The 64,857-nt window shown below is 56.0% G+C and overlaps 1 protein-coding gene across 3 annotated transcripts; it reads right to left on the bottom strand.

The window, feature by feature from the left end:
* Positions 1-6,790: 6,790 nt before the first annotated feature.
* WNT4 (Wnt family member 4) lies at positions 6,791-34,972 on the bottom strand. Of its 3 annotated transcripts, none has more exons than XM_027521065.1 (5): positions 34,810-34,972; positions 20,102-20,337; positions 10,638-10,769; positions 10,377-10,519; positions 6,791-9,648 (listed from the first exon to the last, which is right to left on the bottom strand). In XM_027521065.1, the coding sequence occupies exons 1-5, from the start codon at positions 34,884-34,886 to the stop codon at positions 9,280-9,282; spliced, it is 957 nt and encodes a 318-aa protein (XP_027376866.1). In that variant the 5' UTR covers positions 34,887-34,972; the 3' UTR covers positions 6,791-9,279. The 3 variants fall into 3 exon arrangements, with proteins under 3 accessions (XP_027376866.1, XP_027376863.1, XP_027376854.1); XM_027521062.1 differs by having other exon boundaries at positions 6,791-9,747; positions 10,638-10,727; positions 34,810-34,967; XM_027521053.1 differs by having other exon boundaries at positions 6,791-9,747; positions 34,810-34,966.
* Between the last annotated feature and the right edge of the window lie 29,885 nt (positions 34,973-64,857).

Raw genomic sequence — 64,857 nt, 5'->3', positions numbered from 1 at the left:
ACAACAGCCCAGCATCCAGGCATCTCCGCCCCAGCAAGTTCTTTCTCTCTGCCAGCTTGTAAAACAGTGGGACCTACAGCAGTGTGACACAGGCCCCATGCCTCTTGGGGTCCCAGCAGCCTGGTACAGGGCAGCAGTCCTGGGCAATGGTGAACCCATCTAAGACTCTGGGCACAGGGCCAGCAGTGCAGGCCTGGCCATACCCAGGGACAGTCTTTCAGGCCAGGCCCCGCCTGGCTCAGTCCTCATTTGGAAGCTCTGGGCTGCCCTGATTCTAGCCCACTTCTCTCCCTTTTGACCCCTGGGGAGCAGCTGTAGGGAGCCACTGAGAAGGCTTGTTTACAGATGCATTTGGCACGGGCTGGGGAGACCAGCAGTGATGAGTCCTTGAGTTCCAGCTTCCAGCTGCTCCCAGGTGTTGGGGAGCCTTGCACTCTGGGCCCTGAAGAAAGAGTCCTCAGTGTTGTGTTTGGCTGAGGCTTCGGGAACTTGGAGATGAGGAGACCAGGAGACAGTGGGTCAGATGGCCGTCAGGGCATCATTTATAACAAAGCCACGTGGGTTGGCCCTTTGGGAGGCCTTGTGCAAGAACCAGGGCTTGGAGGGCCAGGCCGGGGCTTTTCTTGGGGGCCCTGAAAGGGGAATGGGCTCCTGCAGTCCTGGGTACTGGTGGATGGAGATGCTTTAATCTACTCTCTTAACTCCTTTGTGCTGGAGAAGGAACCGAGAGGAACAGCCATAAATCTGTAGCTTTTCAGAGCTTCCAAGGGTTCGAACCCACTGCTCTGCTGTCCTTTATCAGGCCAGCAGCCCACTGTGCGGCCGTCTAGGGCTTGGCAGATGTCTGCGTTGCATTTTCTTCTAGAATGCATGCCTCGGGTCACTTGACATTTATTCAGTGCTTTCTGAAACCCTCCTGCCCCATGCCACATAAAATAGAAGATCCAGATCTCTGCCTGAATCAGGAGCTCACAGTCTGAGGGGGAGAATGTGAGCATTAGAAGCAACAGCGTGTGTGACACAGTGGATCTGCACAAGGGGCACCCACCCGTTCTCTACTGCAGCGTGTCCCCTGCCAGCTGCAGTCTGGGGTGTGCACCCTGATGCACCCCGCCCAGCGAGTCTCCGCCTGGCGAGCATTCTCTGCTGTTAGCAGCAGTCGTGATGGCTCCTGGCTGAGCACCCGCTGTGTTGTGTGGCAGGCAACATACTAAGTGCCTACGTGCTTTACCTTCACAGCGGCTCAGTGGATCCCTGAGGAAGCAGGTGAAACGACTTACGCCAGGGACACAGCTGGGACACGGTGGAGCTGGGATTTATTTGACTCCAGAGCTTTTGACCATTAGACTTCCCTGGAGAGGAAGTATTAGAATAGCCAGGGGACAAGTGGTGTATGTAATGTGAAGTGCTTATTTAAGTCACAAGATTTATTTTGAAATGTCAGATAGAACTAACAAAGCAAGGGTGTTTTGTTGCTCAAAGGCAGGGGGCATAGGTTAAAGGTTGGGAACCCCTTTCTTGCTAATGATCTGAGCCCTCTCCTGGGTGAACTGGACAGAGCTCTTACCCTTGAGGGCAAGTTGGAGGGGAGTCACCTGCCTTTCCCCTCGCCATGCTGGGCTCCTGCTATCAGGTGAAGCCTGTCAGGCTTGCAGACAGGTGCCTGAGCAGCCTGGAGCCCAGGAATCATGTTCTGTACTGAGCTTCCCCTGGTGCTGAGAGAGGGCTGAGTGTGTGTGTGTGTATGGCGGGGGTGGGGGGTGGCTTTGGTACCTGGCCAGATGGGAAGGGGAGAACAAGCATCCCAGGTCACACTGAAGGGAGTGTGGCACAGAGCTCACTCACTGGACCCCAACCTCCATCACGGTCCAGTTCAGTAGGCTCTGAGACGGCACCGATGGGGAAGCTGAGATTCTGGGGCTAGCGTCTCTGAGGCCGGCCAGCTAGCGAGAGGGCTTGAAGATGATCAGTCCCAGGCCCGTGCGGCTCCAGCTCAGGCCCTGTCCACCGCGCGGTACCTGTTCTCTCGAAGCATGATTCTGAAGTCACCCTTACTTACCCCCTTCTGAGTCGAATGAGTGCTCTGCCCCCCGCCTCCTGGACTGAAGCAGCCTCAGTTCATCGCAGCAGCCCTGCGTCCTCCTGGTCACTTCTCTGGACCCCGTCCAGTTCTGTGATGAATCAGAGGTGCAGCAGCGCACCCTGTCCTGGCTGTTACAGCCATCAGCTATTCCTGAAACTTCCCAGGTGGCTCCAGCCGCAGTCCCAAGAAGGAAGAGGAGGAGGCCCGGGCTGCAGGAGGTGCTGAAAGGTGGGAGGAGGAGGGATGAGGAGACACCCAGGGGATTCTTGTGTCGTCCGAACCTGATGGCACCGGGAACCCACAGTGCCATCCCCTGCACCCCAGCAAACGCCCTTCCTCATTCTTGAAGAAACAGCCAGGGTGCTGGCCGAGGAAGACCCTCAGCATCCTTTGTTGCCCTTCCCAATCCACAAAGCACTTCCCCACTCACTGCTTCCCGAGGGCCACGGTGGTGGGGGCACGGGGGGGAGGCTGTACAGGAAAGAGGCTTTGGAGTTAGCCATGAGTCTTGCTCTCTGCTACAGGTGAGACAGAGAGGTGACTAACCTGCTTCAGATGCCACAGGCAGCCAGCTGTGGAGCTGGAATGAGAGCTCCATGTCCCGGGGTCTAGAAGGAGGCCTCACGAGACCAGAAGGGAGAAGCAGCATCCACAGGACTCTGGTTCAGTGCTGGTTAAAGTCCTGTCTAGGAATCTGCTTGTTTCTGTGTACTTGTAATCTGTTTATTTTCCTTCCGTTTCCTAGTAAAAGATCTTCCTGAAAAATACCTCCCTTTTTGGCTGAAAAGGGGAAAAGGACTCATCTATACCTTGGTCCAGATAGAAGCTCTAGAGCCAGGTGTTGGAGCAACCCATTGAGTTCAGCGCTGTTTGTGGTGGGCAGGATGCTGACAGGCTCTCTGGCAGGCTTGGAGCCAGGCCTAAAGTCTTCAGCCATGCTAGCCAGGGCAGGGGGTAGTGGGCCAGGCTGCTGTTTCCAGCCGTGGCTTTGTCAGCCCTAGCAGAGTGACACCATTCTGTTCTCAGAGTGACACCTTCCTCATTCTCTGCCCCAGAGAAAGCTGTCTACAGAGCAAAGTGTAGCTTCCCGGCAGAGGGGCAGAGTTGAGCTGAGCCTAGCTAGAGACAGATAGTGCTGTTTTGTGGGGAAGGGTCGGCCCAAGACTGAGGCTCATTGGCACAGAAAGCACCAAAGGTGGGTCTAGGCCAGCAATGGGGATGAGGAAAGATGAAGAGGCTTGCGGGTGGAACCGGAGGGGTGCCCGGTGACACAGTATATCCTGCCTGGGAGCCTGGAGGTCTGGTCTCTGGCTGTGGGCACGTCTTCCCTTCTGTGGGCCTCAGTGACCTTGTTTGTAAAGTGGGGATAAATCCTGCACTTGCCTCCCAGCTGGTTTATCCGACAGGAGGTATTCTGTTGCGTTATTCGCTTGTGACCGTGACACATGGGAGCGCTGGTAGGCTGTATTAGTGGGGCCTGACTGCAGCCAGGCAGTGTTCAGTCGGTGGCGATCGTGTGGGGTATTGGTGATACGCAGAGCGTCCCAAGGGGCCTGGCCAGGCCATGTCACTCCCCAAGCTCCGAGGAGGCTGTGCTTTCCTGATGCTACAAAGTCCCTGGGTACCTGGGGGATGCAGAACCAAACTGAGGATAGAGGGGTTAGCTCAGAGAGGAGACGCTCCCAGGCCGCAGGCTGGTGAAGGTGGAGCTGGGCTGGAAAGAAGCAAGGCTGCAGGAGTAGGGCCTTGTCTCCGGGCTCACCCAGTGGCTGCTGGCTTGAACCAGGACCAGTCTGTGCCAAAGCTTGGTCTGGATCCCTCCTGCCTCTCTTGGCGCCATCTCCCCATCTATCAATCTCTGGGCCTCAGGTGGCTTCTTCTGGGTCCCCATTTGCCTTTTCAGTTGTGGGGTTTTGCCATGGCCTTGCTAGGCTGGGGGAGTGGCCGATGGGGCTGGAGGCTGGCCCTGCTCTAAGGTCACATGCAGTCGGTTCTCTCACTAGACTGGGAGTCCCCTGAGGGCAGGGTCCAGGTGTGAATTGTCTCTGGTCTCCCATGTCCATCGCGGAGCCTGTAATCCCTGCATCCCGACCAGAGGGCTCAGCCCCTGCTGGCCTCGGTTGTTGGGCTGGCAGAGTTGGCCCTCCTCCCTCACAGGTGGCATGGGTGGGAGTGGGGGTGGGCACCGAATCAGAGTATATGGCTCCTTGTGTCCAGCTTCCTCTTCCTGGCTGGCCCAAGGCTTGGGAACAGTGGCTGCCTTTCTGGGGCAGCTGGGGCACCTGGCCAGAGTATGCTCTGTCGGGCACTGTCAGCTCTTCAGCAAGCCCCGGTCCTCCTCTTAACCTAGAGAAGGCCCCGGGTTATTGGTGTTGTTCTTGGCGGACCACCGGGCCCCTCAGCAAACAGGGAGGCGAGTGTGCACCCGGCCTGGGCCTGTTTGTGTTGGCCTCGCCAGGCGGGGGATTAGCTCAGCTGGGCTGCTAATTGCCTCCGAAGTGCCGGCCGGGATGCTGACAAGGGCTGGGCCTCCAGGCCCCTCCTCCCCAGCAGGCACGATGCCAGGCCTGGGGGCCTGGCCCAGAAGGGCCCCCTTCTCTCCCCTGTCAGCGCCTGCTTGGCCTGGACCCTTGAGAGGCGGGCAGGGGGTCAGCAGGGCTGGCGGCTCAGGAAGGGATGGGGGGAGATGCCTATGAAGTCATCGCCTGGGCCAGGCCAGGCCACCCTGCCCCCCTCCCCCACATCCCATAGACCTTCTTGAGTCAGACGCCTTCTCCTGAAGCTCAGCATTTTCTCGTCTTACTAGGAAGCTGCTGGAGTCCTCTGCCGAGATGCCTTCTGGTCCCTCAGCACCTTCCTCTCTCCTGGTGTCTTCTGTTACTGTGTCTGCCCTCCTACCCTCTGCCTTTTCCTCACTCAGCCTTTCTCGGCTCCTCTCAGTTGCTCAGAACTGTATACTTCCTTCTCTTCATTTTCCTGTGTTCTATGGCTCTTAAACCCTGCCTCTGGTCTCCCCAAGACTTCCTTGGGCCACTGGCCGTCCAGAAAGAGCTGAGAAGGAAGTCTGCTTTAATCACAAGCTTTCCAGAACGCTTCAGGCCTGAGTCTGAGGACATCGTCAAGGATGGATCTGGACATGGCCTCTGTGAGCTGACCGGGCCTAGGATTCCTGGAAACCTTCCATCCTCAGAGGCGGAGCTGCTGGGCCCCACTGCCTAAGCTTCCTGCAGCTCCGACATGCTCCCCTCCACTCCTGACTGCCCTCCTTCACCGTCCTCCCTGTTCTAGTCCCGCTTCTCACCCTTGTTGGGACCTCGATCTAGCCTCTTCTCCTGGGGCCCAGGGGCAGTTTTACCACTGCTTGACTGCTCCAGGCTGTCTCGATCCCGCTTTCCTGCCTGGGAATCTCCAACCTGAGCCGGCCGCCGGCATCTGAGCTCTGAGGGGCAGGGCTGAAGCAGGACCAGGACCCTGGGACACCTGCCTTCAGTGCTTGGCCTGATCCACAGTCTGCGCTCCTCCTCGGCTCATCCTCTGTCTGACCCCGTCAGTCTCAGAGCTACCTTAACTGCCCATGGCATTCCTGAAAAGGGAGTAATATTTATAGTAGTCACTGCCATTTGTTGAACTTTACATGGTTTATTTGACATCCCCAAGAAATAGATTCTATCATTATTTCGTCCTATATGATGAATGAAGCTGGGGCAGGGGGAACAGCCCCATATCACAAACAAAGGAAATGAGTTCCAGAGAGGGGCAGTGCGTTGCTCAAGGCTCCATGTAGTGAAAAAGTGGCAGTGCTGGGATTCCAACCCAGGTCACTTGGATGGCAAAGCCTGGGTCCTTTTCCCGCTTCTAGAGAGTGCTTGGGCAGGGACATCTCCACTGCTTTGCTCCACCATCTTGGACCCTCTATCACCAAGGACTTGACCCTGATGTGAGCATGTGTCCTGTTCTGGACCCAGTCCCTTCCCCCAGTCCTTCACCAGTTTGTGTGTAGCCCTGCTATCCTGAAAGCACTTTGCTTCGGCCCTCTTATACCCACTGAAGTTTTGGAAAGCCAAGCACATCGTGGCCTCACTGTTCTCCAGGCTGGTGTGGATTCGCTGCACAAATCCACACCAGGGTGGGGATGGGGGTGGAGGACCATGGCCCCCTTGGTAAGGATGAGGATTTCATCCACTGGACGTGGGTTCCTGAGAGGCCGCCTGGGGCCTCGCCCACAGCTGTGACAGAGTTCTGTGGGGTTTTCCGTCCAGACTCCTCATCCTGACTGGGCTCCAATCTTGGAATTTACTTTTAGCCACAGGCCTTGAATACTTGTGTCCTTAGGCGGGAGCTAACTTCTTTTCCATTTGTCCCCCACCTCCTCAATCCCCACCACTTCACCAAACCCTCCTCTGACCCTCGTATCTGTCCCTCCTTTTCACATCAGTGCCCAAGAAGGGTTCTGAGACCTTGGATCAGGCCAAGGTTTGAACAGTTGAGAGTGGCTCAGTGAAATGCAGATACAGCCTCTGGGTGTTAAAGGTGAATTCCAGATAGCAGGCAGGTAGGTCCTTAGAGCCATCCAACCACTTACCCAGGAGAGGGAGCAAAGAGGGTCCCCATATCTAGAATTGGCTACTGTGTATCTGCTTTTCCCACGTCCTTCCCCAAGTCTCTCTGCTCCCTCTTCTACAAAAAAAAAAAAAGTCACTGCCACAATTGCAAGATAAAGAAATAATCATTTTATCGTGCACCAGACTATTTCATGAGGATGTCACAAAGGCAAGGAGCCTAGTATAAAAGTTGGGGCATGGGGTGGGGCAGCAGCGGGTAGCAGCATCCAGAGCTGGGACTAGTCCAGCCCGAGGCCTCAGAGGACACCTTGCCTTGTGATCAGACTAGTGGGGGGGGCTTCGGGCAGGGCTTGGGCCCTCTGGCCAGCTTCCAGAGTGGGTGACTGTGTCAGTCCTCTGCTGGTTCCTCTTTATTTGGACAATTTGGAGCTGGATGTGTCCAAGGAAGCTCCGTTTTCCTGCAGCCATGGAGCCCTTTGAGGTGCTGGTGGCAGCAGTGGTAGGGCTGGGCAGAAGTTGCTAGAATCTCGTCTGCTTCACTGAGGCGACACCCTTCCAGAGCCACAGGAGGATCAGCTTTGAGGAACCCCCTGGTAGGTGGAAAGGTGAAGCAGACCCTCTGACTTCTCCCTGGGGCAGTGCCCATCATACCAGCATCCAGCCGGAATCGACTATTCCCCTGCCTCTGGGGACAGGACCTGGGGTGGGGGAGGGGTCTCCACCGCTTCCTTTGTGTGGGTCTGGCCCATGCCAGTGAGGGATAGTGTTTTTCCCTGGCGCTGAGCAGACAGCTGAACAGAGCCCGCCAGAGGAGCAGTGAGCCCAGCTGGGCAGCTAACCGTGGGGATACTCAAATCGGCTCAGCTTTCATCCACATCAGAGCCTGCCTGCCCCAAGATTATCTCTACGTTTGAATGTGGGTCTAGCATCTCACTTGGTTTTGGCCTTCTTCTCGGATGGACACTGAGCGGAGAGCTTGGCTAGGGGCCAAGGGTGTTGACCCTGTCTTCGTGAGGGAGCCAACACCAGGAGGCACAAACCTCAAGGCCCGGAGAAGCGAGTCTAACAGGCCAGAGCCTGTGTTGTGGATCTGGGGCTTTGAATTCAGATACTGAACCTTGGAGCCAACAGCTGGGAGTCTGAGAACCTGCAACGGGGAATCCCGAACCTCAAGACCTCAAACCAGGAGCAGAAAGCCTCAATGTTGGAGCAGCTTGGAGAGCGGGCTGGGAGTGAGGTCCCCGGGGGCTCAGGAGCCCACCTGAGAAGCAGCTGGGTCAGGCCGAGGCTTGCTGTGTACAAGTCCTGCCCACAGAAGTCTAGGCTGGACTCCTGATGGTCTGACGGGTGCACAGGGCCAGGCCTAGGCCGTGGGGCTGGCTCTGGGGGTGCTGCTTAAGGCCCTGCGGTACCTGGGGGCAGGGGTGCCTCCGTGTTGAGACCTCGCTTTGTCGGCCTGGCTGCTGGCCCCCGCTTCCCTCTGAGCCGGCTCTGCCCTCCCTGGGGAACCACATGGGCTCCAGCTCGGCCTGTGGTCTGCGGCTCCCGCTGCTGGAGTCCCGTCCCTGAGGCTCCGACCCAAGGGGGCCCTACAGTCTCTGGGACTTTGGGAACAGGCTCCCAGGAGGAGGCTTGGCTGGAGGGCTCTTTTTGCTCTGTGTCGGCACCTACGGGTCCTAGACCCAGGAGCTTTGCCCTGTGTCCTGTGAAACGAGCACAAGTGTGCGTCCCTGTCTGGTTGGCCTCCCAGGACTGCCGCGGTCATCCAGTGAGACGGCCCAGGACAGGGCCTAGGACAGTGTTTGCTCAACAGACGTGGTTGAGAGAGTGAAATGGAAGTTGGGTGCGGGCTTTTGCACATTGCCCTTCCCGTGTATGACATTAATGTTCTCAGTTTCATGGAGGAGCAGCCCCGTGAAGAGTCACTGTGAAGGCCAAGCTGGGGTCTCTGATCCAGGCTGCAGCCGCATTCCTGCCTGGGAGGGACTGGGAACTGGGGGGAAGGGGGGCATCGCCCTCTCTGAGGGTCGGGGTGCTGCAGCCTGCACTGGTCCTGGCCTTATCTGCTGCTCTTGCCTAGAGGGTCCTGCAGAGATTGAACTGCCGGCTGCCCATGGAGACCTGGTATGTCTACCCACTCCTTTTCCAGGGGGCTTGAAAGATGATGAGGCCAAAGCTGCCAGGGGCCCCCGCGTAAGTATGGGGGTGTGGCTGCCATCAAGACGGCACTGTTCCCTTGCCACCCCTCTCCCTGGACGGCAGGGTCAGTCGGCACGGGTGGCTGGGACACTCTTTGTTACCCACCTGAAGTCCGCAAGTAGAAAAACGGGTACAGATAACAAGTGAGTGGTCAGCAGTGGCCACATGTGGACAGCCGGAGGCGCGAGCAAAGTCCCTTTGGTCAGTGGCAGCCACAAAGGCCCCAGCTTCAGGGTGGCCCCGGGGTTGGTGCCCTTGGGGCCGCCCGCCCGCTTCGGGCAATAAATAACACAAGGGACCCAAAAACCAAACCAAAACAAAAAATAACAACCAGTATCTTTTGGGGCGGTGGTGGCTGGCGGCGGGGGGACTGTTTAAATTATCGGCCTTCCCCGGGGCCACGAGGCGGTCGCTGGGTGCTGGGCCGGGCGGCGGTCACCGGCACGTGTGTAGCTCCACCAGCCGCTGGCACTGCCGGCATTTGACAAAGCAGCACCAGTGGAACTTGCAGCTGCAGCGCTCGGCCAGCTCCACCTGCGCCGTGTGGAAGCCACGGCCGCAGCACAGCAGCTCGCAGCCGTCAATGGCCTTGGACGTCTTGTTGCACGTGCGGCCCCGCGTGCCCAGCACGCCGCTGCGCACGTCCTGCTCGCAGAAGTCCGGGCTGGGTTCCAGGTACACCAGGTCCTCATCCGTGTGCGGCTTGAACTGCGCGTTGCGCGGCACCAGGGCCCTGGAGGAGCCCACGCGGCGGGGCTCCACCTCCGTGGCGCCGTCGAACTTCTCCTTCAGGGCGTGGCCCACCTGGCGGAAGGGCGGCACGGCTCGCCAGCACGTCTTTACCTCGCAGGAGCCCGACACCCCGTGGCACTTGCACTCCACCCGCATGTGTGTCAGGATAGCCTGCGGGGGAGCGGGAGGGGAGAGGGGCTGTCAGGAGCTGTCGGGGGGTGGGCTGGGGGCGGAGCTGGGGAGGGGCCGCCGGGGTTGGGGGTGGACCGCGGAAGGGGGCAGGCGAGGTTGGGATGCTGCAGGATGGGAGAAAGGGTGGAGCTTCCTCGGTCTTAAGCCCCTTCTGTATGCCACAGGAGCTGCTCAGCTATGTGGGGAACAGTCCAAGATACTGTCCTTGGCGTCGGGGCCGCACGGGGTTGATGGAGGAGGGACCTTTCAAAGGGCAGTGTCATTGGAAACAGTGACAGCTGGTGTGGGGGGAAGGACAGGCTGCGTTGCACCTTCTACTCAAGGACCCTTGAGGAGTGGGTACTGAGACGGCAGACGGTGTCACAGTCAAGGCCACGGTCCTGGCAGGGACGCAGAGCAAGGGGTGGGTGGTGTGTGTGTGACGGAGGGATGGAGACACACACCTGTGTGCACATACGCGTGTGGATGGCCATGCACAGCTCCATGAGGCCTGCTCACCGGTCTGCCCTCTCGGCGCACCCCCCACCCCACAGGAGGGGCCTGGCAGGGAGTGTCTGGGGCCATTGCCGAGCCTGCCCTTTCCCGGCGGGGAGGGGGGCCCACGCTACCTTCCTGCCAGCCTCGTTGTTGTGGAGGTTCATGAGGGCCCGGCTGGACGAGGCCCCCTTGCTCCTCTCACGGACGTCCACGAATGACTGGGAGAAGGCCACCCCATAGGCGATGTTATCTGAGCATCCTGACCACTGGAAGCCTGGGTGGGCGGCGGGTGGGGGGCACCCGAGACCACGGGTGAGTGAGGGCCTGGCCCAGGCGCCCCACCCACGCACCCCTGGCCACCCACTCATGCCCTCCCCAGCGCCCCGACTCACCCTGCGGGCTGACCCCGTGCACGGTCCGGTCACAGCCGCACTTCTCCAGCTCCCCGCTGCTGCACGCCCGCGTCACCGCAAAGGCCACACCTGCCGAAGAGATGGCGTACACGAAGGCCGCCTCCCGAGTCCCTGTGGGAGGCAGAGGTGGGCAGGGCTGGGTCCCAGCGCTTCTCCCCCTCGGCACCCTCCTTTATGGGGTGGGGGTAGATGGTACCCTCCTGGACGATGGCGGCCAGGGAGAGAGACAGCGAAGCAGCGACTCTGTGGAGCCACGAGTCATGCTGAGCTGACAGTCTCAGCACACCAACGACGGGACACAGTGACACCCGCCAGGCACTGCTCTGTGGTCTTCACACATGCCAGGCATTTGTCCGCCCCACACCCGTCAGGTAAGTACAACTGTCACCCCCATTTTCAGAGAGATGAGCCAACTCGTCCCAGGCCACGCGGCTCCTGGTTGAGTGGTGCCGGTCCAGCTTCAGTGCTCTGAGCTCCCCCCAGATCCTGCTCTCACGGCCTCTCCGGGAGATGATGATGCTAGCGTCCTTTTGTGAGCGACAAGGCAGGCAGGGAGAGGTGCATTAACGTACCGAGACTGCAGGAGTCCCAGGCAGGGCCTGTCCTCCTGGCTCTTCTTGCCTCTTCTAAAGTCTCCGAGGGGGTCCCCCACCCTGTGAAGCTGCCCTAGCCCCTCCCGCTGAGGCTGGGCCCATTTCTGAGACCACCTTGGTTGCTTAGACCTTTCAGGGTAAATGGCAGTGGCGATGGCCCCACCGCTTACCGGGTAGGACCACTGCCGGCGAGGGGGCGCCCTCTACCTCCGGAGAGCTGACCATCTCACAGGCTGCCAGCGCGGGTTTGGGGAGGGGAAGTGGGTCCCAGTCGCCGGTCAGGAAGTGCCAGAACCAGGACCCAAGCCCCGGTCAGTACGCCTCTGCTCCCCATCTCTTCCCTTCCGCCCCCTGACTTCTTGGTGGTTCTATTTTGGTGTCTGCCTGGTCTCTCGCCTGAATGGGTGTTTTTATCCTCCTAGGAACTGTGCCTCAGGGGGTGTAGCTGCTGTGTAGGCTCTTTCTGGGGGTGTGGGTGGTGGGAGGGGGGTGTATTTGTGTGTGTGTGTGTGTGTCTGTGTGTGTGGTGCGTGTGTGCACGGCTGGCTGGGTGTGTGACTGGACAGGCCCTGCACCTCTCCTGGGCCCTGTGAGGGCCTCTGTGTGCCCGTGACTGTCCCTCTGTCTCTTGCTGGAGTGTCCGTGTCCGCAGGAGTGGAGGGGGCAGGCTTTGGCCTCGCGGTTGGCAATTACCTCTGCGACACCCAGGCCTGTGCTCCCGGCTGCCCCGGGAGCAGTCGCCGTGGTCAGGCGGAAACAATCACCTCCTGTGTGCCCGCGTCTGTGGGCAGGGGTGAGGGGCAGCCCTGGCCCCCGTGGCTCAAGACGCCCTGTTCTCAGTCCGGCCCTCGAGTGAGGGATCCTGCCCGCCGCCCACTCCCCATGGCCTGTCCTTTACCGTGGTCTGGCCACTCTGGGCCGGCATGAGGGGGCTTGGCCAGAGCCACGGGGGCCTTGACAGCCTGAGACGGAATCCTCTCCAAGTTAATCGAGGTTAATAGCAGGATCATGTTGGTTGGTTTTGTGCTGTGGCCGCCCAAAGAGAGACGACTTTAGTTTCTGGTATTTCTGGTATTTCCAGGCCTGAACCAGCACAAATCTTTGCCCCAAAGACCAAGGGGGAAGGGACGACAGGAGATAGGGTAGAAGGGACTGGCAGGGTGGCCCCAGCTCCTGGCCAGGCACGGTCCTGGCTCCTCCACTTCTCTGGGCCCTCAGGCAGCCCCCAGCCCGCCCCAAGCTCTGGGCCTACCTCCTCCCCTGTGTGCTAGTCGCCTTGGGTGCAGGGCGCCCCGTGAGGTGCTCAGGGAGACCCCCGCCTCATCCCCAACCAACACCCGTCTGCCAGAACTTCAGGCCCCCTTGTTCTGGCCTCGGGAGCAAGGGCACTATGGTTCTCTCTGCCTGGGTGGAATGAAGAGGTTCTGGAATGAAGATAATAGCGTGAGCTGAAGCTTAGAGAGAGCTCAGTCTGTGCGTGCAGTGTCTGAACACAACATCCCTATGAAGTAGAGACTTTTACTCCCCATTTTACAGATGAGGTAACTGAGGCACCGAAGGGTGAAGCGACTGGCCCAAGGACACCCAGCCAGGAAGCAGGGGAGGCAGAATTCAGACTCGGTCAGCCTGGCTCCAGCATTTCAACCTTGACATGGTCCTGCCCCCTGGGGCCCAGAGTCCCCAGGAATAAGCAGCCCATCTCTTCTCACCTCCGTGTACGAAGCCCTGAGCTGTGGGACCTGTCCAGTTCCTTTTATGGGTTCTTTCTGGGGGGATGGTGAGCAGTGCTCAGCACAGGAGTACCCCACCCCGCCCCCGCCCCCAGGCCTGGAGAATGTGACCAAGCCCCTGTGTCCTGAGAGCTGATGGCAGCGGCGGCCGCCTTTTCTGAGAAGTCCTGAGTCCCCGTCCCTTGACTCCAGCGCTGTGGCTCCTCCCAGCTTCTCCCCTGTGTCCTGGCTGGAGCCTTGCTCACCAGTGGGACACCGGGCAGAGACCGCTGAGACCCAGAAAAAGGACTGCGGTGCAGCGGTGAGGGCTGTGGAGGGGAGTTCCCCAGCAGCCTGGTAGATAACTGCTCCCTGGTCTGAGGGTTAGCGCGTGCCAGCTGCAAGGGGAGGACAGTCCTGGCTTTGTCCTCCAGCGAGGGGAAGGCAGAGCTCTCGAGAGTGCTAGCAGCTGCTCGCAGCTCCTGCCGTTTCCATAGCGCGGTTTGCTCCATTCCACATCCAGCCCCTTCCTGCTCTTTCCTGTACCTCCTTCCCTGGCTCCAAGGGTCTAAATCCTGAGCGTCCTCTGGGTCCCACCTCACTGCCCTCTTTTCCAAGGTGCGAAGGCTGCCTGCAGCTGGGAAGTTCAGAGTTGTCCTCGGGATCCAGGGATAACTACCCTTTCTGAGGGCCTCCCACATGCCAGGGCCTGTCCCTGTGCTCATGATGACCTGAGCCACCCAGCTCTCTCCAGCTCTGCCCCTGGAGGGAAAAGTGAGGCTGGGTGGCTGTCTGGGGTCCCTCAGCCAGTGGACAAGCAGGAACCGGGGCCTGTGCTGTCCCGAGCACATCACACGCACTGTTTCCCCAGATGTTGGAAGGAAGGGCGTTTGAGCAGGAGGGAGGGTTTGGAAGAGAGGCTGAGTTGGGCTGGAAAGGAGACCGAGGGCACGGGGATGCCCCGGGGCACCAGGCAGGTGTCCTGGTGGCACTGGCATTCCGAGCATAACTCACGTTTCCAAAGCGGGCCCAGCGGGAGTCCTGGGAGGAGGGGCAGGACAGCCTGGCCTCTGAGAGAGTCCTGACCTTGGTTTCTCCCCACCCCTGCCCCTCGCCTGCCTGTCCAATTTCCTTTGCTATCTTGTTGGCAAAAGCTGTTTGTTTGTTTGTTTTCCTTGAAACCTCCTCCAGGAGGCCTCTTTGGATTTACAGCACAATGTGGGACAGGGAAGGAGTGAAGGCGCTGGAGCTGGACAAAGCCGTGTCGTGCCCTTTTCCAGTTCTAACGTGGGGAAGATAATGCTGCCCCGGGAGGCCAGGCCCTGACACTTCCTCCCACCCACCATCACGGATTCCCGGGACCCTGGGTGCCCTCGCTGGCTGGCTGTCCACTCTGTTTCGTCTTCTAAGCGTCTTGTGTGGCTTGTCTGCAGCCAGACGGGAAGCTCCAGGGGCCATGCTATCCCTCACCTCCTCCCAGGACAGAGCTGGCAGTGACAGGCCTTTCCCAGCTCCCTGGAAATGGAAAGGGGTTATCGGGAGGAGCATGGATGCTCAGCCAGGCAGGCCTGAAGTCTCATCCCGGCTTGGTCACTTCCTAGATGTGAGATGTGAGATTTTGGTTTTCGTGTCCAAAGAGCAGGGCTGACATCGTCCTGACCTCTTCAGGTGGGTCTGGAAATCTACTGACGTCAAACACAGGAAATGCTTAGTCACTGGCCCAGAGTAGGAGCTTGAGACAATAACTACCGTGAATGTTTCTGCTGGGTGAAAGTAATGCCGTTTTATTCATTCCCTAACAAATATTGGGAGGGCAGTCACACCCTGAGGGCCGCTTGTCCGCATATTGGCCATTGGGCCAAAAGCTTCCTTAGGGTGGAGGCACCTCCTCCTTCACCAGACAGTTACCTGCTGTGAGCCAGGCCCTGTGCCAGCGCCAGGGAGGTGCAGAGGAACCTGTCCTCAAGGAACCCCGAATGTGGAGTGTCTCCGGGGTGCCCCCTCCCTAGGCCTCCTGTGACTTATCTGATGGCACCAAATGCTGTCTCGAGAGGTCCCCTTCTCTGGTCCAACGTGATGTCAACACCGAGGAGAGGTGAGAGCACAGGTGTCAGTGAGTCGCAGCCCAGAGAAGCGTCTGCTCCCACCTCCAGCCTGATGCTGCCGCCAGGAAGCGGCACCGGGACTGCCCTGGTGGTTCCATGGCTAAGACTCTGAGCTCCCCATGCAGGGAACATGGGTTTGACCCCTGGTCAGGGAACTAGATCCCACATGATGCAGCTAAGACCCAGCACAGCCAAATAAATATTTAAAAAAAAAAAAAAAAAAGATGCCCTGATGTTCGAACTCGGGGACTAGAAAGAGAGCCTGGGCTGAATCTTCACTTGGCTGTGACTTATCACCTGTCCTGTCCAGGTAGCAGCCAGGGCCTGACAGGGCCTCAGAGCTCAGGGAGTCTGCTCTCTCGGGACCGGGGTGCGGTGGAGCTCACAGAGCAGGGTGTGAAGAGGCAGGGGGGTCCCCAGCATCCTCCACAGAGGAAGGAGCCGGGAGCCAAGGAGTTGGCGTCTTCCCCACCTTTCCGCATCCTGCTCGGGCTAGCCCCGCTCGGAGACCCCCGCCCATCCTGTTCAGGGTAACCCTGAACTTTCACCGGACCGCACGGCCTTTCCTTCCCTGCTCAAGCCCTGGTCATTCGTCATTCCTTCCACAAATGTTTATCAGTTACATGCGCAGATGCTGCCCCAGGCGCAGGGATCCAGCAGTGACCAGACCGCACAGAGGCCATCCCACATCTGGCCCCGAGTGCCTGCCCCGCCAAGAACTTCTGCCTGCCCCATTCCTGCTGCCCCCCACCGCCTGCCAACTTCACCAAACTTCTGGCATAGTCTCAGCCCAGAGCACATGGCTTGGCCCTGACTTACACACTGTCTTCATGGGTCACCATCTGTCTTGCCTCTGTAGGCCAGGAGCAGAGGGGGTCCACTGCCCGGGGGTGGAGGGGGTGCAGGATTAGAGCCACGCTGCCTCGGGCAGCGCTGGCGGTAAGAGAGCCGTCCCTGCCCCTGGGAGTCATTCAGGCATTTGGAGACATCATCTCTGAATCCTGACGGGGGGGCAAGGATTGCCCCCTAGCTGCCTTTCCAAGGGATATGCCGCTGAAGCTTGGACAGGGGATGGACTTTGCCCAGGGTCTGCTGCCTGCATCAGGTCTGGTTCTGGGTGGGTTACACCCTCTGCCTGCTGCACCACTTTTCTCAGCTATGACGTGGGAATAATACTACATGCTTGCAGTTGTCGTGAGGGTGGTTGGATGTAAGGCAGTGCCCTCCACAAATGGGGCTCTTTTCTCCTCCAAGAATGGCCTGGCTCTTGGAGGGATCTGTGACCTATTACCTTTCCAGGTCTGAGGTCATGACCCCAGCCAGGCAGCTCATGAATCTGGGAACCGGCCAAGCCCCCTGACCCCAAAGCCTGGGAGCTGCGAGAGAGGCCTGCCCAGGCCAGTTGCTGCCCCAAATCTCAGCATCTGATGACGACGGGTGGCTTTTCTGGGGCAGAGGTCCACCCTAGATGGTGACGCCCTACGAGTGAGCGCAGGGGAGGGGCCCACTGGCAGGTGAGGACGCCGAGGCTCGGAGGGCCGTCCCTCCCCAAGGCCACACCGCCCACACTCTTTCCTCAGCGTCTCAGCCACCCTGGGAGGGACGAGTCCCTTCTCTTGTTCAGTGGGGATAGAGTAAGGCTTTCCCAGGGGGCATTTTACTAGGGAAGAAAACGGAAAATGCAACAGTGATGAGATGGACGGGTGGGAAGAGCTCAGACTCCTCCAAAACATGATGGCCCTGGCCTGGTGTGGCTGCCCGGTGTAATGCCCTGGTGTGGCTGCCCGGTGTGATGGCCTGGTGTGGCTGCCCGGTGTGATGGCCTGGTGTGATGGCCTGGTGTGGCTGCCCAGTGTGATGGCCCGGTGTGATGACCTGGTATGGCTGCCTGGTGTGATGCTGTGGTGTGGCTGCCCGGTGTGATGGCCTGGTGTGATGGCCTGGTGTGATGGCCTGGTGTGGCTGTCCGGTGTGATGGCCCGGTGTGATGGCCTGGTGTGATGGCCTGGTGTGGCTGCCCTGGTGTGATGGCCTGGTGTGGCTGCCCGGTGTGATGGCCCGGTATGATGACCTGGTATGGCTGCCTGGTGTGATGCTCTGGTGTGGCTGCCTGGTGAGTGCCCGCCCTGACTCAGCCCCAAGGAGACTGGACGCTTGACCGAGTCACCTGGACTTTTAGTCCCGAGCAGGTTCCAGCCAAACCTGGTCGGAGTCTCGGCGTCTCCCTGAGCTTGCTTGGGAGGGCTGGGCCCCCTCCCTGGTTCCTGGCACAGACACAGGCGAGGAAAGCACTTCTCAGCAGGGTCCCTCACCGGCCTCAGGCTGCACCAATCCGCGCCTCCCCTCCTCTGCCCCTTGAGTCTGTGCCCTGACTTGCTCTCTGCCATTGGATGGCATCCATCGACTGTATCCTCCATGCCAGGCTCGGCCGTGTGCTGGGAAGCCGGTAAATGAGACATCTGTCTTGCCTTGAAAGAGTTCACGGTTTAGGGATGGGGGTGGGGGTGGGGTGGGGGAGAAGGCCAGCACAGGTCAGTGTGAAAGGTGTACTGAGAGCCATGTGGGCACACGAGGTTGAGACAAGAGTGTGTGTGTGTGTGCGTGCGTGTGTGTGTATTAAGGGAGTGAGAGAGTGAGAGAGAAATTGATGAGTCAAGTGGGTTAAAATGTAAATAGCTGGTGAATCTAGGTAAAGAGCCTATGGCAATTCTTCATAGGAAAAATAGAACTCATACATTCAGAGAAAAAATTGGTGGTGCAGAGGCAGAAGCAGGGGTGGAGGTGGGCAAAATGGGTGAAGGGGGTCCAAAAGTACCAACTTCTAGTTAAAACAATAAATGCGTCGTGAGGACGTGATGTCCAGTGTGGTGACTATAGATAGTAATGCTGTACTTCACGTTTAAAGGTGGATAAGAAAGGAGATCTTAGAGGTTCTCACCACAAGAAGAAAATGTCTACATCTGTGTAGTGATGGATGTTAACTAGACTTTCTGTAGTGATCACTTTATAATATATACACGTTATTGAATCATTATATTATACCCTGAAACTAACATAATGCATGTCAATTATTTCTCAGTTTAAAAAAAATAGGAAGATGAAAGCTGACTGAATAAACCCATCACGTAGAAACCTTTTTATAAAGAGTACATGGTGGGGCTTCCCTCGTGGTCCAGTGATTAAGACTCAAGGGTTGTGGGTTCGATCCTTGATTGGAGAGCTAAGATCCCACATGCCTCAGGGCAGCCCAAGATCCAAAAGAGAAGCAATATGGTAACAAATTCAATGAAGACTTAAAAAATGGCCCATGTCAGAAAAAAGTCGTTAAAAAAAAAGAAGAGCGTATGAGAATTCCTTGTACTATTGTTGCAAATTTTCTCTAAGTTCGAAATTATATAAAAAAACAATTACCAAAAAAGGGGGAAAAAACCCCCAGCATGAACAAAGAGCTCTGGAGCCCCGAGGAACAAAGCAAGCCCCCTGCCTGCAGGAGCTGAGAAGACTGGAGGAGGGGGAAAGAGAAAGACTGGCGGAGAAGGAGGGCTGGGTGCCTGGGTGGAGGAAACAGCACGTGCAAGGCACGGGGGTATGAGAGCGCCTGGCGTGTGAGACCCTGCCCATCTATTCACCAACCCACCCGAAACCCAGAACACCTGTTGTGTGCCAGGGGCCTCGCAGGCCCAGGGTCTGCTGCTGAGCCTAGGATCTGGGCCTCAGCAGACAGACAGACACCCTGGTCCCGGGAGGGCCTCGGCTCCCCAGCTGCACCCTGGGGCTCTGCTGCTTCCACGAAGCAGCAACTTTTAGCTGGGCCAAGCACGATCGTGCCTTCTTTGGCCACTGCCAGCTCTGGGGAGAAAGGCTTCCAAATTTCTATCGCAGTCGGTTTCCAACAACATCTAAATGGTTTGCCACAAGCCCGGCAGCCCCAGCCTTCCAGGATCACAGGTGCCAAGACAAAGGTTGGCCCAGGATCGCCCTCCTGCTGCCCGGGCACATCACGGGGCCCGTGGACAGTCGGTGGCCTGGAGTGTCAGTTTCACGCTCAGGAAGTAGTAGAAGAGGAAGCTGGTTCACAGCGCGCCCTGGAGGACAGCAGCTTGACCTGGTGCCCTCCTGGGGAGCCTTCCAGTTGCCTGGAGTGTCCTCTATGCCCTGGCCCACCTTCCTCTGGCTTGAAGGCCTTCTCATACTCCTGGTGTCAGCTGAGGGCCCACCTCCTCGGGGAAGCTTTCCCCCTGAGCACCTGCCCTGGCTGGGGCAAGGTCCACCCCGGGCTCCTGAGGCTCCTGTGTCCCCTCACCGTGGGTAAGACAGAATACTCCCTGGAGCTGGACCTCGTGGGCTCAAGGCCTGGCTCAGCCGCTTTTAGTTCTGTGACCGTAAGCAAGTGACTTAGTCTCTGGGTGCTGCAGTTGCTTCATTTGCAAGACGGAAGCCTATCTCAAGGGGCCAGGTGAGTTTGTATCACTTAAAACACTTCAACAGTTTGGTTCCTTGCCGGTGCTGTGGGTGTGACGGCCACTGCCCCAGCTGGACTGTCAGCACTGACCTTGACCGTGAGCCTGGGAGGACAGGATCCAGGTGGTGTTCCTCCCGGGGTCTCCGAGCCGGGCATGGTCAGGTTCCCAATAGGGTTTGTCAAAGGTACGGACAAAGGAGGAGGTCTTGCCTACGGCAGGCTGAGAGCTAAGGTAAGAACAGGGTGGGCTGGAGGGCTGGAGGCCCCGGATCTGATGTCTGATTCTGCTGTTCACCCTCTGAGGAGCTCCAGGCAGCTCCATTCTTTCCCCTGCCCGAGTCTTGGATTCTGAGTGAAACAGGATGATGACCCCAGGACTGAAGATGCTGCCGGGAATATTGCACTACAGTGTCAGTGAATGAAGGCCCTCCTGCCTCCAACCCCCGCCTCCGCTGCGTCCTGCTCACTCCCGGGCCTCCTGTGATGAGTGATGGACCAGTCAAGCCACTCCTAAGCACATGACTCCCCTTCCCGCCCCCCGAGGAGACGGCACCCCCACGAGCCCCGCCCTCACCTTGCGTCACCACCTTGCCGAAGACCGGCAGCGAGTCGAGCGTGGAGCAGTTCCAGCGCCGGTTCCGGAACTGGTACTGGCACTCCTCGATGGCGAGCTGGGCGCCGCGGCGCACCGAGTCCATCACCTCCAGGTTCCGCTTGCACATCTGTACCTGCCTCTGGATCAGGCCCTTGAGCTTCTCGCAGGTCTCCTCCTCGGAGATGCTTCCCACCGACGACAGCTTGGCCAGGTACCTGGGGAGAGCGGGGTTGGGTGGGGGTGGGACGCCAGGCAGAGCGCCTCCCCTCCTCCTTCCACGCCCAGGCGGAGGCCCCCCGCCATGTCCAGGGCTCTGGGAGCCAGGTGTCCCAGCGATGAGCCCCTGGCTTCTCTCTGGATCCAGGGACAGCCCTCCTGCCTGGGCGGTGGAGGGCAGAAGTGGGGAAGGGCTGTCTTGTACAAGGCCTCGATCTCAGCTGGAGTTAAAGGAAGCCCTAGGAGAGCCGCTGACAGAGCCTCCGTGGGATCCCTCCCCGCCTGGGGGGCCCCTGGGCCATGGGCATCTCAGCCCCGATGTTACGCCAGACCTTGTCCACTCCAAGCCCTGCATGTCGAGATGCCCTCTGTCTGGGAGCCTTGGAGCCGCCGTCTGGTCTGCTGTGTCTCTTTCCCTCATCCCCAGGCAGGGACCCCCGCGACCTAAGCCCACCTTCTGGCTAACAAAGGCCGCAATCCTCATTGCCAGCCATTTCCCAGGCCCCCAGGCAGAGACCAGAATCACAGCGGTGGCACTCAGGACAATGTGTGCAGTGAGGACTTGGGGCTGGGGACGGCAATGAGGGCGTGTGAGCTTTGAAAACAAAGGCTCCCTGCTCAGCCTCTGGATTCTTCACCGCCCGGGGATGAGGCATCAGCACTTGCCCCACCTCACAGGGTTGGAAGGGGATCCCAGGCCAGATAACACAGCTTTCTGTCAAGGCACTCTGCGACCAGGTACATGTGAGAGGGGGCTTCATTGCACCCATTTCAGCGGAGGACAGAGCGTGACTGTTTTGACTCTGTAATCTTTTGACCACACCACATGGGACGTAGGACCTTAGTTCCCCAGCCAGGGATCAAACCCACTTCACCCCCAATCTATGAGTTGACAATTATTGTGCCCATTTCATGGACTCCAACATGAAGGCTAAGAGGGTGACACGCCCAAGGGGATCCAGGTAGCAAGTGACAGAGCCAAGCTTCAGACCCCTCCGACCCCATGGGCCTTTCCCCTGCCTGTCCTCCTCCGTAAGGGCTCCAGAGGGCTCTACCCTGTCTGATGACGATGATTTTGTGATCTGGGCCAGGATGCAAGGGGCCCTGGAGCAAGATACAAGGATGCTCACTGGGGTGGGAGCAGAGCTGGGGAAAGACCCTGTGAGGAAGAAGAGCGGTTTCCCTCGCAAGGGAAGAGTGAGCACCTACTAAGTGTCAGGTCATATTTCAAAGCAGGGAGGTGGCCATCAGAGTCACCCGACTTGTAAGGGAGAGCAGGCCTGCCTTGCGTCTGGGTCTGGATGACCCCGAGGCTTGTGCTCCAAACTCGGCCCCTCAGCCTGTCCCCACCCACCCATCCGAGCATCCTTGGCCAAGGCCAGTGCACATAGTAGGCACGCAAGTAGCAGTCTGATGGTGGAAGGAGAGCTGAGTGGGGACTCTGGAAGGCCTCCCTTTCTATCTCTTCACTGGGAGGTGCACCTGCCACCTCTTAGGGCAGGGCTGCCAGGTGCTGCCTCCCAGGTTCTTGGAGATACAGCAGAGTGCACAGAATCACAGCCTTCAGGAATGAGACAGATGGTCTGGTCCAGACTCCTTATGTTACTGGTAAGCTCAGAGAAGGAAAGGGACCGTCCCACCAACTTCCCACAGGAGACTCAGACCCCAGCTCTACCTACCCTCAGGCTCAGCCCCAACCTCACAGATCAGGGGCTCTGAATATAAAGAGAGGAGGTGTCCTGCTGCACCACACTCCACAGTGAACCAACCCAGCAACCCAGGTCTCCTTGATGCGGGAGCAGTGGTTTTCCGGGGGTGGAGGTGAAGATGCTGGTGCGTCTCACAAGGGAAGCTGCACAGATTTCTATCAGAAAAAGGATAAAGGGGGAAGGTCACCGCTCTGGGACTCAGTTTTCCCACCTGTAATGTGAGGGGGTGACCACCAGTTATGGCCAAGTCAAGGAACCGTTGTCAGGCCATTACAGAGATCCTGTATGTGAAAGATGGTCTGAGCCAGGGCCTCAGACAATGGGGTGTGAGTGTGACATCTGTTTGCCAAGTGAAGGAATGAATAAATGCACGGTACCCAGATAGAAAATCACACAGAAATCCTAGTAAGACAAGGGAGATTTTTATGACAATGGCAATAAGAATAACTAATTTGAAGGCTGAATGCCGAAGAATGGATGATTTTTGAATTGTGGTGCTGGAGAAGACTCTTGAGAGTCTCTTGGACTGCAAGAAGATCAAACCAGTCAATCCTAAAGAAAATCAACCCTGAATATTCATTGGAAGGACTGATGCTGAAGCTGAAGCTCCAATACTTTGGCCACCTGATATGAAGAGCCGACTTGTTGGAAAAGACCCTGATGCTGGGAAAGATTGAGGGAAGGAAGAGAAGGGGACGAAAGAGGATGAGATGGTTGGATGGCATCACTGACTCGATGGACTTGAGTTTGAGCAAGCTCTGGGAGATAGTGAAGGATAGGGAAGCCTAACATGCTGGGGTCGCAAAGAGACACGACTTAGCGACTAAACAACAACAGCAACGGCCCTTAATCAGTAAAGCCTAACACTTTACTTACGTGATTGCATTTAATCCTCAGCAAGCCAATGAACTCCCATTTTACAGAGGTTAAAACTGAGGCACAGATACTTTGCCTTGTATGCCATGTCACACGGCAAGTAAGAGGCAGAGCCAGGACTTGACCCTGGTTTTGCCTGACTTAAAAGCCTTTGGTAGAGACAATATTCTTTTAAGTGGCTCAAGGACTTGAATGTCACCGGTGGGCAGAGGCTGCTGGGAGCTGGGTTCGTTGGACCTAAGGACATGGGCCAAGGTGTAGATAGATGGTGGGCTACCTGTGGGTTGCCGAGCTCTCCCCACTGGCAGCATACCACCAGCAGCTGGATTCTTTTTGTCGGGCATGGGGGCTGGACTAGAGTGATGGTTCTCAAACCTAACTGTGCAGGAAAATATTTGCGGGGGTTTGCCGAGAGCGCGGGTGTCTGGGCCCCACTCCAGGCGGAGTTTGGTGGGTGTATGGGCTTTTGAACACATTCCCCGCAGCAGCTGTGAAGCCAGGCTGGCACCCACCTGGAGGCAGCTTTAGGGGAAGCCCAGGGTGACCACAGGTGGTGTTCCCTCCCCAGTCCCCCGGGAAGCTGATTCTGGCGCGCTGTCTCTTCCTCACGGCTGCACCGGTGCCCTGCTTGCTGGGCCTCCCTGCATCTGGCTTTCCTGATCCGGGAAGTGGAGGTAGTGATTTTGACCCCCAGGCCGCTGGGAGAAGTTAACCTGCTGTGGCATGGCTGTTGCGTCTTGCTCTCAGCTGATTTTTGGGTGCGCCGTGATGCTGAGGCTCTCGCCCTTCCCTAGCAACTCGGGAGGTGGAGATGGGTGATCTTAGGGAGAGGCAGCACACCCCCTCACTCTCCCCCCATTGCCTGCCTCCCAGGAGGCTCCCAGTCTTTGCCCAGAGGAGGCACAGAGGCTTGGTAGCATCCCTGTGAGGCCTGGGCAAGGCCTCCTCAGAAGGGAGACGGGGGTGGAAAGACGGCTGAGGGTCCGCGGGAGGGTGCCTCTGCAAGGGGAGGGGGCCCTATCTGGGTCCACGGTACCCCCAGCCCAGCTGTGGGGCTGGCACCACTTGGCGCTCCTGGCCTGCAGGGGGCGCCAAGAGCCTGGCTACTGGCCATGGGCCAGGTCCACGTTGGGAGGCCGCAGGGTGATGGGGGACTAGGAGTTGGGCCTACAAGTTGGATCCTTTTCTGCTCAGATGCCAGGGCTGGCTTCTAGGAGAAGGTGGGGGGGCGGTGACACGGGGGCACAGAGCTGGCCGGCCCCCACCTCCGCTCTGCCCCCCTCTCGTGTCTTGCCGAGGGGCTGGGGGAAGGGGAGGGCAGGTGGTGCAGAAGCTTGGCCTCTGTTCCAAGGTGGGGGTTCTCCGGGCAGGGCGAGCAAGCTGGGGAGGCCTGGCGGAGCCACCCGCCTACGGTGCGACCTTGGACCAGTCCCTGCCCTGTTGGAGCCTGTCTCTTCAGGGTACTACTGCAGACGAAAGGGTCAGAGCCCGCAGGATGGAGGGGTTTAAGCCGCAGAGGCCTCTGGCCCCATCCCACGCAGGCTGATAGAGGGAGCCCCTGCCGTTGAAGACGGGGGACACGGACCAGAGGAGCCCTCTACCCTCCGCCCGCCCCCCGCCTACCCCTGCCGCCGCTCAGAACTCAACGAGGGACACAGGCTGAAATAACAGTAGAAGGGATTTAGGGGTGAGCTGCTGGCCTGCCACGGCCGTGAGTCACCGGGATGGCTTCCAGAAAGAAGCTGAGAAAGCTCTTCTGTTGAGGAGTGTCCCTGCCCCCCAAGGCTGGCACCAATGCCCACCACCCCCAGCCCCTGCTTTCGTCTGGCCCCTCAGCTGACCCCTTCCATGGTAAGAGCAGCACAACCCTAAACCCTCCAATTCTCTCTTGCCTGGAAAGGGCGGGACGTCAGAACTGAAATGGGACTGGGACTGGAGAAGGGGCGGGGGGCTTAGGACCCCAAGCCTCATGGGCCCTGGCCCGCACTGCTTCTTCAGTTAGGATGCCTGGCTTCGTTTTACAGATGAGCAAACTGGGGCCCAGAGAGGGGGCGTGACACCCCAGAGTCACACAGCTAGTGAGCAGCAACGCTGGAATGCAAACCCAGCTCACACTGGGCCCTTTTCTCCCCTGCACCCCGGCTGTGGATCTGCCTCGCTCGACAGCTGCAGGGTGTCACGCCCCGCTCGGTGTGTGTCCAGCCTGTGGCCTCCCCGACGTCCAGCACAGGCTGTGACCGTAGAAGGTGCTCAGTGAATGCTTGCAGCATAGATGGAGGGCCCTGTGCTCATGAGATCCCTTCAGCTCCCCTCCTGCAAAGTGCTCAGGAGAGGGGAGGGCGGGGGTGACCGAAGAACCTGGGGGCTCCTTGGCTGTTGGGCCTGCGGAGGACTTAGAGAGCCCAGGGGGCAAGGCCAAGCTGGCCCCAGGGGCCTCAGGAATGCCCTCCGCACACCCTCAGGTGGCTCAACCTTTCCCCCAGAAACACGCGTGCTGCTCTCTGACCTGGGGCTGGGCCTGGCTCAGATGTCAAGTGCACAGGCCATTCCTGGGGGAGACACGGAGCATGGGGCCACCCCTGCCTCTTCCCTCGTTGGGGTTGCATCGCCCCTGTTTAGGCTGCTTCTGGCCGCTGCTGAGCACAGTCTTAGCCATTTGCCACCTGCTGCCCAGGGCCACCCAGGACTCCAGCCACAGCCGTGCCATCGATCAGGTTACCCCCCCCACCCCCCACCCCGGGCCGCCCCGCTGCCAGCCAGCGCGTGCCCGTCTCCTCTCGCAGGGGCTCGGGGTCGGCCAGGCTCCTCCCAGGAGGCCCTCCCTGCGGCCCGTGCCTGCTGCCTGCGAGGCCGGAGGGCCCTTGGCCCTGCCAGGGAGATCAGATCCTCTCAGCCACCTGCTGTTTTCATTAGAAACTAAAATTAGCTGGGCTTGTCCCAAGCTTTTCCAGGTTTGCTGGCTTTTTTAAAAAAAAAAAAAAATATATATATATATATATATATATATATAAAAATTCCTAAAGGAAAATCTGCACCTCTCTGCCTCCTGCCCCGGCTCTGATCTGCGCAGTCATGAGGACCGGGGATGGGAAATTGCTGGAGCGTTTGGGAGGCCGGGCAGGTCAGTGCCCTGGGTCCCGGCCCCCGGGGGGGCAGGTGGGGGCTGGGAGGCCGGCCCGGGCCTCTCTCTACCCCCTCCTCCCTCGGGCCTCCCTGCTGCCCAGGCCGCATTTAGAGCCTCCCGAGGAGCAGTCGTGCCTGCCGGGCGACACCAGGAAGGAAGGAGGCCAAGAGACTGGGAGGAGGAGCCCGAGGGAACCGGGTGCCTGCTGATCGGAGAGCTGCCCGCCCGGGGAGACGCAGCCGGGTGAGGGACAGAGGGTCTGCGACCCGTCTGGGCACCCCCGGCACTCCTGGCAGGTGGGGAGTCCCTGGTTTCCCAGGAGCCGTCCACATCCCCAGCTGTTTTCAGGCCTTGGAGGGCTTCTGTACCCGCAGTCTCAGTCGCCGTAGTAGCCCTGTCCCGAGACTCTCATCCCTTCCCGTGGCAGGCAGCGCTAGGCACTGCCCAAGAGAGATGGACAGACTGGGTCAGCATCCTGTCTCCATGTTACTGGCTGCAAGAGAGGGGCTGTGAGCCTCCGTGTCTTCCCCTCTAGGGTGGGGAGAAGAAGCATTCAGATCTCCAGAGGCTGAGGTGGGTTAAACAGGCACACAGCAGGCACTCCTGTCCTGTTGGCAACACGATTATATATTATCTTTATTCCTTATCATTGGTATGCTCATCAGCAGCGTCAGCATCCGTGCCCTCCCAAAGCCTCTCCTTAGTCCCTTGAGCTGTGGACTCTTCCGGGGGACCCCAGGCTGGTTCGGCTCATTTGTCTTCTTTGGCTTGGCTCCGTCCGCTCCCTCCCACCTGGGTTCCCAGCCCTTCTTTCAACTGAGCCTCCCAGAGGGCAGGACATGTGCCCTTTGGGGACAGTGGATCACCTCAGCCTTGATCCCAACTGTGGATGGTTAACGGAGTCTCCCGATGGAGTCTTCAGTGGTTCTGGCCCGTCAGGTGGGTCCTTTAGGAACGGGCGGTCTGAGGACTCGGGGGATGGTGCTGTTAAGAGATTTGGAACTGGGGACCCAGGCATGAGGATGGCAGAGATAGTGGTGTGCCCAGGGCACCTGGGAACCATTCTTGGGACTAGATGACAGGAAGAGGGACCTTACACCCCTTGTCACTTTGCTCCTCAAACAACAGTCATGTGCTCCACTATATCCTTACATGGACACGTGTGTGCTAACTCACTTCGGTCATGTCCGACTCTTTGTGACCCCATGGACCATAGCCCACCAGGCTCCTCTGTCCATGGGATTCTCCAGGCAAGAACACTGCAGAGGGTTACCATGCCCTCCTCCAGGGGATCTTCCTGATGCAGGGATCAAGCCTGCGTCTCCTGTGGCTCCTGCGTTGCAGGTGGATTCTTTACCACTGAGCCACCGGGTAAATTCATGCAGGATTCTCCAGGTGGGTATCATCCCCTCCGTTTTACAGATGAGGAAACCAAGGTTCAGAGAGGTGCATGTTCAAGGCTGTGCAGCCATTCAGGGGTGGTCAAGACTTGAAAACAGGTCCTTCGGCTTCTAAACTTGGGCTGGCTCATCAGGGTCCAGCGACGGCCCAGGGCACAAAGGACTTGGTGGTTTGGCATCAGTGGGCACCGGTCTGAGGAAGGCAGTCTTATTCTTCCATTAATGGGTCTTTCTAGAGACCCTGTGTCTTTCCTGCCTGACCGTGAAGGCGTCTTTCAGGGGCGAGGGGTGCTGGAGAGGACGATGCCTTGGAGGTTACGTGGCTGCCTGGACAGTGTCTGGGTCTGTGACCTCTGCAGCTTCTCAGGTGGCGGAAGGAGTTGCGGCCATTGGCCTGAAAGCCCTTCAGGGGTAGCCAGTGAGGAGGGGCTGGCCCTGGAGATGCCCGCAGGGGCCGTGGGGTGGTGGGCGCTACCTCCATGCCACTCTTTCCCCAGACGGAGTTTAGCTCCATAGAGCTCTCAGTGCCCACGTCAAGCTCTCTTTGCCCCAAGCGCTTTCCCTCAGTTGCGAGCGGAATGACAGCCTCCCTGCAGCCCAAGTCCCTGCTCCTGTGCCTTAGGGTGCTGTCTGCGCCCCCCCATCTCCTGGGATCCCTGGCTCCCTTTACTCCCCATCCTCAGAAGCTTCAGCACCCCGATCTTCTCTCTCTTTATTTTTTTAAATGTATTCAAGAAACATCTATTGAGCAAGGGGTCAGAGCAAGCACACAGAACAGGGTGGTCTAGCTGAACATGTGTGACGAATCAGCATTGAAGTATTTTGCATGTTTCTTCATCTCTACCTCAATGAAAAAAAGATGGGTTATCGTTGCAGTGTTACAGTCCCAGAATTGTCTGTCTCTTCCTCCGTTTCGACGTCTTACTCCCACCCCCATGTTTCCCCCACTTCCCTACCTGCCATTCCTGGCATCCCGCCCCCCTCCCCATTTCTTATTTCCCATCTCACAGGATTTGTTCCCGGGGGAGCTGGTGGCTGACTCAGGGCCAGCAAATGGCAGCTCAGACCTGAACCTGGCTGGTTCCCGAGCTGCGCCAGGCGGGGAGAAGTTTCCTTCTCTCTCTAGGGGAAGGTGTGGCTGTGGGCCCAGTGGGCGTTGAATTTAAGGCACTTCCTGACCGTGGCTCACCCCCGAATTTGCCAGCAGAGAGCGTCTCCCTTGCAAAGACCCATCCGAGCCTCCTCCCTGGAGTGCCTTGCCTGCCTTGGAGCCATCACACTGTTGAGTGGTTCTCCCCAGCTGGGCTGGGGGGTCCTGGGGGAGGGATGCCAGGAGAGATGGGGAAGCCGCTTGAGCTGTCCAGGGGGCAGTGTGGGCTCCCTGGAGGGAGGCTCATGCCCTGTGTCTCTGGGTTTCTAGCGAGTTCCTCGGCCTTGGTACACCCTTGCTCAAGGCCCAGGCCTGGGGGAGCCAGTGGCTAAGCCCACACTCGCACCCCAACAGGGCTGGCGGGAAAACCTGGGCTCCTCCCTTGTCGCCTGTCACCTCAGCAGGGATGCCGGGCAAGGGGGGTGGGCTGCAGGCCTGCTTTACCTGCCGCAGGGAAAGGTCTGGAAAGCAGTCAGAGACCTCGAGTGGGGTTCCAGCTGTACCACTGCTGTGCCCTGTGACCCCCAGGTGCCTAGCACGGCACCTGATGGAGAAGCTGTCTGGACGAGGAAGTGCTCGCTGTCATCAAACAGGGCTCGCCAGGCACTCGCCCTCCTGCTTGGAGGCTCGGTGTCCCTGGAGGAGGCTGACTTGAGCACTTCCAAGAACCTCTGACTCTGATGGCTGAGATTCCATCCTCTCAGCCCTGGGGTGCCAGGACAGCTGGGCATCCCTGACTCAAGGAGAGTACCCTGCAGTCTCCAGTCCTTGGAGAGGAGTTCCTGAGATCCAGTTCTGCAGTGACTTGTGTGTGAACACAGTGAGAAATGGTCCCAGAGGACTGTTCGGAGTCACAGCGGCAAAGAGGCCCCTCTGGTCTCATCGGCGGTGTCATGATGCTTCTAAGGGGCCTCTCCAAGTTCTCTTGTGAGCCGAGAGCTGTCGGGGTGGTTCCTTCCCTCCTTATACTCCCCGCCACCCCCCGCCCTTCGCCTCTTTTCTCAGACCAGGTCCCCTCTGCTGCGGGGGTTCTGACTTGGCCAGGGAACTAACAGAGTTTGGTTTCGAGTTTGCCAGGAGACGGGGGAGGCAGAGAGGGGTTGGGAGGGGGAGAGGGGGAGCTGGGGGTCACGGCAGGGAGCGAGCCTTCTCCCGGCTTTGGCTGGATCACAGAAGATGCAGCTCAGGACTCAGAGATAAAACCTGGCAACTCCTGTGGAAATCTGGACAGCAACCATGGGGTCACAGCCCCGCCTCCCAGCTGAGTCCGCTGAGTGGTTCTTGCAGGCTTGTTTGTAGTGGGGGTGATGGGGTGGGCAACTGTCACCCTCCACACCCCCGTCATCGGTGGCTCCCTGGCCAACTCCATGCCCTGTTGGCTCAGACCAAGCCCTTCTTCCCAGAGCGGGGGACGAGAGGATGAGGCTTGGTGCAAATGCTCAGCTCTCCCAAGGCACCCACAGGGCCCAAGCTGGGCGAGTTTCAACAGGTTTGGGGAGCACTGTCTTGTCAGATGCTGAGTTGCTCAATTGCTAATCCAGGGTTGAGGGAAGAAAGTCAAGCCACGGCAGACAGCTGGGCCATGATTGCTGCTTGAACAAACCCCTCAGGCAGGCCTGGTCCCGGGGCCCCGAGAGGAGGGTAAGGGGAGAAAGTGCTCTCAGCTTGGCTCTGAGTGGGTGCCCTGGCCCAGAGCTGTGGGCCAGAGCCGCGCATCTGCTGGGTGACAGCCACGCATCCTGACACCCACTTTGGCACATCTGAGCATCACCCGTGGCTCGGGGCAGTAAGGCAGAGCTTCCCTCCCACTCAAAGCGGGAGGGCCCAATCTGATGGGGCCTGATGTGACAGCAACTTACAAGCCTCAGGAGCGAACAGGCCTGTCCTTCCTTTGTTCGTGAAATGTTGACTGAGAAGCTACTACAGGCCCGGCATGTGCCAGGCACTGAGGCTGCTGGGAGGTGTTCATGCCACAGCCTTGGCCTCCGGAGGTTTCTCACCTTGCAGAGGAGCCGCATTATTTGGAAATGGCAGCCCACTCCCGTATCCTTGCCTGGAGAATTCCGCGGACAGAGGAGCCTGGTGGGCTACATACAGTCCATGGGGGGTCGCAAAGAGTGGGACACGACTGGAAGGCTAAACAGCAACATGTGACGGGAAACAGTTCTCTAAGGAGAGGATGGAAACCCACGAGGTCTGGACATCTGAGAGCAGGTCAAGTACTGCCTCTGCCATGCAGGATGTCCCTTGGGGAAGTCACTGCACCTCTGGGCCTTTGAAGTGGGGTTGAATATGGACTCCCTCCTCTGAAGGGGAAGGGGCAGAGGTTATATGGTTCTTATAAGGAAATGGGTGTGAAAATGCTTCGTAAGCCATTGAGTCTCAACCAGGGGTGATTCTGCCCTCCAGGGACATTTGACAACGTCTGGGGACATTTCTGGTGGTTCCCTGGCTGGCGGGGGTTGGGGGGGGGCTTGGGCGGCAGGGCGCTACAGGTGTCTGATGGGTAGAGAGGCCAGGGATGCTGCTAAACATTCAACAACGCACAGCACAGGCCCCAAGTACCAACGGAGAGAAATCCCAGTGCAAACTGTAAAGAGCCATGGGCGTGCCAGCGATTGTAATTCAACGCCCAGGGCCGTAGGAGGGGACCCACGGGGGTGCGCTTTTGCTCTTTAGAAGGGAGCGGGGGTTTCAGCCAGAGACTAGGGGGACACTTCCTGGGGCAGACAGACCATGCCTTTAGCTGCGGGGCCGGCACTGCATGTCTTGGCTGGCTCTGGCTGCACGGGCCCAGCACGCCAGGCGTTACTCTGCTTGTGGGCTCTCTCTGTAGCCTCAGCACCCTCACGTGTCTCTCCCATTTTACAGATGAAGAACCCGAGGCTCAGAGAGGGTAAGTACCTTGTCCGAGGTCACCCCTCTGGTCAGGGGCAGACCTGGGATGGAACTGTATGCCATCTGCCCTTGCCACGCTGCTGGACGACCTGTGAATGTAGCACAGGCCCCCTGGCTGTGCCTACTGGGCCTCCAAGGGGGCCCCAGCTCAGCACATCATCGCCTTTCTTCAGGAAATCCACCATGATAAAATATTAGTTTATCTATTCTATCTTAGTTTATCTGTCTAACTCTTCCAGTACTTCTATCTGGGGTTCAGAACAATCTGCTGAGGATTGTGGCCCAGAGGGAGAAAGAGGCCATCCCAGGCCACCCAGCTCTGAGGACCAAGTCTCCTGACTTCCAGCATGGCCCCCGTGCCGGGGGAAACACGCAGAGACTTTTACAAGCCCAGGTCTGTGGAAGATCCAGGCTTTCCACTGATGGACTGTTTCATCCATCCCTCCCTCTCTCCCTCCCTCAGTGGTGGGAGCTGCCACAAGCTGTCAACTCACTCCTGGTGCCAGACACAAGTCTAATCAACAGCTTCTAGCTTCTCTGGGCTTGCCCAGGCCTCAGGCTACAGAGCCCTCCCAGCTCCAAGCTCCATCCTGCCCAACAGCTGCACGCAGCGGGACACCTGGCCTCTCCGCCAGGCCACCCGCCCTACGGAGACAACAGACAGCATCAGCTCTTGCAACCGGACAGCCAGCCGGCCCTGGCCGGAAGCCTGATTCCAGGTACTGGAAGGGGAGTGGACACCCCGGCCTTGCCCCTCTGAGAGTGCTGCCAGCCATCCTCTTGGGGCCAGACCTCCAGCATGGCTGGAAAAGACACAGTGCCAGCCATCATGCCTGGACGGACATCTGCCTGCCAGAAACTTTTCCTTCTACAGGCAGCTTTTGGGTTAGACGCCTCTGCCATTTACCAGCCAGGTGACTCGGGCCATCACCTCCGTGATCCTCAATTTTCTTATCTGTAAAATGGGATTCAGATTCAGAGGATCTATTCTAATGATTGCTGTCAGGATTCTACAACCTTCAGGCCAAGTCCCCTCCGTGACCGCTCCAGCTCACACTCATCTCCTTCCTCCGACAGCTACCGCATGTTCACGGTCTCATGCATCCGTGGTCTGCTTTTACCTTGTCTTCCTCCAAGCTCCTTGGAGGCCCGGCTGTGACATCTATTTCCCCCAGAGCTGGCCCAGTCCCTCACCTGGGGATGGACCCAGTCTTGGAATATGCCCAGAGATCTCTTCTCCATCACAGCCTTTCTGGATTGGCGGGGGTCCTGGGAAGCCCCTTGTTTCTCCTGCCTTGGGCCGAACAGAGACCCTTGGCTTGAAGCCCGGGCTGGAGCAGGAGCGAGCTGGGTCATCTGGAGACCTGCTGCATGGCAACCTGAACCATCGCGGCTGCAGAGAACAGGTTTGCCAACCTCTCTTCTCCTTCTAGGCCGCCCCTCTTCACCCCACCCCACTTGGAATTCCCCACGGTTTGCATGACCCAAAGCTGGAGCAGCCTCCCTGGTTGGGATTTGGGGCTTGGATGTGGCTGAAGGTGGGTAGTGACACTACCTGGGCCACTCTGGCTTAAGTTTGGGACGGCTTCAGGGAAGGAGGTATGTCACTGCCTGGAAGTCAGAGCATCTGGGATCAGTTCTCTGCTCTGAGATGAGCAAGTAGCTGCCCCTCCTGGGGCCTCGGTGTCCTCATCTGTAAAATGAGCCCAAACACTAGATGCTCTTGAAGAACTCCACTGTGGATGTCTCGCTCTTCCCGGAAGGCCTGGGTCAGACCCTTGAATTGTCGCTTCCTCCTCTGCCTTTTTGTAGCCCTCAGCCCTGGGCCAGTCATACCAGTTCTTGCTCCTGCTGGCTTTGGAGACCCTGGCTCTGAACCCATGCTTTCCAGGGACCATGAACTTCCCCAAGTCCCACTCAGCCCCTCTCCTTGGCTCTGTGACCCCCAGGCCCCACTCGGAGCGGGGAGGGGGGGTGGCCTGCCGAGGGGTAGCAGGAGGAGGTGGTGGTACCCTGGTCTCTGTACACTTTGCCACTGCCCCTGAAGTGTTAATCAAATTAAGTCTCCAAGAAAAACAAAACCTCCACAGCCACTTTGGGCTGCCTTGGAGTCGCTCACTCTCGCTCTCAGAACAGCTGGGAGAATTCCACATCACCTCCGTCCCCCAAGCCCTGGGTGGCTTTGACCCCAGCAAACGCACTCCTTCCAGCCTGCAGGGCCCCAGCGGCCGCAATGACCTCATAGCAACAGCCATTGGACACTCGGGGCAATTTCATGGGAGATATTTGTTCTTTGGTCTTGATGCAGAGAGAATTTTTTCCTCTCCCGCTGTCTCCATGGAAACCCCAGCTACACTGTTGGCTATCCCCCTTCCCACCTCATGCTTTTCAGATCAATATTGGAGCTTGGCTCCCCACTGGCCACAGCGGCCGATGGGGGCAGAGTTCTGGGCAGAAGCAATGGGGACCAGGGTGAAGCCTGGGGCAGGGGTGAAAACCATCACTAAGGGGGATGAAGAACGGGTCCAGGGCCCTCTTGCTTCCTTGCCACCCACTCATGGAAGCTCATCCGTTTAGAATCCCCCACTGCCCCCAGCAAACCTTCAGCCCCAGCCCAATAAGGGAGAAACAGGTCACAAGCGGTCACTGCCCCCTCTTCTTAGGTGAGACTTAGGGAGCCGGGGGCTGCTGCCTCTTAAAGCTCTGGACGGAGTTTCTTCCTGCTCCAGGGAGAACCAAGGCCGGCCAGCGCCAGCTGCCGGAGGCCGGCCGGCCGGTCTCTTCCCTGCTTCTATCCCGGCTCCTGGGCCCCCAAGCAGGACAGGTCCCTGCACGCCTCCGGCCCAAAAGGCAGCGCCGCGCGGGCAGCTAGGCGCGGGGAGCTCACTCCTGGACTTCGGCGGGGATTAACCTGCTATTAGCAGCCAGGGTCCTCGCCCGTCATGCGCTTGCTCGGCGACCTGTCAGCCCAGCCCGGGCTGCGCCCAGCACCCGGCACCCCGCCCCTGCCGCCGTCCCGCGCTCGCGCCCCTTGCGCTCCCGGGCTCCCCACGCCGCCTCGGGGTGCGGGCGGTCGCCACCACCCCTGCCGCCCCTGAGCTGGGAGCCGGACGCGGGCAGAGGGGTGTTCAGAGGGAGGCCGGGGCAGTGGCGGCGGCGGCGGCGCACAGGGCGGTCGAGCCTCGCGTCCCGCGGCCAAGACACCTGCCGGGCGCCCCCGCGCCCGCTGCCCCCCGCGCCGCCTGGCACCGGCCGCGGCCCCCGGGGCCCGCCCCGCCCCGGCACCCACCCGGCCCGGCCGGGTCCAGACTTACAGCCAGTTGCTCGCGGCGGCCGAGAAGACGGCGAAGACCAGGAGGCGCAGTGAACGCAGGCACCAGCGGGGACTCATGGTGCCGCCGCGGGCGCCGGCCCCGGGCAGCGGCTGCGGCCGCGGGGGCGGGTGTGGGGGGACCTCCCGTCCGGGCGGCAGGTGGGCGCCCCGCAGGCGGGCTGGGGCGCGGCGCCGGGCGCGGGCCGGGGCGCGCGCGGCGAGGCTCTGCCTCCGTGCCTGCCGGCAGCCCTGCCCGCTGCTGCGCCCGCTGCCCGGCGCGGACCAGACTGTCAGCGCCGCCCCAGAGCCGGGATGCGGCGGCAGCGGCGGCGGCGACGGAGGCGGGCGGCCGGGGGGGGCGGGCCGGGGGCGGGCCGAGGATGGGGTTACCTGGGCGGGCCCAGCGGCCCGGGACACCCCCCCCACCCCAACCCCCGGGGGCGGGCCAGAGCGGCGGCGCCCGTGGACGCCCTGGCCCGCGGGACTGGCTTCTCCCGGGCCCTCCCCGGCCGGGTGCCCGGGAGTCCTTGGGGCCGGAGCCCGCTCTAGGCACGCCTGGCTGCGCGTCGCCTGGCTTGGCCGGGCGAGGGAGCGGCGTCCCGGCTGCCAGGTCCCCGACCAAGCCTGGGGGACAGACGGGCACAGCTCCCCCAGCCCGCCGCTGCGGGCACTGCAGCGCCGCCCCCCGCCGCACCCCTCTGCCGGAGCTTGGGAGCCCTACCCCGGCCCGAGCGCGGCTGTCGCTCGCGCGCACCTAAGCCGCTGGCGCTCCGGGCGCCCGGGCCGAGCACCCAGGCTGCGCACCCGGGAGGTGGGTGCCACCCGACTCCCCCTACTCCCGTCCCCCGACACCCGCCGCCAGGCCCCTCCCTGCCTCCCGGCCGGCGCGTCCTCTGGCCCGGCCCCTCCCTGCCCTCACCTCCCTCCAGCCTTCCGGGAGCTGGACGGGGCCTCCCCATGCTTCGGGCAGCTTGGGACAGTGGCCGGAGACTGCCGGAATCTGAAACCTTGCTTCTGGCTGGCCACAAGATCTGGGCACGCCCTAAGCGGCAGGGTGTTGACCTAGCCCCTTACCTCTCCGGTCCTCCGTTTTCTCATCTGAGAAATGGACAGGAGACTGGAGGGTTGCGAGGATGGAAGGAGATTAGAGGAGGTCTCTTTTGAGCACCCTCGCCAGTCTTTGCCTTGCCTTTCGGTTTTCTGCGTGCCTGTTTGATCCTCCCAGGTCCGGCAGATCAGCCCCTAGCTGGCACAGCGTGGGTGGCTGCAGTGTTTGTGGAATGAATGGACGAGATGACCTGCTAGTGCAAAGGGCTCAGTTCCACACCTTGGTAACCCGAGAGTTCGCGGCCCATCGCCAGGTCACGCCCTCCCCAGGTCCCGGACCTAATTGTGCCCTACCTCACCCTGCTTCAGCCTGGGTACCAGGGCCTCTTAGGGCGAATGGAATCTGTTGTCTAAACGGGGAGACTGAGAAGCCGCCTGCCTCACTAGGGTTGGGGCAGAGCCATAGACCAGGTCCACGCCACCCCTACCCTCACCGGGCTCTTCACTGGTTTAGGAGCACCAGGTGTGCTCCCACATAGATGGTCACATTTGGGTGCCGGGAGGGCGCCCTTCACCCCATGGCGTGCCCTGGGCTCAGCGCGGAGGAGGGGCTCAGTAAACATTTGGCGTTGAGAGTGGGCAGGAGGTGGCAGGGATTTGCGGGGCCCAGGGAGAGTGCAGATGGAGGCTCACATACCATATGTCTAAATATTTGCAAGTTATAAATCAAGCTAACAAAATGTGAACTAAAATATGTTCTATTCTCCTACCTTGACAAGCACACTTTCATAGCAACCTGGAAGGCCAGCTCTGAATGCAGACTCCTCGGACTCCTCAGAGCCCGCACTGGAGCTTGGTGGGGCAGGGGCCCCTGTGTACACGTGTGTGGACACCTCAGCCCGCACACGCCAGCTAGGCGCACACTGCCCTGCTCCCGAGAGAGCCGCCCCCGGCCACCCCTCCGCCGTCGAGCTGGGCATGTCAGTGGCGCCATCTGACCTCCAAGCTTGGATCTGCAGAAGAGACCCTCCCAGGTCCTCCTGGTATTGGGCTTGGGGCCACCTGGGCATCCAGAGTGATCTAGAGGGGGCACAGACTTCAGGTGGCACATCACCTTGGCCCCAGGGTCTCGTCTCCCTGTGGTGAGAGCTTAGCTGGAGGACTAGAGTTTGAGGTCCCCAGGGCAGGGCTCACGTTCACCCAAGGGAGGTACTGAATTACTAAACTGTTCTGAGTCAACGTATATGATTCTTACAGTCTCAGTGTGGTAGGCTGGAAAACAATAATAGTAATAATAATAATAATTTAAACAGCTACAGGCAATTATTTTAGAGTGTCCATATAATGTTTTTCCAAACCGAGACATTTTTGAGAGTGACCAGGGTCTCCAACTGGAAGATTTGCCGGGAGTCAGGCATAAAGCAGGACTCTGCCAGGCAAAGTAGCATCTCTCCTTTTGCTAAAGTATTGAGCCCGCACGTGCTAGGTGTTGTTCTCAGGATTGTCACGCATTCAGTCCTCACAAGAGACCTGCTGCTGCTGCTGCTAAGTCGCTTCAGTCGTGTCCGACTCTGTGCGACCCCATGGACTGCAGCCTTCCAGGCTCCTCCATCCATGGGATTTTCCAGGCAAGAGTACTGGAGTGGGGTGCCATTGCCTTCTCTGCACAAGAGACCTGGGAAGGTCTTTTCTCTCCTTTGACAGATGAGGCCATGAGGGTTAGAGGCGTGACTTGCCGAAGGAAGTGGTGGTCCTGGGACGGCAGAGCCATAGCCTTGGTGCCTGCTGCTGCTGCCCAGGGCCTGGGCTCTGGGGTTTGGGCTCCTGCCCTGAGGCACATGGCCCTGACATCTGGGGGGCCCCTGGACCGTCAAGTGGGACAGTGTTACCCGGCCCATCTTCTGGGGCTGTTGGAGACACACATGGAGCGGTGGTGTGAGTCCTGTGAGCTGGGCAGGAGGACAGAGGGAGGGAGAGGCCCAGCCAGAAAGGCCCGCCCAGCCGCGATAAGGGCGGGGGAGGAGCCCTCCACTCTGGGTCAGTGGGAAGTCTTCATGCGAAAGTCTCTTTGAGAAAATGCTCTTCTATCTCTCAAGATTCAGTTGTGAAGATATAAATAGGAGTGAATCAACAGTTCAGTCTTCAATAGCTCTCTCATCTCTAATCACATACAGTGATGGCAACTGTGTCACGACTGGCTTTCTATGTGCCAGCCACGGGTCCAGATGATTTGCTTACGTGAACTTATTCCATCCTGGCCACGGCCCTGGGAAGTGTGTGTGTGTGTGTGTGTGTGTGTTAGCTGTTGAGTCGTATCCGACTCTTTGTGACCCCATGGATTGTAACCCGCCAAGCTCCTCTGTCCGTGAAATTCTCCAGGCAAAAATACTGGAGTGGGTGGCCATTCCCTTCTTCAGGGGAGTCTTCCTGACCCCAGGATCAAACCCAGGTCAGCTGCATTGCAGGTGGATTCTTTACCGTCTGAACCACTAAGGCAGCCCAGGAAGTACATAGATGCTGTTGTTATTCCCATTTAGAGGTGGTGAAACCCAGGTGCTGCTCTAATGTGCTGTGAGATAGATCCATGAACCTCTGGCATTGGTACTGTTGTTACTCCATTTTACATACTGAGAAACTGAGGCACAGAGTGCTTGCTTAAACTCACCCTGCAGGTAAGTAGCACAGCCAAGGTTTGCACGCAGATGTTCTGGGTGCTGAGTCACCCACTACACTGTTTAGTAGACAAGAGTCCTCCACATGGAAGGATTAAATCCGGGCCCAGAAGAGGAAGGTTATGGGGTTTGTCTAGGCTCCTCCTGGCGGTTACTAGAAACCTCCCCGGACTGAGGTGGGGGTCTCCCCTCCGTCTCTCCTCTCTGTGCCTACTGTGTTGAGCGCCCCACACAGACGGAGTCTGAACAAGTATTAGTTGTTTCCTGATCCTTGGTTGAAGGAAACAATTCCTTAGCTCTTGGAGTGTCCTCTTTTCTTCTTTTGATTGAAGCACAGTTGATTTAAAATGTGTGAGTTCCTGCATCACGACAAAGGGACTCAGATGTGTGTAGTTGCGCGTGGTCTTCTTCCGCGTTTTCTGACGATGGTTGTTGTAGCGTGTTGAGTGTAGTTGCCTGTGCTGTGCGTTAGGACCTTGTTGTCTCTGCTTTGCACACAGTAGTGTGTGTCTGCTAAACCCAAACTGCCGACTCATCCCGCCTCCACCCTCTTTCCCCTTTGGCGACTGTAAGTTTGTTCTCTGAGTCCGGGAGTCTGTTTCTACTTTGTAAATGAGTTCGTTTGTGGCTTATTTTAGGTTCTGCACAGAGTCATCTCTTATGGTATTTGTCTTCCTCTCTCTGACTTCCTTCACTTGAGCATGATAATCTCTAGGTCCATCCACGTTGCAGCAAATGGCACAAGCTCATTCTTTTTTTATGGCTGAGTAGTATTCCACTGTATGTATGTACCATTCTTCATCCATTCATCTATTGATGGGCACTTAGGTTGCCCCCATGTCTTGGCTATTATACACAGTGTTGCTATGAACACTGGAGTATCTTTTCGAATTATAGTTTTCTCCAGATACATGCCCAGGAGTGGGATTGCCGGATCATATGGTAGCTCTAGTTTTAGTTTTTAAAGGAACCTCCATCCTGTCTTCCATAGTGGCTGGACCGATTTACAATCCCACCGAGAGTGTAGGAGGGTTCCCTTTTCTCCTGGAGCGGCCCCTCTTTCTATAGTGAGTTCTCCTTTACTGCTACAACAATGAAAATTCACCAAGGATGGGAAACATGGCCAGGTTTTTAATCAGAAAGAATCACAGGCTGTGTGTCTAAATTATCACCAACTCATGACAAACTCAAAGCAATGTGGTTGGCTGCGTCTCCAGCCCAGTCTTAGACACACCGAGTAACAGAGCATGTGCTCAGCTGGTGAGCGGGCTCTCCTGTCCAACTTCCCAGATTTTTGAGATGGAGAAACCGAGGGCTTAGGCTTGTGGTCTAGAACATTCTTAAGCCTATCCATACATTGTTGAAGGAGATAAAACGTGGAAGGTGCCTTTCCTCTGCCACCATCGCAGGCTTGGCTGGCTGGATCTCACAGTCACCTTCTCCAGGGCAGTGCACTCTGGGGTCTGTTCCAGAAGGCCACAGGAAACCTGCTGGGTCTCTGCCAGCCCAGTGTGTTTGGTGGCCACAGGCAGTGCCCTGCCTCTCTCTGGGTCTGCCATTTGTTCCCAAAAGACTCTTCTAGGAATCTGGAGAGGGGGATAGAGTAGAACTTTGAGTTCTCAAGAAGATCTATATTTGCTTCCAGCCCTGCCAGATCTCTTGGCCAATCCGAGCCTCAGTGTCCTCATCTGTGCAGTGGGGATCGTAAGGGAGACTGTGAGCAATCAGTGCTGTTCTCTGTGTAAAACCTTCTTCTACACACAGGGCTCAGCGTCGATGCAGGTTAGCTCTTCACTTGTTCTATGGTTTAAATCAGCAGTCACACTCCAGTGGTCTGCAGGTGTGTTTTGCTTGGCCCGCCCAGTGTTTTTAAATATATGAATTTGTTGACAGCATTTCAAGATCGGGAGATTTCACATAAGAAGAGGGATCCCCAGCTTCTCTTGAAAAATGGGAAGATTTGGCAATAGGGCACCCACATTCTCTGGCAAAGAAAGTGACCTCTACACATCTTTAACGGCTCGCACGTGTCCCTGCAGCAGCCCCGCAGAGCCCTGGGGGAAGGGAGGAAGCCAGGATTTCCTGAGCATCCTACTGTGTGTCAGGAGCTGGGCCTATGAATTGCAATTTAATTCTCACCGTGGGCCATTCCTACCCTTGTTTTGCCAACGAGGAAACAGGAGCTCAGAGAGTTGGGATGAGTTGCCCACTGTCAGCAGATGGTACAGATTGGACTTCCAATCAGACCCCCTGTTGCTCCTCTCTTCTGGGGGCTCTCCTTCCACCCTCAGCCTGGCTGAGGGTCCATGGAGACATCTTGGTTATGACCTGTTGATGGATTGATAGATGGATTTAGGCATGTGATGTCAATGCCTGTGGTTCCCATTCTTTATCTTCAGACCCCTGGGGGCTGTGGAGTTAGGGTAGGAGTCCAGGAATCAGTGTGCATACCTACTAGCCTTGGAATAAAGCTCTCTCGCTTATACATATCAGATGATGCTTTCGTTTTACATGTTTTATTTTGATGATATTCAAATATACATGGTAGAAGAAAGTCGTAGTTTAATAAACTCCCATGTATCCATCACCCAGATGCAGTCATTGTTAACATTTTGTTCCATTTGCTTCATTTCCCCTCTTTTCTGTGTCTGTTTCTCTTTTTCTTTAGGGCATTGTTTGGACACACAGTCCAGATATCTCGTCGTGTAGGCTGCACATAACTTCAGTGTAGATCCCTAAAACCAGTGGAGCATCGGGGCCAGCTGGTCCTGGCTGCGGAGGGCTGGCTGATGGTGTGGCCTCTTCTGGGCTTGGCATTCCATGATGTCAAGCTGGTTGCTTGAAATCAGCTGGGCTGGGAGTCTTTACACCACGGAAATGGACAGACGCTACAAACCACAGCTCCCTTCACCCCACCCCTGGGAGTTGGTTGTTAAACATGTACCAGTACACCACCATGGAAAACATACAACGCAGACGCTTTCTTACACAATCTCCACGCTATTATCTTCCCTAATGAAATTAACACTCACATCCTAACCACATGTCCTCAGTAGTTTCAAAAATGTCTTTTCACAGATGGTTCATCTGGTGAGGACTCAGTTCAGTTCAGTTCAGTCGCTCAGTCGTGTCCGACTCTTTGCGACCCCATGAATCGCAGCACGCCAGGCCTCCCTGTCCATCACCAACTCCCGGAGTTCACTCAGACTTATGTCCATCGAGTCAGTGATGCCATCCAGCCATCTCATCCTCTGTCGTCCCCTTATCCTCCTGCCCCCAATCCCTCCCAGCATCAGAGTCTTTTCCAATGAGTCAACTCTTCGCATGAGATGGCCAAAGTACTGGAGTTTCAGCTTTAGCATCATTCCTTCCAAAGAACACCCAGGGCTGACCTCCTTCAGAATGGACTGGTTGGCCCTCCTTGCAGTCCAAGGGACTCTCAAGAGTCTTCTCCAACACCACAGTTGAAAAGCATCAATTCTTCGGCGCTCAGCTTTCTTCACAGTCCAACTCTCACATCCATACATGACCACAGGAAAAACCATAGCCTTGACTAGATGGACCTTTGTTGGCAAAGTGATGTCTGCTTTTGAATATGCTATCTAGGTTGGTCATAACTTTCCTTCCAAGGAGTAAGCGTCTTTTAATTTCATGGCTGCAGTCACCATCTCAAGACAAGGTCAAATATCTACCTGTGATGTTTATTTTTTGTATTTTTATTTTTAGAAGTATTTATTTATTTGGCTGCACTGGGTCTTAGTTGCAACATGTGGGATCTAGTTTTTCTGACCAGAGATCAAATCCGGGCACCCTGTGTTGGGAGCATGGAGTACTTAGCCACTGTACTCCACCAGTGAAGTTCTACCTACAATATTTAGTTGCTACATTTCTTAATTTTCCTTAGTCCAGAGCCCACCGCTTTGTTTCCCACCTGAGTTTCCTGGTTTTGTTTTATGGCCCTGATTGTTACAGACATCAGGCTGATTGACCTGTAGAGGGTCCCCATTCTGTGTTGGCTGTATATCCTGTCAGTTCATGTGCTAAGAGATTCAACTCAAGTTTTTGGTTGGTTCGTTTGTCTTTTTGGAGGGAAGGAAGCCAGAAGACTTCATAGACGGTGCTGGGCTGTTTGATAAACTGTTCAATGCTTATAGATAAGTTTGTGATGAATGAAATGCAAAGTCACGGAAGAGCATTAAAACATTCATGGTGTGTGCTAAGTTGCTTCAGTCGTGTCTGACTCTTTGTGACCCTAAGGACTGTCTGCTGCCCAGCTCTTCTGTCCATAGAAATCTCCAGGCAAGAATACTGGAGTGGGTTGCCATTTCCTCCTCCAGGGGATCTTCCTGATGTAGGGATTGAATCCACATCTCCTGTGGCTCCTGTATTGCAGGTGGATCCTTTAGAGATGATTCTGTGATGAATGAAATGTAAAGTCATGGAAAAGCATTAAAACATTCATGGTAGCTTCTCGCTATGCCTCCATCAATTAGATGACGAGCACACCCACTATGGAATCTTCGGCTCTGAAGGAGGGGTCGTCAGACTCAGGAAAGCTGGGCCCCTCTGATTGGGCCTCACGAGTCTGGGCAGGTCTTTCTACATTCCTCTCTCAGGGGTGAAGAACTGCCGTCGGGAGTTCATTCCAGGATGCTGTCACTCGGATGGTCAGCCATTCCTATCTCACATCTAACTGCGGTCTCTCCTGCTTTAGGTCAAGCTCATTTTCTCTACTTGGAACCCTGGAATTTCTTAATCTCTGCTCTCAAGTGTCTTCTTGAAAGCTGAGGAGAAAAACAAACCCCAAATACCATGTGATTCCAGGAATCTAAATCCTATGCCTGAAGCGGTAGTTGTTTCACCCTGGAGCGGTTCTAAGTTTGCTGTGCCCTTTGCCCCTGCCCAGGAGAAGCTGTGCATACCTTCTCCACTCACCTGCAGGAGGGGTCCTCAGAGGTCAGGACAGGGGGTGTTTTCCTTTGCCCATCAGTCTGGGGTCCCCTTGCACTCTCTGGCTGGCAGACCTTAGATCCTGTCCACCCACCCAGCCTTAGATTGTATTTCCGGTCCCCAACAGGGCTCTTGTTCTGGTCTGCTCTTCCCATTTGGACTGATGGAAGCTGATTCCTCATCACCTTCATCCTCTGGTCTGCTCCTTCGGGCCCCAACCCCACCTTACTGAGTCAGCAGGGAGCTTGCTGTTTCTTTCCAGAAGCAGGGCTGGGGTGAAGACTCTTCTTGTGGCTGAGCCTTCTGTTAGACTCTGGAAGATGGCATGAGCAAGAACTCAACCCAAGAAACAACCCCTTCCGGGGTGGGATAGCCGTGTCTGACCCCTCCCTTCCACTTTGTGGAATTTCAAAGCAGTTCATTGGCCTGAAGGGAACTTGGGGGTGGGCAATATGAACTTGACTTTTTCTCAATTCACATTACCAACGAGTCCTTTGACACCTGTAATCCTGGAGTCTTAGAAAAAAAGAGGTCTGATTTGTAGAGAATTATCCAAGGTAAGTTAGAAGAGCCATTCTGTTAGGGTCACAGTAACAGGGGGTGTCACCGACAGCTAAGGATGATTTCATGGGGTGCCAAGTTGCTCTTGAACGTTGACTTTTCCTGGCTTGTTTTTACTAGGACTGAAATGGATGGCTAAGATGTCTTCACCAAGGACTTAATTTTCTCAAACCTTCTCTAGTAAAAGGTGTGTGTGTGCAGTCGCTCAGTCGTGTCTGGTTCTTTGCACCCCTATTGACGGTAGCCTGCCAGGCTCCTCTGTCCGTGGAATTTTCTAGGTAAGAATACTGCGAATGGGGTGCCATTTTCTCCTCCAAGGGATCTTCCCAATCCAGGGATGGAATCTGAGATTCCTGCATCGCAGGATTCTTTACCAGCGAGCCACCTGAGAAATGTCTCTAGTAGTAGAAATGATACTAATCTGTTTGTCCTGTTTCTCTCCGAAATCTGATGTTCTGGACAAGGAGGTGGTAGTGGAGGCAGCCCCTGTGCTGTTTTCCTTCAGCAGCAATCTGCCCTCGTGCCTGGGGAGACATTAGCAAAGGCCCTGGGGCTGACTCACCTTGGGATCTGACCTAGGCCTGTCCCTCGCTGGCTGTGTGGCTTCCAGCAAACCATCAATTTTGTCCCTCCGTCTCCCCTCCAGGCCTTCGCGTGTGCCATTTTGGTAGCTGGAATGCTCCTCAACTTGGCTTTTACTGGGCTCATTCCTTTCAGGTCTCGGCTTACATGTCATGTCCGAGAAGGCTTCCTTGGTCTCCTGGTTACATATTTTCTCTCGGCCCTTTGGACTTTTCCTTTGAAGCCCTATCCATCTAATCACAATGGTTATTAAATAGATTTGTGTAAGATTATCTGTGTAATGTGTCTCACAGCGGATTATGATCTCCAAGAGGATGGGGAGCACGCCTGCCATGTTCCTAGTGCCACTGTATGCCTGGCGCATGGTGAGAGCTCAGTCAATAAGTGCTGAATGAATAAATGAAGTGCACGTCCCCAAGGCTCAGTTTCTTCATTCAAAAAAAATGGGCCAATGAATATCTTTTATTTATTTACTTTACAAACCCACATCCCCTGCATTGCAAGGTGGATTCTCAACCACTGGACCACCAGCGAAGTCCCTATCTTTCTTTTAAATGGGAAACCCAGGTCTCCTGCAGGCAGATTCTTTACCATCTGAGCCACCAGGGAAGCCCAAGAATACTGGAGTGGGTAGCTTATCCCTTCTCCAGTGGATCTTTCAGACCCAGGAATCAAACCAGGGTCTCCTGCATGGTAGGCAGATTCTTTACCAGCTGAGCTACCAGGGAAGCCCTTTAAATGAGAATAGATATACCAGACAAACATCAGTTCATTTTCTATTCTCATGGCATGCAAGAAAAAAAAAAAAAAAACTCAGAAGAAGTAAATGATCTTTTAAATTGTTTGCCTGAAAAACCCACAGCTTAAGTTTCATAAACTTGGAACTGTAATTCTGTAGTCTTTTTTTTTGGCTTTCCTATTCAGCTTAGGATTCCTTGGTGGCACAGATGGTAGAGTCTTTCTGCAATGCAATAGACCTGGGTTCGATCCCTGGGTCAGGAAGATCTCATGGAGAAGGAAATGACAACCCACTCCAGTTCTCTTGTCTGGAAAATCCCATGGATGGAGGAGCCCGGTGGGTTACATACAGTCCACGTGGTTGCAAAGGGTCAGACATGACTGAGTGACTTCACCACCACCGTGCAGCTTGTGGGGCTTTACTTCCTCGACTAGGAATTGAACCCAGGCCATGGCAGTCAAAGTGTGGAGTCCGAACCACTGGACCACCAGAAAACTCCCTGGATGGTAACTCTGTAATGACTGGGGCATCTCTGGTTTCTGCCACAGGGCTTGGACGAAATGACTCTCTTGGATCCTGAGGTGAAGGAACTTTCTCTCCGGGGGATGAGAGAGCTGGTTTGCCTGTGTGTGCTTCCCTGCGCTGCTCTCCTCCTGGCCGAGACGATGTCTAAGTTCAGGCTTGAAGGGTGAGGAGGGTTAGCTCAGCCAAGGGTGAGAGGATGACTATTCTCGACTGAGGGGATAGCGGATGCAGAAGTCTGGAGGGGAGAGGGCATGACGTGCCTGAAGAATGGAAGCAGCTCAGCGTGGTGCGTGGGCAGAGGTGGAGGAGTGGGTCCCGTGAGGAATGTGGAAGTGGTCAGCGCGGGTCAGGGTGAGAGCTGAAAGAGGAGACCCCCCCCCAACATGTGAGGGATGCCCTTGAGGCGACGGCAGCTTGCAGGACATGCTATGTGTGTGTGAGCGTGTGCCTGTGGGCACCCGCGTGTGTGTATGTGTGTGAGTCTGCAAGGGGGCAGTTGAGGGGGGCCGGGGCAGCCCCCCATGACCTCTAGCCAGGATCCCTGCACGCAGATGCCCAGTCAGCATCCCCTGCAAATGCAGACACCCTGGCACTGGAGCGTCGGAAACCCGCCGGGGCAGGAGCAGCTGCTTCTAAATCAAGGCCAGAGAGGCAGCCGAGGGGCCGGGCTGGGTCTGGTTGGCTCTGCCCTGAGGGCTGATGTGGGGGCTGGGGAGGCAGGGGGCTCTCCATGAGGGATTCTGGGCCAGAGTGAGTCCGGCTGGTTTGGGGGAAGTTTATTTTGGAAGCTGGGATGATGCAAAATTAAGTGGGGAGCAAAAAATAGATGAGGCGGCGGTGAGGGTCTGTCTGTGGCCGGCGGGGCTGAAAGTGTCCAGCTAGCAGAGCGTTGTTGGGTAAACAGATGGGGGTGGCAGCTTTGCTGCATGTCCGCTATAAATACCCGGCAGCTCGGCCGCCCCACTGGGGTTTCCTGGCATCGTGGGTGCGGAGATCAAGGTGCAGACACAGGGCACTTCCGGGAGCAGCAGAGGGTGGCCAGGGCCCGGCTCGGATCCGAGTCCCCTAGGGGGCGGGTGGAGGGCTGAGGCTGAGGCCCTCCGCCGGGGCGGGAGGCGCTGCTCACTGGCTGTGGGCCTCTGTGTTTCCTCCCTGTTAAGACGGGGTGAGAAAATGTGTCAAAGGCAAGTGTTGCTCCTGGTGGCGATCCTGCAGACCCTCAGAAATGCCCTCTCCCAGGGCCAGATCTCTTTAGGCACTACGTGACCTAGGAGAATTCTCTCATTGAGCTGACCCTCAGTCGTCTCACTGAAAAGATGAGAAGAACCACGGTCTGGGAGGCGGAAATGGACTTGTGAGTGCAGCAGCAGACTGCCCTCTGGTCTCTCAGGGCCAACCGTGGGCGGGGCTGGAGCACCACCCCCGCCCTCCAAGCCCCGGGGCGATCGCTCTCATCTCTACCATAGGAAAGCCCTTGGTAAAAATCATAGCGGTGATGCCAACAGCCGTGCCCACTGCAGGCTTGTGATATGCAGGAACTTTGCAGACTAAGGTCTATGTTTCCTGAGTTTGTTTCCCCAAACTCCCATCTTACAGATGAGGAACCTGGGGCGCAAGAGAAGGGACTGCCAGGAGGAACAGATCTGGGATCCATAAGGTCCTCTCTATTTGGTCGCAGTGAAGATAAACCACATGCAAGGTGCTAGAGATGTAGAGGGTCTGCGTGTCCATGGAGCTCAGAGCCTGGAGGGGGAGAGGGGCTATGAATCAGTGAATAAGTGACGCACAGATAAGTCTCCAGCATCTGAGATGACCTGGGACCTCCTGTTCTCCTGCATCTTTAGCGGGTGTGTTTGGACTCCTCCCAGGACCGAGGGGCTTTGTCATCCAGTCACCCAGAGTGCTGGCCCTGGAGTCGGCAGGTACCTGCTGAAACGAACCAAGAACGAATCAATTCAGTTCACGCAAACTTTGCCTGAACACTATTCTGGGCAGGACTTGTGCTGACAGCTGGGGGTCCAGGAATGACGGGCCATTTGGGGAGAGGGCGAGGGTGAAAGCAATGCCTTGTACACATCTGTGTGACATGTCACGATGAAAGAAACATTTCCATACTTCTGAGAGCTCGGGGAGTTAGGCAGGGCTGTTCCTCATTTCACAAAGTAGGAAAAGAAGGTTCAGGGAGGTAAAGGGACCCGCCCAAGGACCTTCATTTGAGATATGGCCACAGGGCCTGGAACCCAGGGCTGTCCAGCTTCAAGTCCAGTGTCCTTCCCTTGCAGATGGGAAGGGGCTCAAGGGCCTCCCAGGCCTGAACTCCCTGTTTGCGTGCAAGTTCAGCAGCGGGACTCCGACCTGGGGAAGGGCAGGCATTTCACCCTTGCTCCTTGCATCCCATTTTGAAGATGCCTTCCTGCAGGTGGAGGCAGGAAAGAACTCTGGAGAGAGTGTCTGGAGACCTAGCTTTGCTCTTTACATGCTGGGCCGTGAGAATCCAGCTCACCCTCCCTCAGCCTCAGTTTCTCTCTGTGAATCAAAGTGTTGGACTAGATAACCTCCAGGAACATGAGGGCTTCCCTAGTAGCTCAGTTGGTAAAGAATCTGCCTGCAATGCAGGAGACCCCGGTTCAGTTCCTGGGTTGGGATGATCTGCTGGAGAAGGGAAAGGCTACCCACTCCAGTATTCTTGGGCTTCCCTGATGGCTCAGCTGGTAAAGAATCCGCCTGCAATGTGGGAGACCTGGGTTTGATCCCTGGATTGGGAAGATCCCCCAGAGAAGGGAACGGCAACCCACTCCAGCATTCTGGCCTGGAGAATTTCGTGGACTGTATAGTCCATGGGGTCACAAAGGGTCGGACACGACTGAGTGACTTTGACTTTCATTTTCAGGGAACATTTCAGCTTGTGGTGGTTGTTCAGTCGTGTCCGACTGTGTCCAACTAAGTCGTGTCCGACTCTTTGTGACCTGGCAGCACGCCAAGTTTCCCTGTCCTTCACCATCCCCGGGAGCTTGCTAAAACTCATGTCCATTGAGTCAGTGATGCCATCCAACCATCTTGTCCTCTGTCATGCCCTTCTCCTCCCACCTTCTATCTTTCCCAGCATCACGGTCTTTTCCAATGAGTCGGCTCTTTGAATCAGGCAGCCAAAGTATTGAAACTTCACCTTGGATGCCCTGTACTCCTCTCCCAGGAGCCCCATGGCCCCCACAAGGGCATAATTGGGAATGAAGGTCCCAGGACATTCGTTTGAAACTGGACCAGGAAGGATTTATACTCCAGCCTCTAAAGCAGGCATGGGCTCACAGCTGATTCTGAAGTCTCCCCCTGCAGTAGGCAGGGCCGAGGGGCTGGGGAATGAAGATGCTCAGGGAGGTGCCGCCAGGGCCCTTGTTCTCTTTCCCCTGCCCTACCTGGTCGCCATCCCACTAACCCTGGGGACAGTGTTCCTGGGCAGCTGGAGCAGGGCACGGCACGTGTGGTGGCCTTAGGGCTATTCACAAACCCCCAGGGTTCCCTCTTTCTAGATCTGTGGTGGGAATGCCCTGCCCATTCCTTTAAAGTGAGGCATAATGTTGTGACAGGCTTTGGCCAACGAGATGGGCCAGCCCCCAGAGGCCAGCAGGACGGTAGTGGCTTGCGACCTGTGTGAGGACCGCAAGGAGCAGAGCTCCCACCGGCCCACAAGCATGTAGTGTGAACAGGAGCTAAACCTTCGTTGTTTGGAGTCACTAAGGTTTTGGAGTTGTTTGCTGCCGTGACATAACCCGTGTATCTCACTGGATGGATTCTGGAGCGGGGAAGCAATGGGACAGCAAGAGGGACTGCAGCCTTGAGATGAACTGATTGATCCTTCTTCCTTCCTTCTTTTATTTCTCTAGCCCTTCCTCTGTCCGTCCGTTCACTCACGGACCCATCCACCCACCCATGTGTCTATCTGATCCATCCTTCCCCTCAGCCATCCATCTAAGGATCCATCCATCTAAGGATCCATCCATCTAAGGATCCGTCCATCTAAGGATCCATCCATCTAAGGATCCGTCCGTCTAAGGATTCAGACTCAGGTCTGCTTGGCCGTGAAGACTGATCTTGTCCTTCAGGCTAGGGTGCCCCTTTGGAGGAGACGTGCCCTTCTCTCTACCTGCCCCAATCCTCTCTGTCCACCCTCCCTCCTCCAATAAGCCTTCCCCGACCTGCTCCCAGGCCCAGCCAGCGTGTCCAGGGGGCTGGAGCGACCACATGGCCTTGATTTCCATGACTGGCCCACACATGTCAACTGAATCACAGCCTGGAGGCATAACTACATTTTCCGAGAGAGGGCTGAAGCATCCCAGGAAGTTGGCTGTAGTGGCCCCAGGACCCCGAGAGCCACAATGGCCCTGAATGAAGGGGGACCCCCCGTCCTCAGCAGGCTTCATGTGTCCATTTTGGATTTGGCAAATGTGATCACTCTAGAAATGTGCCCCCCATGACAGCTCTATTCTCAGCCCCTCCAGGCTTCAGAGTGGGCTCGGGATCCACCTTGAAACATAGGTCTTTTTTTTTTTAAGGAAAAAAAAAATATGTAAGGGGTAGTCCTTGATGGAGGGAAATTGACTTTTAGTGAAACTGTCACACGCTGATTTGTTAGGGGAAACACTCAGGCCTTGCAATCTCCTGAGGAGTTTCCCCAGCTCCTCTTGCTACAGCAATCAGAGAGAGGAGGCTTCCCTCCACCTGGAAGCCAGGGTAGCCTAGCAGTAGAGGCCTGGGCTTTGCAGGTGGATTTTTAGTGGGATTTGAGTTCCTTTCCATCTCCTTTTGGTCCCTGAGAAGAAAGTTCACATCTCTGAGCCTCGGTTTTCACATCTGTTGTTCAGCCGCTCAGTCGTATCCGACTCTTTGTGACGACACAGACTGCAGCTCGCCAGGCTGCCCTGTCCTTCACCATCTCCTGGAACTTGCTCGAACTCCTGTTCATCGGGTTGGTGATGCCATCCAACATCTCATCCTCAATTGTCCCCTTCTCCTTCTGCCTTCAATCTTTCCCAGCATCAGGGTCTTTTCAAATGAGTCAGCTGTTCACATCAGGTGGCCAAAGTATTGGAGTTTCAGTTTCAGCATCAGTCCTTTCAGTGAATATTCAGGACTGATCTCCTTTGGGATGGACTGATTGGATCTTCTTGAAGTCCAAAGGACTCTCAATAGTCTTCTCCAACACCACAGTTCAAAAGCGTCAATTCTTTTTGCTCAGCCTTCTTTATGGTCCAACTCTCACATCCATACATGACTACTGGAAAAACCATAGCTCCGACTATGCAGACCTGTGTTGACAAAGTAATGTCTCTGCTTTTTAATTCGCTGTCTAGTTTTGTCATAGCTTTCCTTCCAAGGAGCGAGCGTTTTTAAATTTCATGGCTGCAGTCACCATCTGCAGTGATTTTGGAGCCCAAGAAAATAAAGTCTTTCTGTTTCCATTGTTTCCCCATCTATATGCCATAAAGTGATGGGACCAGATGCCATGATCTTAGTTTTTTGAATGTTGAATTTTAAGCCAACTTTTTCACTCTCCTCTTTCACCTTCATTAAGAGGCTCTTAAGTTTCTCTTCACTTTCTGCCATAAGGGTGACGTCATCGGCATATCTGAGGTTATTGATATTTCTCCCGGCAGTCTTGATTCCAGCTTGTGATTCATCCAGCTTGGCATTTCTCATGATGTACTCTGCATGTAAGTTAAATACACAGGGTGACAATATACACCCTTAATGCACTCCTTTCCCAATTTGGAACCGGTCTGTTGTTCCACGTTTGGGTCTAACTGTTGCTTCTTGACCTGCTTACTGATTTCTCAGGAGGCAGGTCAGGTGGTCTGGTATTCCCATCTCTTTAAGAATTTTCCACAGTTTGTTGTGATCCACACAAAGGCTTTAGTGTAGTCAATGAAGCAGAAATAGATGTTTTTCTTGAATTCGCTTGCTTTTTCTATGATCCAACAGATATAAAATGGGCTGTCACATCTGTAAAATGGGCTTTTCCTTGGCTTGAGGAAGGGTCATTCTGAAAATGATGGGACAGTGACGGAAGTGCCTGCCGCATAGTAGGTGGGCCATGAATGGTAGCCACTATTGATGATGGCGCCTGGAGAGGGCCTTACTCGGTGACAAATGTGCAGAGCCTTGCTGGCAGAAATGAGGCTAATGGTGGTGATGTATTTTTGAACGAAGTCCAGTTTCTCTTGTGGAGGAAGCTTAGTCCCTGGGGTTAAATGTTAAGAACCAGGATCATGGGCACAATTCAACGTCTATTTATAAAAAGAAGGGAATGTTTCTTTTCTAAAACTCCTGCTGGACTTCCCTGGTGAGCCAGTGGTTAAGAATCCACCTACCAATGCAGGGGATGTGAGTTCAATCCCTGGGCCAGGAGGATTCCACATCCCACAGGGCACCTGGGCCGAGGGACCACAGCTACTGAGTCGGCACTTGACTGTCTGCGAGCTGCAACTACTGAAGCCTGAGAGCCTGGGACCTGAGCTCCGCAAGCGAAGCGCTGCAGTGAGACGCCCGAGCACCGCAACTAGGGGCAGCCCCGCTTGGCGCAACTGGAGAAAGCCGCCTGGAGCGACACAGCCAGACAAAAAATAAGGCGCCCTGCGTGCTGGGTGCCCAGGCAAGCAGAGCAGGCGCCTGGCTTCTTGGGAGCCTTGCATGGGCTTTAAGGGGGACTAGACCCACTCTAGGCTTCCCTGGTGGCTCAGACGGTAAAGCATCTGCGTGCAATGCAGGAGGCCTGGGTTCGATCCCTGGGTGGGGAAGATCCCCTGGAGAAGGAAATGGCAACCCACTCCAGCACTCTTGCCTGGAAAATCCCATGGACAGCGGAGCCTGGTAGGCTACAGTCCATGGGGTCGCAAAGAGTCAGACACAACTGAGCGACTTCACTTCACTTCAGACCCACTCTACAGATGATGCAACTGAGGCTCCGAGGCCAAAGATCTGGTCATGGCCACAGAGTGAATAGAAGATGGCAGACGATTCCAGCCCCAGTCCCGTCCGCGCTCCTTCTCGCATAAACAGTAGTACCCAGGCCTCTGGGCTGGTCCCTCTGTCCACTGCCGGTCAAGGTCGTGTAATGGCCCCGGCAGCTTTGCCTAAACCTCTCATTATCCCCGCAGGAGGCCGCCGTGTCCTGGGGCTTGGCTTTGGCGGCCACCCTGGTGGGAATGTGGGCTCAGCTCTGCTCTGGGTCAAGCTCCCCAGGGGCCTGTGGGCAGGAAGGGGGCAGGAAGTGGGCGGCTGGGCAGCAGGTGCTGTGGTGCTGGGCAGTCCGCGCTTCCCGACACTTCGCTCCCAGGGTCCTTCCCTCTGCTCAGAGCCACCACCTGCATTCCGGAGCCCACGTCCCTCCCCCTGGTCAGAGGAGAGTCCGCCTGGGGCCCCCGCACTTGATTCAGGCCACGGCCCCCACCGTGAGCAAACTGAGGCTCAGGGACAGGAAGAGAGACTAACCCCAGTGGCAGAGGCAGAGTTAAGAGAACGTGGGCTCCAGGAGCCCCGCCCAGGGCCCCTTGTCCTATGGAACTGCCCCACCCCCCGCCCCCCGGGATTCTCCAAGCAAGAATACTTTTCCTTCCCCAGGGGAATCTTCCTGACCCAGGGATCGAAACTGCATCTCTTGTGCCTCCTGCATCGGTAGGCAGATGCTTTACCACTGTGGCACTTGGGAAGCCCCAGGAAGACCCTACCGTCCAAACAAGTCACAAGCTAGTTCTCATGGGAAACGGGAACAAGTGATCTGACATCAGAATAATCACGGAAAATCTGAGACACGAGTCAGCACAACTAAACCCTGGAGCCTCTCCTCTTGCATGATAACCCCCCCTGCCCCCCACCCCCTCCACTCTCAGGGGCTAAATGCACGGCTTCTTCCAGGAGTCAGAGTCAGAGCAATGCTTAACCCACATCCCCAGCTTCTCGTGGTGAGATTTCAGTCAAGGTGGCACACGTGGGCAGGGCAGAGATTTTAGAGGGGACATTTCTAGCTGCCCTCTTTCTAACTCCATGCGGCATTCGGGAAACCTGAGCAGAGCCCGTGAGCCAGGCCGGGCCTCCTCAGAAGCCCGTTTCTGTGTCTTCCTGTTGTGGTTTTGACTTTGGATAAATGCTCTGGCCTTGAACTCATCAGGGGCCGGCCCCATGTGAAGCTCGAAGTTTGTTCAGCCGTTTTGGGCTCCTGGTGGCAAGCGAGCTCGGCCTTAAGCAAAGTCCAAACTGACCGCAGGTTTCCAGGGTGACTCTGGAGCGGACGGGCCTATTTATATGTGGTGGGCATTGTATCACCACTTCCCTCCACGCTGAGTTTGTGAAGGTTTCTCTCTCGGGGTGGAGCGCGCTCTTCTTTCCACCATCGTTCTTGCTTTTCCTAGCTTCTCAGAGTTGGGAGGCCCACCAGCCAATGGAGACAGTGCAGCGAAGTGGAGAGGGGGAGGATGCAGAAAGACTTTAGGTCTCACTTCAGATATCACCTCCTCCAGGAAGCCTTCCCTGCTGTTTCTGCCCCTGTTTTACTGTTCTCACAGTATTTACCACCATCTGGATGGTCTCGTTGTACATCGATTCATCTTACTGTCTCCCCCACCAGGATGCAGCTCCTAGGTCAGGGGCTGTGCCTGTTCACAGATTTATCCTCAGGACCTAGGGCAGTGTTGGGCCCCCTGGAGGTGCTCTGTCAAAGAATTCTGAATCAGTGTAGGAATAGGGTGTGTGCCCTCCAACAGTGGTTCCCAAATGTCGAGGTACATCAGAGCTCCAGAGCTCTTCCTCACCGTGATGACTTGGGTCCTGCCCCCAGAGAATGGGATTAGGTGGGTCTGGACAGGCAGCAGCAGCAGGTCTGGGGAGCACCATGCTTTGAGAAACACTGGCCCCAAGCAGAGGGCCCAGAGCACGGCAGGATGGGTGCTGAGCTGTGGGTGTGGCCCCGTGCTTCCCGTCCTGGGGGGTCTTGAGAGGCAGCTGTGTAACAGGAGCGGCCTTGGACCCTCAGAATGGGCAGCAGGGGCTTCTCTGATGGCTCAGTGGTATAGAATCTGCCTGCCATGCAGGAGACCTGGTTTGATCCCTGGGTTGGGAAGATCCCGTGGAGAACGACATGGCAACCCACTCCAGTATTCTTGCCTGGACAATCCCCACCAACAGAACAGCCTGTGGGCTACAGTCCAAAGGGTCGCAAAGAGTCGCACATGACTGAGCGACTGAGCGACAGCAGCATGGGGAAGTGGAGGGCGGACCGTTCTCCCTGCGGGTGAGGCCAGGCTCTCTCTTCCCTCAGGCATCTGTATCCTGGATCGCTTCTTACTTTTGTCTTCTTTTTGGCCGCAGTGTGGTTTTCCATGCGATACGTGGAGCTTCCCCGACCAGGGACTGAACCCACGACGCTCGCAGTGGAAGCACGGAGTCTTAACCGTTGGACCACCAGGGATGCCCATGGATCCCACTTTCCAATACTTCCTTGCTTAATGTCTATTCTCTCTGCTAGACTATAAGTGTCCCGAGGGCAGGGTCTGAGTCAGGTTTTACTGCCCGTAGGCCTAGGCTAGCCGAGTCCTGACCTTGCTTCTGCACCCTGCTCTGGTCCTCTGCCGTCCACACTCCATCCCACAGAGCGAGGGGCCAACGGGAATGTGCCGGCTCAGAGCTCATACTGTATCTCTTGGTGGACTGTCCTCTGGATGCTGGAATGCCTGCCCGGCTTGAAGAGCCCCGAGCCTGCTCTCGCGGTCTCTGGGGGCCCCTTCCCCGGGACGTGTTCTCCCGAGGATGGATTGCACTGCAGCTATGAGCCCTGCTAGGCCGAGATGGTCACAGAGTGGATGTCTGGTGGTGGGGTGGGGGTGGTGGTGGACAGAATTTGGACGTACCGGCTGGGGTGTCCACACTGAGCCCAGGGTGGGAAGAGAAGGGGCCAGGCTGGGCGGGCAAGTTGCAGAGCTTCATCCTGAGCCCACTTGGGTCCCAGGGCCGCTCCAGGCCTGGCCACTGCTTCCTTCACTTCTCCCTTCTCCCCGGCTTCTCTGGTTTAAGCCTGCACCCTCCTTAGACAGCAAGCAAGGGAAGGGTGGCTGGACGAAAATGTGTCATTTCCTTGCCACGTATATTCATCGCTTATGTAGGGCCTGCCGTGTCCAGAGCTTCTTTAAGTTTCCATGTTTAATCCTCAGGGTGTCCAGGGGGTTAGGTAATGTTTTCCCCGTCGTATGACGTTCAGAGAGGCGAGGGGACTCATCCAAGGCCACACGGTAGACACCCGTGCTGGCTGACTCCAAAGCCAGGGTTCACAGGTTGGGGAACATCTTTTTTAGGAAAGGGCAGAACTCTGGGGAAATCGGGTGTGTGTGTGTGTGTGGTGTTTTTGGAGTGCTGACAGGAGGTGGGTATGGTTCTGAAGATCCTGAACGGGCAAGGACGGGGCCCAGTCACAGAGGCAGCCGTGAGCAGTGTCCTGGGACAACCTGGGGGCTCTTCAGTCCCCCACCCCACCATTAGACGTCCCAGAGCCTCCCCCCAGATGACACAGGTGGAGTTAATACAGGGTCCTGGCTACACAGATGAGGCTCCAGCTCAAACTCGCAGGTTCCCTTCCAACCAGGTGCGTGTGTGCATGCTAAGTCGCTTCAGTCGTGTTCGATTCTTTGCAGCCCTGTGGACTGTAGTCCACCAGGCTCCTCTGTCCATGGGATTCTCCAGGCAAGAATACTGGGGTGGGTGGCCATTTCCTCCTCCAGGGGATCTTCCCAACCCAGGGATCGAACCCGCATCTCTTAGCAGGCAGGTTCTTTACCCCTAGCGCCACCTGGGAAGCCCTCCTCCAACTAGGTGGCCACCCCGAAAAGCAGGATTTACCACGGGGTGAGACAGGACTCTCCCAGCACAGCATCCCCCGCCTCCCAGGAAAGAGCTGACTCTCACTGTCCCCCAGGAAAGGGCTGAGCCCCTGGGCCAGGGCCCCTCCGGTCCGTCAGTGTTAAGTCGCGTGCCGGGCACTTTGCCATTTCATTGTCACAGTGGCTTAAAAGGGGTGGCTGCGCTCAGCATCCTAGTGCTACGCAGGGAGGAATGGAGGCTCGGGAGGTGGGGCTCCTGGCTCGAGGCTACAGAGCGGCAGGTGGAGAGGGGATTGGGACCCAGGTCTCTGTGCCTCCAGAGCTCAAGGACTTGGCCTCCGCCATCTGCCTGGTGTTTGCCGACGCCTCGGGTGGTGTGACCGAAGGAGCGGGAAGAGGTGAGTTCTGACCGTCTCTCCCCTTGGCTCCCAGACAGGCCAGACTGAGTGTGGGATGCTCTGGGAGCCGTGGGGAGCTGGGGGGGAAAGGAGCAGTGGTGGGTGGGGGAGGGCGGTGTGTGGACGGATAGGAAACCCAGCCTGGCAATGCCAACCTCAGCAGGAAACACCTTTGCTTGTTCGGCCAGGCTGCGGGCAGAGGGCAGCTGTGTTGGGTGCCCACTGCCGCAAGCCAGAGATGATTTCTAAGGGCAGAGGGTAAACAGTTGCCGTGGCTACTTGGGTGTGCACCTGGGTGACAGGTCAGCTCTGGAACATTCCGGGAACTGAAGGAGGGAAGCGAGGCCTCGGTTCCGAGAGTGTGGGGGCGGGCGTGAGCAGGAAGGCCCAGGGGGAGTCTGCTGGCCCAGAGGCTGGCCCAGCGGGGCTGGGAGGGTCTCCTCCCCCGGGAGCAGGGCCCTGGAGTTGGGACAGCAGGGAGGTGCTTCTCTGCTCAACCTGGCTGCATCTGTGAGGTGGGAGAGGAAGAGGACCCTCACCTTTCTTTTTCGTTTTAAAAATTTTTATTAAAGTCGAGTTGATTCACAATGTTGTGTTAGTTTCAGGTGGATAGCACAGTGATTCAGTTATATATATATGTGTCTATATATATAAAGTTGGAACTTTACATATCCATATGTAAAGTTATATATATATATATAAATCTTTCTCAGATTCTTTCCCCTTAGAGGTTAATTACAATATATTGAGAGTAGTTTCCTGTGCTGCACAGCAGGCCCTTGTTGGTTATCTATGTACATCACTTTCTTTTTTAACACTCACACATACATACGTATATGTGCATGCGTGCATGCTAAGTCGCTTCAGTCGTGTCTGACTCTTTGTGATCCTATGGACTGTAACCCACCAGGCTCCTCTGTCCATAGGGATTTTCCAGGCAAGAATACTGGAGTGGGTTGCTGTGCCCTCCTCCAGGGAACCTTCCAGACCCAGGGATCGAACCCGAGTGTCTTCTGTCCCCTGTGCTGGCAGGTGGCCTTCTTCCCAGAGGAAGCCTGTATATATCTGGCTGAGCCTGGCCCTCGGTGCAGCACAGGGAATCTTCGATCTTCATTGCAGCCTACGAGATCTTTAGTTGCGGCACGTGGGATCTTAGTTTCCTGACCAGGGATTGATCCCACATCCCCTGCATTGGAAGGTGGATTCTTAACCACTGAGCATCCAGCAAAGTTCCTGGACCCACTTCTGAGACCTCATTCTCTTGAGGAAGAGGCACAAATACCTTGTTCGTGACTGAGAAAACAGATATTCAAGGAGCAGTTCAGTTGTAATGGTGATTGGCGTCACAAAGTACAGAGTGAGGTCAATAAAGGAGGGAGTCTGATCAGGTCTGAGAAGTCAAGGAAAGCTCTCCGGAGGAATTAGCCTTTGAATAGGGGTTTGACACAGAAGTAGAAGTTAACCAGCTTTGAATGGGAAGAGGGTCGCAGGCAGAAGGAGCAGAAGGCTGTGAAGCTGGGTGCAGAGCGCTCTGGGGAGGGGAGGCTGAGAGGGTCAGCCCACACGGCCTCCGTATGGAGGCAACAGTGAGAGTTCTGGTGCTTCCTTGAGAGCAGTAGGGAGCTGTTGGAGAGTTCTAGCCGGGGGTGAAATCACTGAATACACGTTCTATAAAGATCCCTCTGGCTACACTGTGGAGAATGACTGAAGGGGACAGGTAGGCACTGAGGGACGGTTGGCTATAGCACGAGCTGATGGTGGCGCGAATGAAGGAAGTGACACAGGAGATAGGATGAATGTGCAATGCATTTTGGAGATGAACAAAATTTGGGACTCGCCTGAGTAGGGGAGGAGTGAGAGGAGATAAACATTTGAAGGACGGCTACAGATTTCCGGCTGACACAGAAACCCATGGAGTGGGGATCATCAGCTCTCATTTAACTGCTCTGGAAACTGAGGCTCAGAGACAAGAGACAACTTGCCCAAGGTCACACAGCACATGAGCTATCAAGCCTGGATTCAAAGTCTGCCTGTCTTCCAAACCTGTGTTCGTCTTCTCCCTGGTCTTTCTCGGCAATGATCTCTTCCATGAAGGTTTTGAGAAATGGGGAGCAGGTTTATAGATGCTTGGGGAGCTTAGCTTCCTCCTGGTGCAGCATCTGCAATGAATTGCCTGAAGCTTCTAGAACGTCCATAGTCAGGAGCTCAAGTCAGAGGGCTAGACCAAGAGAAGCCTAGAGGAGGCGATTCTGGATGAACACAGCCTCCTTCACCCATGACAGCCAGGATGTGCACAGCCAGGGGGCTGTCAGAATCTCAGGGTGAGCAAGGTCCTGGAGACAGGCCTGGGGATTGCATTCCAGCCCCCATAACTTCTGAACTCTGTCTCTAGGACTCAGTTTCTTTGCTTGTAAAATGATGTCTACATTCCTCCCCATGCCTGCCTTGCAGGGTGATTCCAAGACAGATGAAGACAGATGAAGGCTTGCCACTGAGAAGGGGTATAAGTTGTTGCTATTAAAATTCTCTATGCCAACCCTGGGGGTTGAGCAATATCAAGAGACTCATATAGGCTTTCCTATTTGCGTTTCTGGGATAGGGATTCCCTGAGGTGGGAACATTGCAAAGACAATTCCCCAGGGCACAGTTTGTACCCTGACTCTCCCTGCTCTGCAAAATTTGTTTCTCTCCAGCCCACCCCAACCCACAGCACATCTCCCATCCTCCAGGCCAGGAATTCTCAGTGAACTTGTACCTGATGCGGCTGTCTTCTTGCTGATCTGACCTCTGCAGGTGATCCCTCAGCTTCCAGAAACTGAGACCAGGGAGAGTTGCCCAGCCAGGTGAGTGACCTGGAGTGGCTTAGCCTTACTGTCCGTCTGTTAACTCAGGAATCCAGAAGCAATAAGACCATCTTCCCCAGAGTGTATTTACGGATTTAATGAGATAATGTATGTGAAGTGCCCGTCACAGCAAAATACAGTGCTTCTCATTGGGTTGTGTTTATTGGTTTGTGCCTGTGTCTCTTTCTAGGCCATGAGCCTCACAAAGACAGCAGGGTTCATACCTCACTCACCTCTGAGTACTCAGAGTCTGGCAGGATGCCCGGTGCATTGTAGGTTGCAGTTAAGTCCTGTTAAATACATGTACCCCTTTTTTGGAGTTCCCAGAAGTGCCCAGACCATTATTAAGAGGCAGGGTGGGGTACAGGAGAATGGATTTTAGGGTCAGATTTTTGAGTTCATATCTTGTCTCTGGGCTGGATGAAGCACAGGCTGGAATCAAGACAGCTGGGAGAAATATCAATAACCTCAGATATGCAGACGATAGCACTCTAATGTGAGAAAGCGAAGAGGAACTAAAGAGCCTCTTGATGACAGTGAAAGAGGAGAGGGAAAAGCTGGCTTAAAGCTCAACATTCAGAAAACTAAGATCATGGCACCTGGCCCCATCACTTCGTGGAGTAGAAGGGGAACCAGTGGAAGCAGTGACAGGCTTTATTTTCTTGGGCTTCGAAATCACTATGGACGGTGACTGCAGCCGTAAAATTAAAAGACACTTGCTCTTTGGAAGGAAAGCTATGACAAACCCAAACAGCATATTTAAAAGCAGAGACATCACTTTGCTGACAGAGGTCCGTATAGTCAAGGCTATGGTTTTTCCAGTAGTCAGGTACGAATGTGAGAGTTGGACCATAAAGAAGGCTAAGCGCCGAAGAATTGATGCTTTTGAACTGTGGTGCTGGAGAAGACTCTTGAGAGTCCCTGGGACTGCAAGGAGATCAAATCAGTCAACCCTAAAGAAAATCAACCCTGAGTATTCATTGCAAAGACTGATGCTGAAGCTGAAATTCCAATACTTTGGCTATTTGATGGGAAGAACCGACTCATTAGAAAAAACCCTGATGCTGAGAAAGATTGAGGACAGGAGGAGAAGGGGATGACGGAGGATGAGATGGTAGGATGGCATCGCTGACTCAGTGGACATGAATTTGAGCAAACTCTGGGAGATAGTGAAGGACAAGGAAGCCTGGTGTGCTGCAGTTCATGGGGTTGCAAAAAGTCAGACGGGACTCAGTGACTAAACAACAGCAAGAACAACGACAACAACAGTCTTGTCTCTGACTCAAAACAGCTATGATGCTTCAAGTCACTTCATTTAACCTGCTTCCTTCTCTGCAAAATAGAATGAAAAGGTCACCTCCCAGGGGTCAGTGATGATCTGTTACGTCGCATAACTCATGCGTGTGAAGTGCTTAATGCAGTTCCCGACAGGAGCTGCAATTATGGTGATTAATCAACTTGCTTTCATGTATGTGGCTGCTCACTGCAGTGGGCCCACTTGCATGGCTTTCCCAGAGCTCCTCTGCCCTCTCAGATGGCCTTGATTTTGGTTTCGGGAGCCGTGTGATTGCACAGACTGGTTCCACTTCTGGTGCCAGGCTGGAGCAGGGCTAAGTCAGTAAGTGAATTTCAAACACCTGGCTCAGTGACTTGTGTAGTGTTGGGCATGTGATCTAGACCTGTCACTTCAGAGTGAATCTTAGGACTTTTGCTGGGAATTCTGGAACAAAGATGCTTCTCTGATACCCTCCTGATCATGAATGAGGCAATCTTTTTCTTGGGAACTGCTGGGAGGTGTCTTGGGACTGTAAGGGAAGCTAATCTTGAAAAAGGCAAGTAACTGGGTCCTTGTTAGCACTGTTAAGCTGCTGGATCAAGCCTTTCCTGAAGGACTTTTCAAAAAATGTGAGCCAATAAATTGCCTTTATTATTTATAGCTGTTTGAATTGAGTTTTCTGTTCCTGGTAACCAAAGTCACCCATACGGATACAGCACATACATTTCTCCACCTTGTGCAGCTGTCACTTCCTTTCTGTGGGTGTGGTGACATCGGCTCAGGCCACATTTCCTCCATGAGCACATGGACTCTGTGAGAACCAGCTGACGCTGCTGCCTGTCGGAAACCAGACCACCCAGGAGCCGAAAGATTATGGAAACATAAAGAAAACCAGAGCAGGGAAAAATCCAAATGAATGCTTCCAGAATAACCAAAAAGAAAAAAAAAAGTGGTGGCAACTCTAATAGCAAAATAATTGACTGCCACACTCCTGGCTGAGGAGGGCGTATCCCAGTCCACACCACCTGAAGGATGTGTCGTCCCTGGGGGAGTGTTCCTCGCTTCTGGCTGTCAGCATCTCCTCCCCTGCAGGCCAGGACTCTGGTTTCCTTTCCTGGAATTACGGCAGGGGTCCCACCTTTTCCCGAGCCAAAGGTGGGCTAAACACAAGCTCCTTTACTGAGATCAAATCTTTAGCTGAAAAGGCTGGCCCACCATCTCTGCGTTGGGGTCCTCACCTTAGTATTCTAGCTGTGAACGTGATGTTCCTTTTGCTATCTAACGTCCACGGTATCCTTGGTTCCCAAGCCTGGGACTCTGGCCCCCGATGGATGCTGTGAGCTCCCAGGAGCTGTTCTTCCAGTAGTTTTTTCCTTTTGCTGAAGCTAACAAGATTCATTTCTGCTGTCTACCCCCAAAGACTCTCAGTGATACACCTGCCAAAGAGGCTGCAACAAGGCAGAACAGGCGTCTGTCACTCACTGAGAAGCCTTCTCAAGTGCAGGGCTGGGTGAGTCCCCACAGGGCTCTGTAGATGCGCCGTACGGGTTCATTCCTGGACAGCCATGCTGGTAATTGTGAAGGGTGTCCTCATAGCGCCTTGTCAGGCATCACGTGCTGTCTGCAGGCTGAGTGCTGCTGCTGCTAAGTCACTTCAGTCGTGTCCGACTCTGAGCGGCCCCATGGACTGCGGCCTACCCGGCTTCTCCGTCCATGGGATTCTCCAGGCAAGAGTACTGGAGTGGGGTGCCATCGCCTTCTCCGGCAGGCCGAATACATATATCTATATAATGATGCAGAACTGATTAATACAAGTTTGTTTCAAGTCATTTCTGAATTTACATTTTAAAAAGCCATTAGGTGGGGTATCATCTTCTAACCAGTACTAAATATAAAAGCTGGAAAAATATTTACGTGGCAGTGGCGTGCTCCTCTTGAAACTGTTAGAATCACAGTTGTGGGGGTGTGATGAGCAGAGGGTGTGTACTGTGGGACTCTGGTGGTCACCTGCCCTTCCTGCCTCCAGACCTCACTTTTTCTTCCTGCGGGACTGCACTCTGATAGAGCTCTGGGAGATTGGCTCCTCCCACTGACTCCAGAGATGGCGTGTGACTCAGATCTGGCCAATCAGAACATTGGATTTCCCTGGAAACGTTGATTGGCTCAGGGATGGGGAGGTGACCCCCTCCCCCCCAACCTCCTTAGACCCAATGAGATACAGTGGGTATCTCCTTGAGGCTTCTGGGAAAGAGCTGCCCACTATGACCTGAAGGATTTAAACTTGAAGGTGCAGTGGTCTGCAGTGATGCGTTTGGAAGGGAAACTTGTATGTGAGTGGGGCCGGCATGCAGGAGAGGGGAGCTGAGCTGGAGAGAGGGGAGCTTTCAGAGCTGGGTTTGAGCCTCTGCTGGGGCCTCATAGAGCCAGCTCATCCCTGGATTCCTCAATCACTGGAGCCAAAGAATTCCCCCTCTCTTAAGCCGTTCAAGGGTCCTAATGGGCACACAGGAGCGGCAGTTCTGGGATTCTGACACAGCTAGTTGTTATCACCCCAGAGAGACCAGCTTCTCCAAAAAGGCACATTCCGTGTAATTCAACTGAGATTTATCGAGGGACTTGCTTTCTTGGAAGAGTGAGAATTCCAATTGGGACCCTCCTCACCCAGGGGACTCATTTTAGACCTATCAGATTTAACACATAAAAATGCAGGACAGCTCCTTAAATTTGAATTTCAGATAAAGAGCAACTACTTTTTTTTTTTTTTTTTAATGTCTCATGCACCATTCAGAAAACTAAGATCATGGCATCCGGTCCCATCACTTCATGGCAAATAGATGGGGAAACAATGGAAATAGTGACAGACTTTATTTCTTTGAGCTCCAGAATCACTGCAGATGGTGACTGCAGCCATGAAATGAAAAGACGCTTGCTCTTTGGAAGAAAAGTTATGACCAACCTAGACAGCATGTTAAAAAGCAGAGACATTACTTTGCCAACAAAGGTCCGTCTGGTCAAAGCTATGGTTTTTCCAGTAGTCATGTATGGATGTGAGACTTGGGCCATAAAGAAAGCTGAGCGAGGAAGAATTGATGCGTTTGAACTGTGGTGTTGGAGAAGACTCTCGAGAGTCCTTTGGACTGCAAGGAAATCCAACCAGTCTATCCTAAAGGAAATCGGTCCTGAATATTCATTGGAAGGACTGATGCTGAAGCTGAAACTCCAATACTTTGGCCACTTGATGCGAAGAAGTGACTCAGTGGAAAAGACCCTGATGCTGGGAAAGATTGAAGGCGGGAGGAGAAGCAGATGACAGAAGATGAGATGGTTGGATGGCATCCCTGACTCAATGGACATGAGTTTGACTAAGCTCTGGGAGTTGATGATGGACAGGGATGCCCGGAGTGCTGCAGTTCATGGGGTTGCAAAGAGTTGGACATGACTGAGCGACTGAACTGAACTGATGCACCATCTGGGACCTACTTTTACTAAATAATTGTTGTGTATCTGAACCTCAAATTTAACTGAGCCTCTTGTATTTAACCTGCCAAACCTACCCCAGACTTCCTCTGAAGTTCCTCTGAACCGATTCTTTCACAA

This window comes from Bos indicus x Bos taurus, chromosome 2, assembly GCF_003369695.1.
Source record: "Bos indicus x Bos taurus breed Angus x Brahman F1 hybrid chromosome 2, Bos_hybrid_MaternalHap_v2.0, whole genome shotgun sequence".
Classification (NCBI taxonomy): domain Eukaryota; kingdom Metazoa; phylum Chordata; class Mammalia; order Artiodactyla; family Bovidae; genus Bos; species Bos indicus x Bos taurus.
The sequence above is the reverse complement of the archived record's forward strand: the minus strand, read 5'-3'. Positions and strand labels throughout refer to the sequence as shown.

Coding starts and splice junctions, on each gene's coding strand:
- WNT4 (XM_027521053.1), bottom strand. CDS start 34,886: ATGAGTCCCCGCTGGTGCCTGCGTTCACTGCGCCTCCTGGTCTTCGCC. Junction 20,338..34,809: donor GCCGCCGCGAGCAACTGGCT/GTAAGTCTGGAC, acceptor CGCTCTCCCCAG/GTACCTGGCCAAGCTGTCGT. Junction 10,770..20,101: donor CGGCAAGGTGGTGACGCAAG/GTGAGGGCGGGG, acceptor TGCCTCCCACAG/GGACTCGGGAGGCGGCCTTC.